The sequence below is a fragment of the Stenella coeruleoalba genome (genome assembly GCF_951394435.1).
Source record: "Stenella coeruleoalba genome assembly, contig: scaffold_159, whole genome shotgun sequence".
NCBI classification, from domain to species: Eukaryota; Metazoa; Chordata; class Mammalia; order Artiodactyla; family Delphinidae; genus Stenella; species Stenella coeruleoalba.
Genome location: NW_027646447.1, coordinates 475,841 through 547,929, shown reverse-complemented (window position 1 = coordinate 547,929; position 72,089 = coordinate 475,841).

Genomic DNA, 72,089 nt, shown 5'->3' with positions numbered 1-72,089 from the left:
TTACCAGGTTGTAAATTAGAATGCAATGTGCCAGGAAAAAACCCCATAAGTTTATGTCACGTTACTTCTTGTTCGTTGTTTGAATTATTTAAATCAGGGTAATGATTAGAATATTGTTTGTCCTAGGTGACACAGTCTGGTTCATTTGTACATTATATATATATGTATATGTGTATATATATATAGATATATAGATATAGATATATAGATATAGATGTGCAGATCCTACTCCCATGTAAATTATTGAAGAGTGTCCCGTAGACCTCCGTTTCTATATGGCCGGTCTTTCTGACATACGTATTTAATACGCATTTGTACACGTATGGTAAACCTGGTCTTAATTTATCCATTCCCTCCACCTTTCCTTTTAGATAAGCATAATTTGTTTTCTAAGTCTATGAGTGTCTTTCTCTGTCGAAATATGTTCATTTGGGTCAGTTGTCAGATAACGCCTATAAGTGATATCATAGGATATGTATTTTGCTTTCCGACTTACCTCACGTTCTGTGATGATCTCTAGGCTCATCTATGGTGTCTCAAAGAGCAGTGTTTCATTGTTTTCCAAGGTTAATATTCCATTGTGTACATGGACCACTTCTTCTTGATCAATTCATCTGTTGATGGACATTTTGGTTGCTTCCGTATCTTGGCTACTGTGAAAGCGGCTGCAGTGCAGCTGTTGCAGCCTCTGTCTTCTCGATTCTGGTCTTCTCAGGTGAGAGGCCCAACATTGGGCCTGCTGGATGGAATGGTGGCTCGGTTTTACATTTCTTTTTTTGGTGTGTGTGGTACGATGGCCTCTCACTGTTGCGGCCTTTCCCGTTGTGGAGCACAGGCTCCGGACGTGCATGCTCAGCGGCTATGCCTCACGGGCCTAGCCACTCTGCGGTATGTGGGATCTTCCCGGACTGGGGCACGAACCCGTGTCCCCTGCATCGGAAGGTGGACTCTCAACCACTGCACCACCAGGGAAGCCCCAGTTTTTACTTTTAAATGAGGTCCTTTCTGTTCTCATTATTGGCTGTAACCACTTTACATCTCACCAGCAGCTAGAGAGTACACAGTTCTCTAAAACCCTTTCAGCATGTATTGTTTGTAGATGTTTTGCTGATGGTAGTTGACGTGTGTGAGTTGAAACCTTTTGGTAGATTAGATTTGCATGAGTCTAATAATTCCTGATGTTGAGCTTTTATACATTTTCCTTTCTTTAGAAGAAGAGTGTGCAAACTTATCTCTCCATACTATCTCCTTTAAACATTTGCATGTCTTGAATAATTTTGGTCATTCCCTAGCTCAGGACATTTTTTGAGGGCAGGTGTCCTTTACAGCCCTGAGTCTGTGAATGTTAAGTGACCATTAGCAGTGGGTTTAAAGCCGCTCTTGCCGCAAACGGCCACAAGGTGGCAGCATTTCTACATTTCCAACTCTGGGTTTTTGGGCAACAGAGGCTTCCTGGAAATCCTGTTAGTAGGCTGCAAATTGGGGCGGAATGTGCCAGGGCAAACCCCCAAGAGCTTGTATCTCCTTACTCCTTGTTTGTTTTTTAAATTTAATTTTTATTTAGTATCAGAGTAAATTTGATAAAAATGTTGTGTGTGTTCTAGGTGTACAGAATCTGGTTCATTTTATGTAAGTATCGATCCATTCATCTTTGGATCGTTTCCCGTGTAGGTTATTACAGAATGTTGAGTAGACCTCTCTTGGTATTCCGTAGGTATTTGGTGATTATATATTTCATGTGTATTAGTACATGTCTGTTAATCCCCATATCCTAATTCATACCTTCCTTACACCTTTCCATTTGGTTAAACATAATTTGGTTTTCTGAATCTATGAGTGTCCTTCTCTTGGGAAGTATTTCATGGGTATCAATTTTTAGGTAACACCTATAATTGATGTCATAGGATATCTGTCTTTTGGTTTCTTTCTTACTTCAAGTTGGGTGCTTATCTCTAGATCCTTCTATGGTGGTGCCAATGGCACTGTTCCATGCTTTTCCATGGCTAGTATTCCATTGTGTACACGAACAACTTCTTCTTGATGAATTTTTCTGTTGATGGACATTTTGGTTTCTTCCAAGTCTTGGCTATGGTACATGTTGCTGCAGTGCAGGATTGCCAGCATGTGTCTCTTTGATTCTGGTCTACCCAGGTGATAGGCCCATCAGTGATCCTACCAGATCACATGGTAGCTCAATTTTTACCTTTAAACACACCTCCATTCTGTTTTCAGTACTGTCTGTTACCAGGTGACATCCCACCAGCAGCTAGAGGGTACAGAGTTCTCTAAAGCCCCTTCACCATTTATAAGTTGTAGACTTTTTTGCTGGTGATCATTCTGACGGCTGTGAGGTGAACGTTTTTGTAGACTGGATTTGCATGGCTTTATTAATTCCTGATGTTGAGCATGTTTCCTTGTCCTATTTTTTAACAAAAAAAAGAGAGAAAAAGAAAGAATACAAAATGTGCGTAAAATAGGCCTCTTTAAATTGTCGTTTTGAAATATGCACGTCTTTTGAGATTTTTGCTCGATTTAGTGACCACGGATTTGTTTAGAGGGCAGGTGTCATTAACAAGCCTGGAATTATTTTGAATATCAAGTAACCATTATCGCTGGGTTTAGAGCTGCTGCTGTGTGAAAGGGCCACAAAGAGGCACAGTTCTCCTTTAACCAATCTGGTTATTAGGGCAACAGAGCCTTAATGAAAGTCGTGTTCTAGGTTGTAAATTAGAATGGAATGTGCCAGGAAAAAGCCCCTTAACTTTATATCCCACTACTTCTTCGCTTTTTAAATTTAATTTTCATTTTTTATCACAGCAAGTGTGATTACAATGTTTTGCTTTTTCTAGGTGTGCAAGATGTGGTGGTTTTACACATATATCTATTGTTCTTTGGATCCTTTTCCCATGTAGGTTACGACACAATGTTGAGTAGTCTTCTCTTGGTATTCCGTAGGTCTTTGGTGATTATATACTTCACCTGTGTTTGTATATCTCTGTTAACCCCGATATCTTAATGTATCCAATCCTCACACCTTTCCATTGGTGAATCATAAGTTTGTTTAATAAATCTGTGATTGCCTTTCTCTGTGGAAATATCTTCACTGGTGTCAAGTTTTAGGTGACACCTATAAGTGATATCATAGTATATGTGTCTTTCACTTTCTGACTTACGACAAGTTGTGTGATTACTTCTAGACTCATCTACGGTGTTGCAAATGGCATTGTGTCATTTTTTTCCTTGGCTAATATTCGGTCTGTGCATGTACCAGTTCTTCTTTGTCCACTCATCTGTTGATGGAATTTTTGGTTGCTTCCACGTCTTGACTATTGTAATACTGCTGCAGTGCACATTTGCCTGCCTGTGTCTTTCCAATTCTGTCATCTTCGGTTTTAGACCAAGTAGTGGGCCCGCTGGATCATATGGTAGCCAATTGTTTACCTTGTAAAGGCACCTCCATTCTGTTTCATTAATGGCTCTTACCAGGTTACGTCCCATTTAAAGTTGAGGGTATGCACTTCTCCATAACCCCTTCAGCATTTATTGCTTGTAGTTTTTCTACTAATTTTTATTCTGACTGCTGTGAGCTGATACCTCTTTGTGGTTGGATTTGCATGTGTCTCATAATGCCTTGAAATTTAGCATTCAGGCATGTCCTTTTTTTTCTTCAAACTGTGAGTACAGCTTACCTCCTCAAATGATTTTCTTGAAATATGTGCCACATTTTGAAATATTTTGGCCATTACCTCAATGAAGACATTTTGAGGGCAGCTTTCATTTACAGCCCTCCAGTACTTGTGCATATGAAGTGACTATTAGTACAGGTTTTAAAGCTGCTGTTGCAGGTAACGGCCAGAGGGCGGCAGCATTTCTGCTTTCCCCACTCTGGTAACTAGGGAAACAGACCTTCCTGCCAGTGGTGTTCCTTGGTTATAAATTAAAGTGGAGTGTCCCCGCATAAACCCACAAAAGCTGATGTCTCCTTACTTATGTTTGTTTTTTAAATTGAATTTACATTTTTTATTGGCGTAATATTCCATTCTGTACATGGACCACTTCTTCTTTGTGCATTCCTCTGTTGATGGACATTTTCATTGCTTCAAAGTGTTGGCAGTGTTAAATGTGGCTGGAGTGCAGGATTGCCAGCCTGTGTCTTTTTGATTCTCATCCTCTCAGGCGATAGGCCCAGCACGGGTATGCTTGATTGAATGGTAGCTCAATGTTTACCTTTCGAGGCAGCTACATTGTGTTTTCATTAGTGGCTCTTACCACGTCCCAGTTAGAACCGAGGGGACGCATTTCTCCACAACCCCTTCAGCATTTATTGTTTGCAGAACTTTTGCTGATGACTATTTTGACTGGTGTGAGCTGATAGGTTTTTGTAATTTGGATTTGCATGTCTTTAATAATACCTAATGGTCAGCTTTCTTCCACACCTTTTTTTTATTCTGTTAAACAAAAACAGGAAAAAATGTGAGTACAATAAACCTCTTGAAATTGTCTTCTTGGAAGGTTGCCCTCTTGATTTTTGCGGTCGATTTTCGATACCAGGATGTTTTTTGAGGGTAGGTGTCATTTACAGGGCTGCAATGAGTGTGAATATTTAGTGACCCTTAGCACTGGTTTTAAAGCTGCTGTTGTGGGAAACGGCCACAAGTCTGCAGCATTTCTCCATCCCCAAATCCGGTTACTAGGGCAGCAGATCCTTTCTGGAAGTCATGTTACCAGGTTGTAAATTAGAATGCATTGTGCCAGGAAAAAACCCCATAAGTTTATGTCACGTTACTTCTTGTTCGTTGTTTGAATTATTTAAATCAGGGTAATGATTAGAATATTGTTTGTCCTAGGTGACACAGTCTGGTTCATTTGTACATTATATATATATATATATATATGTATATGTGTATATATATATAGATATATAGATATAGATGTGCAGATCCTCCTCCCATGTAAATTATTGAAGAGTGTCCCGTAGACCTCCGTTTCTATATGGCCGGTCTTTTTGACATACGTATTTAATACGCATTTGTACACGTATGGTAAACCTGGTCTTAATTTATCCATTCCCTCCACCTTTCCTTTTAGATAAGCATAATTTGTTTTCTAAGTCTATGAGTGTCTTTCTCTGTCGAAATATGTTCATTTGGGTCAGTTGTCAGATAACGCCTATAAGTGAATCATAGGATATGTATTTTGCTTTCCGACTTACCTCACGTTCTGTGATGATCTCTAGGCTCATCTATGGTGTCTCAAAGAGCAGTGTTTCATTGTTTTCCAAGGTTAATATTCCATTGTGTACATGGACCAGTTCTTGATCAATTCATCTGTTGATGGACATTTTGGTTGCTTCCGTATCTTGGCTATTGTGAAAGCGGCTGCAGTGCAGCTGTTGCAGCCTCTGTCTTCTCGATTCTGGTCTTCTCAGGTGAGAGGCCCAACATTGGGCCTGCTGGATGGAATGGTGGCTCGGTTTTACATTTCTTTTTTTGGTGTGTGTGGTACGATGGCCTCTCACTGTTGCGGCCTTTCCCGTTGTGGAGCACAGGCTCCGGACGTGCATGCTCAGCGGCTATGCCTCACGGGCCTAGCCACTCTGCGGTATGTGGGATCTTCCCGGACTGGGGCACGAACCCGTGTCCCCTGCATCGGAAGGTGGACTCTCAACCACTGCACCACCAGGGAAGCCCCAGTTTTTACTTTTAAATGAGGTCCTTTCTGTTCTCATTATTGGCTGTAACCACTTTACATCTCACCAGCAGCTAGAGAGTACACAGTTCTCTAAAACCCTTTCAGCATGTATTGTTTGTAGATGTTTTGCTGATGGTAGTTGACGTGTGTGAGTTGAAACCTTTTGGTAGATTAGATTTGCATGAGTCTAATAATTCCTGATGTTGAGCTTTTATACATTTTCCTTTCTTTAGAAGAAGAGTGTGCAAACTTATCTCTCCATACTATCTCCTTTAAACATTTGCATGTCTTGAATAATTTTGGTCATTCCCTAGCTCAGGACATTTTTTGAGGGCAGGTGTCCTTTACAGCCCTGAGTCTGTGAATGTTAAGTGACCATTAGCAGTGGGTTTAAAGCCGCTCTTGCCGCAAACGGCCACAAGGTGGCAGCATTTCTACATTTCCAACTCTGGGTTTTTGGGCAACAGAGGCTTCCTGGAAATCCTGTTAGTAGGCTGCAAATTGGGGCGGAATGTGCCAGGGCAAACCCCCAAGAGCTTGTATCTCCTTACTCCTTGTTTGTTTTTTAAATTTAATTTTTATTTAGTATCAGAGTAAATTTGATAAAAATGTTGTGTGTGTTCTAGGTGTACAGAATCTGGTTCATTTTATGTAAGTATCGATCCATTCATCTTTGGATCCTTTCCCGTGTAGGTTATTACAGAATGTTGAGTAGACCTCTCTTGGTATTCCGTAGGTATTTGGTGATTATATATTTCATGTGTATTAGTACATGTCTGTTAATCCCCATATCCTAATTCATACCTTCCTTACACCTTTCCATTTGGTTAAACATAATTTGGTTTTCTGAATCTATGAGTGTCCTTCTCTTGGGAAGTATTTCATGGGTATCAATTTTTAGGTAACACCTATAATTGATGTCATAGGATATCTGTCTTTTGGTTTCTTTCTTACTTCAAGTTGGGTGCTTATCTCTAGATCCTTCTATGATGGTGCCAATGGCACTGTTCCATGCTTTTCCATGGCTAGTATTCCATTGTGTACACGAACAACTTCTTCTTGATGAATTTTTCTGTTGATGGACATTTTGGTTTCTTCCAAGTCTTGGCTATGGTACATGTTGCTGCAGTGCAGGATTGCCAGCCTGTGTCTCTTTGATTCTGGTCTACCCAGGTGATAGGCCCATCAGTGATCCTACCAGATCCCATGGTAGCTCAATTTTTACCTTTAAACACACCTCCATTCTGTTTTCAGTACTGTCTGTTACCAGGTGACATCCCACCAGCAGCTAGAGGGTACAGAGTTCTCTAAAGCCCCTTCACCATTTATAAGTTGTAGACTTTTTTGCTGGTGATCATTCTGACGGCTGTGAGGTGAACGTTTTTGTAGACTGGATTTGCATGGCTTTATTAATTCCTGATGTTGAGCATGTTTCCTTGCCCTTTTTTTTAACAAAAAAAAGAGAGAAAAAGAAAGAATACAAAATGTGCGTAAAATAGGCCTCTTTAAATTGTCGTTTTGAAATATGCACGTCTTTTGAGATTTTTGCTCGATTTAGTGACCACGGATTTGTTTAGAGGGCAGGTGTCATTAACAAGCCTGGAATTATTTTGAATATCAAGTAACCATTATCGCTGGGTTTAGAGCTGCTGCTGTGTGAAAGGGCCACAAAGAGGCACAGTTCTCCTTTAACCAATCTGGTTATTAGGGCAACAGAGCCTTAATGAAAGTCGTGTTCTAGGTTGTAAATTAGAATGGAATGTGCCAGGAAAAAGCCCCTTAACTTTATATCCCACTACTTCTTCGCTTTTTAAATTTAATTTTCATTTTTTATCACAGCAAGTGTGATTACAATGTTTTGCTTTTTCTAGGTGTGCAAGATGTGGTGGTTTTACACATATATCTATTGTTCTTTGGATCCTTTTCCCATGTAGGTTACGACACAATGTTGAGTAGTCTTCTCTTGGTATTCTGTAGGTCTTTGGTGATTATATACTTCACCTGTGTTTGTATATCTCTGTTAACCCCGATATCTTAATGTATCCAATCCTCACAGCTTTCCATTGGTGAATCATAAGTTTGTTTAATAAATCTGTGATTGCCTTTCTCTGTGGAAATATCTTCACTGGTGTCAATTTTTAGGTGACACCTATAAGTGATATCATAGTATATGTGTCTTTCACTTTCTGACTTACGACAAGTTGTGTGATTACTTCTAGACTCATCTACGGTGTTGCAAATGGCATTGTGTCATTTTTTTCCTTGGCTAATATTCGGTCTGTGCATGTACCAGTTCTTCTTTGTCCACTCATCTGTTGATGGAATTTTTGGTTGCTTCCACGTCTTGACTATTGTAATACTGCTGCAGTGCACATTTGCCTGCCTGTGTCTCTCCAATTCTGTCATCTTCGGTCTTAGACCAAGTAGTGGGCCCGCTGGATCATATGGTAGCCAATTGTTTACCTTGTGAAGGCACCTCCATTCTGTTCCATTAATGGCTCTTACCAGGTTACGTCCCATTTAAAGTTGAGGGTATGCACTTCTCCATAACCCCTTCAGCATTTATTGCTTGTAGTTTTTCTACTAATTTTTATTCTGACTGCTGTGAGCTGATACCTCTTTGTGGTTGGATTTGCATGTGTCTCATAATGCCTTGAAATTTAGCATTCAGGCATGTCCTTTTTTTTCTTCAAACTGTGAGTACAGCTTACCTCCTCAAATGATTTTCTTGAAATATGTGCCACATTTTGAAATATTTTGGCCATTACCTCAATGAAGACATTTTGAGGGCAGCTTTCATTTACAGCCCTCCAGTACTTGTGCATATGAAGTGACTCTTAGTACAGGTTTTAAAGCTGCTGTTGCAGGTAACGGCCAGAGGGCGGCAGCATTTCTGCTTTCCCCACTCTGGTAACTAGGGAAACAGACCTTCCTGCCAGTGGTGTTCCTTGGTTATAAATTAAAGTGGAGTGTCCCCGCATAAACCCACAAAAGCTGATGTCTCCTTACTTATGTTTGTTTTTTAAATTGAATTTACATTTTTTATTGGCGTAATATTCCATTCTGTACATGGACCACTTCTTCTTTGTGCATTCCTCTGTTGATGGACATTTTCATTGCTTCAAAGTGTTGGCAGTGTTAAATGTGGCTGGAGTGCAGGATTGCCAGCCTGTGTCTTTTTGATTCTCATCCTCTCAGGCGATAGGCCCAGCACGGGTATGCTTGATTGAATGGTAGCTCAATGTTTACCTTTCGAGGCAGCTACATTGTGTTTTCATTAGTGGCTCTTACCACGTCCCAGTTAGAACCGAGGGGACGCATTTCTCCACAACCCCTTCAGCATTTATTGTTTGCAGAACTTTTGCTGATGACTATTTTGACTGGTGTGAGCTGATAGGTTTTTGTAATTTGGATTTGCATGTCTTTAATAATACCTAATGGTCAGCTTTCTTCCACACCTTTTTTTTATTCTGTTAAACAAAAACAGGAAAAAATGTGAGTACAATAAACCTCTTGAAATTGTCTTCTTGGAAGGTTGCCCTCTTGATTTTTGCGGTCGATTTTCGATACCAGGATGTTTTTTGAGGGTAGGTGTCATTTACAGGGCTGCAATGAGTGTGAATATTTAGTGACCCTTAGCACTGGTTTTAAAGCTGCTGTTGTGGGAAACGGCCACAAGTCTGCAGCATTTCTCCATCCCCAAATCCGGTTACTAGGGCAGCAGATCCTTTCTGGAAGTCATGTTACCAGGTTGTAAATTAGAATGCAATGTGCCAGGAAAAAACCCCATAAGTTTATGTCACGTTACTTCTTGTTCGTTGTTTGAATTATTTAAATCAGGGTAATGATTAGAATATTGTTTGTCCTAGGTGACACAGTCTGGTTCATTTGTACATTATATATATATATATATATGTATATGTGTATATATATATAGATATATAGATATAGATGTGCAGATCCTCCTCCCATGTAAATTATTGAAGAGTGTCCCGTAGACCTCCGTTTCTATATGGCCGGTCTTTCTGACATACGTATTTAATACGCATTTGTACACGTATGGTAAACCTGGTCTTAATTTATCCATTCCCTCCACCTTTCCTTTTAGATAAGCATAATTTGTTTTCTAAGTCTATGAGTGTCTTTCTCTGTCGAAATATGTTCATTTGGGTCAGTTGTCAGATAACGCCTATAAGTGATATCATAGGATATGTATTTTGCTTTCCGACTTACCTCACGTTCTGTGATGATCTCTAGGCTCATCTATGGTGTCTCAAAGAGCAGTGTTTCATTGTTTTCCAAGGTTAATATTCCATTGTGTACATGGACCACTTCTTCTTGATCAATTCATCTGTTGATGGACATTTTGGTTGCTTCCGTATCTTGGCTACTGTGAAAGCGGCTGCAGTGCAGCTGTTGCAGCCTCTGTCTTCTCGATTCTGGTCTTCTCAGGTGAGAGGCCCAACATTGGGCCTGCTGGATGGAATGGTGGCTCGGTTTTACATTTCTTTTTTTGGTGTGTGTGGTACGATGGCCTCTCACTGTTGCGGCCTTTCCCGTTGTGGAGCACAGGCTCCGGACGTGCATGCTCAGCGGCTATGCCTCACGGGCCTAGCCACTCTGCGGTATGTGGGATCTTCCCGGACTGGGGCACGAACCCGTGTCCCCTGCATCGGAAGGTGGACTCTCAACCACTGCACCACCAGGGAAGCCCCAGTTTTTACTTTTAAATGAGGTCCTTTCTGTTCTCATTATTGGCTGTAACCACTTTACATCTCACCAGCAGCTAGAGAGTACACAGTTCTCTAAAACCCTTTCAGCATGTATTGTTTGTAGATGTTTTGCTGATGGTAGTTGACGTGTGTGAGTTGAAACCTTTTGGTAGATTAGATTTGCATGAGTCTAATAATTCCTGATGTTGAGCTTTTATACATTTTCCTTTCTTTAGAAGAAGAGTGTGCAAACTTATCTCTCCATACTATCTCCTTTAAACATTTGCATGTCTTGAATAATTTTGGTCATTCCCTAGCTCAGGACATTTTTTGAGGGCAGGTGTCCTTTACAGCCCTGAGTCTGTGAATGTTAAGTGACCATTAGCAGTGGGTTTAAAGCCGCTCTTGCCGCAAACGGCCACAAGGTGGTAGCATTTCTACATTTCCAACTCTGGGTTTTTGGGCAACAGAGGCTTCCTGGAAATCCTGTTAGTAGGCTGCAAATTGGGGCGGAATGTGCCAGGGCAAACCCCCAAGAGCTTGTATCTCCTTACTCCTTGTTTGTTTTTTAAATTTAATTTTTATTTAGTATCAGAGTAAATTTGATAAAAATGTTGTGTGTGTTCTAGGTGTACAGAATCTGGTTCATTTTATGTAAGTATCGATCCATTCATCTTTGGATTGTTTCCCGTGTAGGTTATTACAGAATGTTGAGTAGACCTCTCTTGGTATTCCGTAGGTATTTGGTGATTATATATTTCATGTGTATTAGTACATGTCTGTTAATCCCCATATCCTAATTCATACCTTCCTTACACCTTTCCATTTGGTTAAACATAATTTGGTTTTCTGAATCTATGAGTGTCCTTCTCTTGGGAAGTATTTCATGGGTATCAATTTTTAGGTAACACCTATAATTGATGTCATAGGATATCTGTCTTTTGGTTTCTTTCTTACTTCAAGTTGGGTGCTTATCTCTAGATCCTTCTATGGTGGTGCCAATGGCACTGTTCCATGCTTTTCCATGGCTAGTATTCCATTGTGTACACGAACAACTTCTTCTTGATGAATTTTTCTGTTGATGGACATTTTGGTTTCTTCCAAGTCTTGGCTATGGTACATGTTGCTGCAGTGCAGGATTGCCAGCCAGTGTCTCTTTGATTCTGGTCTACCCAGGTGATAGGCCCATCAGTGATCCTACCAGATCCCATGGTAGCTCAATTTTTACCTTTAAACACACCTCCATTCTGTTTTCAGTACTGTCTGTTACCAGGTGACATCCCACCAGCAGCTAGAGGGTACAGAGTTCTCTAAAGCCCCTTCACCATTTATAAGTTGTAGACTTTTTTGCTGGTGATCATTCTGACGGCTGTGAGGTGAACGTTTTTGTAGACTGGATTTGCATGGCTTTATTAATTCCTGATGTTGAGCATGTTTCCTTGCCCTTTTTTTTAACAAAAAAAAGAGAGAAAAAGAAAGAATACAAAATGTGCGTAAAATAGGCCTCTTTAAATTGTCGTTTTGAAATATGCACGTCTTTTGAGATTTTTGCTCGATTTAGTGACCACGGATTTGTTTAGAGGGCAGGTGTCATTAACAAGCCTGGAATTATTTTGAATATCAAGTAACCATTATCGCTGGGTTTAGAGCTGCTGCTGTGTGAAAGGGCCACAAAGAGGCACAGTTCTCCTTTAACCAATCTGGTTATTAGGGCAACAGAGCCTTAATGAAAGTCATGTTCTAGGTTGTAAATTAGAATGGAATGTGCCAGGAAAAAGCCCCTTAACTTTATATCCCACTACTTCTTCGCTTTTTTAATTTAATTTTCATTTTTTATCACAGCAAGTGTGATTACAATGTTTTGCTTTTTCTAGGTGTGCAAGATGTGGTGGTTTTACACATATATCTATTGTTCTTTGGATCCTTTTCCCATGTAGGTTACGACACAATGTTGAGTAGTCTTCTCTTGGTATTCTGTAGGTCTTTGGTGATTATATACTTCACCTGTGTTTGTATATCTCTGTTAACCCCGATATCTTAATGTATCCAATCCTCACAGCTTTCCATTGGTGAATCATAAGTTTGTTTAATAAATCTGTGATTGCCTTTCTCTGTGGAAATATCTTCACTGGTGTCAAGTTTTAGGTGACACCTATAAGTGATATCATAGTATATGTGTCTTTCACTTTCTGACTTACGACAAGTTGTGTGATTACTTCTAGACTCATCTACGGTGTTGCAAATGGCATTGTGTCATTTTTTTCCTTGGCTAATATTCGGTCTGTGCATGTACCAGTTCTTCTTTGTCCACTCATCTGTTGATGGAATTTTTGGTTGCTTCCACGTCTTGACTATTGTAATACTGCTGCAGTGCACATTTGCCTGCCTGTGTCTCTCCAATTCTGTCATCTTCGGTCTTAGACCAAGTAGTGGGCCCGCTGGATCATATGGTAGCCAATTGTTTACCTTGTGAAGGCACCTCCATTCTGTTCCATTAATGGCTCTTACCAGGTTACGTCCCATTTAAAGTTGAGGGTATGCACTTCTCCATAACCCCTTCAGCATTTATTGCTTGTAGTTTTTCTACTAATTTTTATTCTGACTGCTGTGAGCTGATACCTCTTTGTGGTTGGATTTGCATGTGTCTCATAATGCCTTGAAATTTAGCATTCAGGCATGTCCTTTTTTTTCTTCAAACTGTGAGTACAGCTTACCTCCTCAAATGATTTTCTTGAAATATGTGCCACATTTTGAAATATTTTGGCCATTACCTCAATGAAGACATTTTGAGGGCAGCTTTCATTTACAGCCCTCCAGTACTTGTGCATATGAAGTGACTCTTAGTACAGGTTTTAAAGCTGCTGTTGCAGGTAACGGCCAGAGGGCGGCAGCATTTCTGCTTTCCCCACTCTGGTAACTAGGGAAACAGACCTTCCTGCCAGTGGTGTTCCTTGGTTATAAATTAAAGTGGAGTGTCCCCGCATAAACCCACAAAAGCTGATGTCTCCTTACTTATGTTTGTTTTTTAAATTGAATTTACATTTTTTATTGGCGTAATATTCCATTCTGTACATGGACCACTTCTTCTTTGTGCATTCCTCTGTTGATGGACATTTTCATTGCTTCAAAGTGTTGGCAGTGTTAAATGTGGCTGGAGTGCAGGATTGCCAGCCTGTGTCTTTTTGATTCTCATCCTCTCAGGCGATAGGCCCAGCACGGGTATGCTTGATTGAATGGTAGCTCAATGTTTACCTTTCGAGGCAGCTACATTGTGTTTTCATTAGTGGCTCTTACCACGTCCCAGTTAGAACCGAGGGGACGCATTTCTCCACAACCCGTTCAGCATTTATTGTTTGCAGAACTTTTGCTGATGACTATTTTGACTGGTGTGAGCTGATAGGTTTTTGTAATTTGGATTTGCATGTCTTTAATAATACCTAATGGTCAGCTTTCTTCCACACCTTTTTTTTATTCTGTTAAACAAAAACAGGAAAAAATGTGAGTACAATAAACCTCTTGAAATTGTCTTCTTGGAAGGTTGCCCTCTTGATTTTTGCGGTCGATTTTCGATACCAGGATGTTTTTTGAGGGTAGGTGTCATTTACAGGGCTGCAATGAGTGTGAATATTTAGTGACCCTTAGCACTGGTTTTAAAGCTGCTGTTGTGGGAAACGGCCACAAGTCTGCAGCATTTCTCCATCCCCAAATCCGGTTACTAGGGCAGCAGATCCTTTCTGGAAGTCATGTTACCAGGTTGTAAATTAGAATGCAATGTGCCAGGAAAAAACCCCATAAGTTTATGTCACGTTACTTCTTGTTCGTTGTTTGAATTATTTAAATCAGGGTAATGATTAGAATATTGTTTGTCCTAGGTGACACAGTCTGGTTCATTTGTACATTTTATATATATATATATGTATATGTGTATATATATATAGATATATAGATATAGATGTGCAGATCCTCCTCCCATGTAAATTATTGAAGAGTGTCCCGTAGACCTCCGTTTCTATATGGCCGGTCTTTCTGACATACGTATTTAATACGCATTTGTACACGTATGGTAAACCTGGTCTTAATTTATCCATTCCCTCCACCTTTCCTTTTAGATAAGCATAATTTGTTTTCTAAGTCTATGAGTGTCTTTCTCTGTCGAAATATGTTCATTTGGGTCAGTTGTCAGATAACGCCTATAAGTGATATCATAGGATATGTATTTTGCTTTCCGACTTACCTCACGTTCTGTGATGATCTCTAGGCTCATCTATGGTGTCTCAAAGAGCAGTGTTTCATTGTTTTCCAAGGTTAATATTCCATTGTGTACATGGACCACTTCTTCTTGATCAATTCATCTGTTGATGGACATTTTGGTTGCTTCCGTATCTTGGCTACTGTGAAAGCGGCTGCAGTGCAGCTGTTGCAGCCTCTGTCTTCTCGATTCTGGTCTTCTCAGGTGAGAGGCCCAACATTGGGCCTGCTGGATGGAATGGTGGCTCGGTTTTACATTTCTTTTTTTGGTGTGTGTGGTACGATGGCCTCTCACTGTTGCGGCCTTTCCCGTTGTGGAGCACAGGCTCCGGACGTGCATGCTCAGCGGCTATGCCTCACGGGCCTAGCCACTCTGCGGTATGTGGGATCTTCCCGGACTGGGGCACGAACCCGTGTCCCCTGCATCGGAAGGTGGACTCTCAACCACTGCACCACCAGGGAAGCCCCAGTTTTTACTTTTAAATGAGGTCCTTTCTGTTCTCATTATTGGCTGTAACCACTTTACATCTCACCAGCAGCTAGAGAGTACACAGTTCTCTAAAACCCTTTCAGCATGTATTGTTTGTAGATGTTTTGCTGATGGTAGTTGACGTGTGTGAGTTGAAACCTTTTGGTAGATTAGATTTGCATGAGTCTAATAATTCCTGATGTTGAGCTTTTATACATTTTCCTTTCTTTAGAAGAAGAGTGTGCAAACTTATCTCTCCATACTATCTCCTTTAAACATTTGCATGTCTTGAATAATTTTGGTCATTCCCTAGCTCAGGACATTTTTTGAGGGCAGGTGTCCTTTACAGCCCTGAGTCTGTGAATGTTAAGTGACCATTAGCAGTGGGTTTAAAGCCGCTCTTGCCGCAAACGGCCACAAGGTGGCAGCATTTCTACATTTCCAACTCTGGGTTTTTGGGCAACAGAGGCTTCCTGGAAATCCTGTTAGTAGGCTGCAAATTGGGGCGGAATGTGCCAGGGCAAACCCCCAAGAGCTTGTATCTCCTTACTCCTTGTTTGTTTTTTAAATTTAATTTTTATTTAGTATCAGAGTAAATTTGATAAAAATGTTGTGTGTGTTCTAGGTGTACAGAATCTGGTTCATTTTATGTAAGTATCGATCCATTCATCTTTGGATCGTTTCCCGTGTAGGTTATTACAGAATGTTGAGTAGACCTCTCTTGGTATTCCGTAGGTATTTGGTGATTATATATTTCATGTGTATTAGTACATGTCTGTTAATCCCCATAACCTAATTCATACCTTCCTTACACCTTTCCATTTGGTTAAACATAATTTGGTTTTCTGAATCTATGAGTGTCCTTCTCTTGGGAAGTATTTCATGGGTATCAATTTTTAGGTAACACCTATAATTGAGGTCATAGGATATCTGTCTTTTGGTTTCTTTCTTACTTCAAGTTGGGTGATTATCTCTAGATCCTTCTATGGTGGTGCCAATGGCACTGTTCCATGCTTTTCCATGGCTAGTATTCCATTGTGTACACGAACAACTTCTTCTTGATGAATTTTTCTGTTGATGGACATTTTGGTTTCTTCCAAGTCTTGGCTATGGTACATGTTGCTGCAGTGCAGGATTGCCAGCCTGTGTCTCTTTGATTCTGGTCTACCCAGGTGATAGGCCCATCAGTGATCCTACCAGATCCCATGGTAGCTCAATTTTTACCTTTAAACACACCTCCATTCTGTTTTCAGTACTGTCTGTTACCAGGTGACATCCCACCAGCAGCTAGAGGGTACAGAGTTCTCTAAAGCCCCTTCACCATTTATAAGTTGTAGACTTTTTTGCTGGTGATCATTCTGACGGCTGTGAGGTGAACGTTTTTGTAGACTGGATTTGCATGGCTTTATTAATTCCTGATGTTGAGCATGTTTCCTTGCCCTTTTTTTAACAAAAAAAAGAGAGAAAAAGAAAGAATACAAAATGTGCGTAAAATAGGCCTCTTTAAATTGTCGTTTTGAAATATGCACGTCTTTTGAGATTTTTGCTCGATTTAGTGACCACGGATTTGTTTAGAGGGCAGGTGTCATTAACAAGCCTGGAATTATTTTGAATATCAAGTAACCATTATCACTGGGTTTAGAGCTGCTGCTGTGTGAAAGGGCCACAAAGAGGCACAGTTCTCCTTTAACCAATCTGGTTATTAGGGCAACAGAGCCTTAATGAAAGTCGTGTTCTAGGTTGTAAATTAGAATGGAATGTGCCAGGAAAAAGCCCCTTAACTTTATATCCCACTACTTCTTCGCTTTTTAAATTTAATTTTCATTTTTTATCACAGCAAGTGTGATTACAATGTTTTGCTTTTTCTAGGTGTGCAAGATGTGGTGGTTTTACACATATATCTATTGTTCTTTGGATCCTTTTCCCATGTAGGTTACGACACAATGTTGAGTAGTCTTCTCTTGGTATTCTGTAGGTCTTTGGTGATTATATACTTCACCTGTGTTTGTATATCTCTGTTAACCCCGATATCTTAATGTATCCAATCCTCACACCTTTCCATTGGTGAATCATAAGTTTGTTTAATAAATCTGTGATTGCCTTTCTCTGTGGAAATATCTTCACTGGTGTCAATTTTTAGGGGACACCTATAAGTGATATCATAGTATATGTGTCTTTCACTTTCTGACTTACGACAAGTTGTGTGATTACTTCTAGACTCATCTACGGTGTTGCAAATGGCATTGTGTCATTTTTTTCCTTGGCTAATATTCGGTCTGTGCATGTACCAGTTCTTCTTTGTCCACTCATCTGTTGATGGAATTTTTGGTTGCTTCCACGTCTTGACTATTGTAATACTGCTGCAGTGCACATTTGCCTGCCTGTGTCTCTCCAATTCTGTCATCTTCGGTCTTAGACCAAGTAGTGGGCCCGCTGGATCATATGGTAGCCAATTGTTTACCTTGTGAAGGCACCTTCATTCTGTTCCATTAATGGCTCTTACCAGGTTACGTCCCATTTAAAGTTGAGGGTATGCACTTCTCCATAACCCCTTCAGCATTTATTGCTTGTAGTTTTTCTACTAATTTTTATTCTGACTGCTGTGAGCTGATACCTCTTTGTGGTTGGATTTGCATGTGTCTCATAATGCCTTGAAATTTAGCATTCAGGCATGTCCTTTTTTTTCTTCAAACTGTGAGTACAGCTTACCTCCTCAAATGGTTTTCTTGAAATATGTGCCACATTTTGAAATATTTTGGCCATTACCTCCCTGAAGACATTTTGAGGGCAGCTTTCATTTACAGCCCTCCAGTACTTGTGCATATGAAGTGACTCTTAATACAGGTTTTAAAGCTGCTGTTGCAGGTAACGGCCAGAGGGCGGCAGCATTTCTGCTTTCCCCACTCTGGTAACTAGGGAAACAGACCTTCCTGCCAGTGGTGTTCCTTGGTTATAAATTAAAGTGGAGTGTCCCCGTATAAACCCACAAAAGCTGATGTCTCCTTACTTATGTTTGTTTCTTAAATTGAATTTACATTTTTTATTGGTGTAATATTCCATTCTGTACATGGACCACTTCTTCTTTGTGCATTCCTCTGTTGATGGACATTTTCATTGCTTCAAAGTGTTGGCAGTGTTAAATGTGGCTGGAGTGCAGGATTGCCAGCCTGTGTCTTTTTGATTCTCATCCTCTCAGGCGATAGGCCCAGCACGGGTATGCTTGATTGAATGGTAGCTCAATGTTTACCTTTCGAGGCAGCTACATTGTGTTTTCATTAGTGGCTCTTACCACGTTCCACTTAGAACCGAGGGTACGCATTTCTCCGCAACCCCTTCAGCATTTATTGTTTGCAGAACTTTTGCTGATGACTATTTTGACTGGTGTGAGCTGATAGGTTTTTGTAATTTGGATTTGCATGTCTTTAATAATACCTAATGGTCAGCTTTCTTCCACACCTTTTTTTTATTCTGTTAAAGAAAAACAGGAAAAAATGTGAGTACAATAAACCTCTTGAAATTGTCTTCTTGGAAGGTTGCCCTCTTGATTTTTGTGGTCGATTTTCGATACCAGGATGTTTTTTGAGGGTAGGTGTCATTTACAGGGCTGCAATGAGTGTGAATATTTAGTGACCCTTAGCACTGGTTTTAAAGCAGCTGTTGTGGGAAACGGCCACAAGTCTGCAGCCTTTCTCCATCCCCAAATCCGGTTACTAGGGCAGCAGATCCTTTCTGGAAGTCATGTTACCAGGTTGTAAATTAGAATTCAATGTGCCAGGAAAAAACCCCATAAGTTTATGTCACGTTACTTCTTGTTCGTTGTTTGAATTATTTAAATCAGGGTAATGATTAGAATATTGTTTGTCCTAGGAGACACAGTCTGGTTCATTTGTACATTATATTTATATATATGTATATGTGTATAGATATATATAGATATATAGATATAGATATATAGATATAGATGTGCAGATCCTCCTCCCATGTAACTTATTGAAGAGTGTCCCGTAGACCTCCGTTTCTATATGGCCGGTCTTTCTGACATACGTATTTAATACGCATTTGTACACGTATGGTAAACCTGGTCTTAATTTATCCATTCCCTCCACCTTTCCTTTTAGATAAGCATAATTTGTTTTCTAAGTCTGTGAGTGTCTTTCTCTGTGGAAATACGTTCATTTGGGTCAGTTGTCAGGTAACGCCTATAAGTGATATCATAGAATATGTATTTTGCTTTCCGACTTACCTCACGTTCTGTGATGATCTCTAGGCTCATCTATGGTGTCTCAAAGAACAGTGTTTCATTGTTTTCCAAGGTTAATATTCCATTGTGTACATGGACCACTTCTTCTTGATCAATTCATCTGTTGATGGACATTTTGGTTGCTTCCGTATCTTGGCTACTGTGAAAGCGGCTGCAGTGCAGCTGTTGCAGCCTCTGTCTTCTCGATTCTGGTCTTCTCAGGTGAGAGGCCCAACATTGGGCCTGCTGGATGGAATGGTGGCTCAGTTTTACATTTCTTATTTTGGTGTGTGTGGTACGATGGCCTCTCACTGTTGCGGCCTTTCCCGTTGTGGAGCACAGGCTCCGGACGTGCATGCTCAGCGGCTATGCCTCACGGGCCTAGCCACTCTGCGGCATGTGGGATCTTCCCGGACTGGGGCACGAACCCGTGTCCCCTGCATCGGAAGGTGGACTCTCAACCACTGCACCACCAGGGAAGCCCCAGTTTTTACTTTTAAATGAGGTCCTTTCTGTTCTCATTATTGGCTGTAACCACTTTACATCTCACCAGCAGCTAGAGAGTACACAGTTCTCTAAAACCCTTTCAGCATGTATTGTTTGTAGATGTTTTGCTGATGGTAGTTGACGTGTGTGAGTTGAAACCTTTTGGTAGATTAGATTTGCATGAGTCTAATAATTCCTGATGTTGAGCTTTTATACATTTTCCTTTCTTTAGAAGAAGAGTGTGCAAACTTATCTCTCCATACTATCTCCTTTAAACATTTGCATGTCTTGAATAATTTTGGTCATTCCCTAGCTCAGGACATTTTTTGAGGGCAGGTGTCCTTTACAGCCCTGAGTCTGTGAATGTTAAGTGACCATTAGCAGTGGGTTTAAAGCCGCTCTTGCCGCAAACGGCCACAAGGTGGCAGCATTTCTACATTTCCAACTCTGGGTTTTTGGGCAACAGAGGCTTCCTGGAAATCCTGTTAGTAGGCTGCAAATTGGGGCGGAATGTGCCAGGGCAAACCCCCAAGAGCTTGTATCTCCTTACTCCTTGTTTTTTTTTTAAATTTAATTTTTATTTAGTATCAGAGTAAATTTGATAAAATTGTTGTGTGTGTTCTAGGTGTACAGAATCTGGTTCATTTTATGTATGTATCGATCCATTCATCTTTGGATCCTTTCCCGTGTAAGTTATTACAGAATGTTGAGTAGACCTCTCTTGGTATTCCGTAGGTATTTGGTGATTATATATTTCATGTGTATTAGTACATGTCTGTTAATCCCCATATCCTAATTCATACCTTCCTTATACCTTTCCATTTGGTTAAACATAATTTGGTTTTCTGAATCTATGAGTGTCCTTCTCTTGGGAAGTATTTCATGGGTATCAATTTTTAGGTAACACCTATAATTGATGTCATAGGATATCTGTCTTTTGGTTTCTTTCTTACTTCAAGTTGGGTGATTATCTCTAGATCCTTCTATGGTGGTGCCAATGGCACTGTTCCATGCTTTTCTATGGCTAGTATTCCACTGTGTACACGAACAACTTCTTCTTGATGAATTTTTCTGTTGATGGACATTTTGGTTTCTTCCAAGTCTTGGCTATGGTACATGTTGCTGCAGTGCAGGATTGCCAGCCTGTGTCTCTTTGATTCTGGTCTACCCAGGTGATAGGCCCATCAGTGATCCTACCAGATCCCATGGTAGCTCAATTTTTACCTTTAAACACACCTCCATTCTGTTTTCAGTACTGTCTGTTACCAGGTGACATCCCACCAGCAGCTAGAGGGTACAGAGTTCTCTAAAGCCCCTTCACCATTTATAAGTTGTAGACTTTTTTGCTGGTGATCATTCTGACGGCTGTGAGGTGAACGTTTTTGTAGACTGGATTTGCATGGCTTTATTAATTCCTGATGTTGAGCATGTTTCCTTGCCTTTTTTTTTAACAAAAAAAAGAGAGAAAAAGAAAGAATACAAAATGTGCGTAAAATAAGCCTCTGTAAATTGTCGTTTTGAAATATGCACGTCTTTTGAGATTTTTGCTCGATTTAGTGACCACGGATTTGTTTAGAGGGCAGGTGTCATTAACAAGCCTGGAATTATTTTGAATATCAAGTAACCATTATCACTGGGTTTAGAGCTGCTGCTGTGTGAAAGGGCCACAAAGAGGCACAGTTCTCCTTTAACTAATCTGGTTATTAGGGCAACAGAGCCTTAATGAAAGTCGTGTTCTAGGTTGTAAATTAGAATGGAATGTGCCAGGAAAAAGCCCCTTAACTTTATATCCCACTACTTCTTCGCTTTTTAAATTTAATTTTCATTTTTTATCACAGCAAGTGTGATTACAATGTTTTGCTTTTTCTAGGTGTGCAAGATGTGGTGGTTTTACACATATATCTATTGTTCTTTGGATCCTTTTCCCATGTAGGTTACGACACAATGTTGAGTAGTCTTCTCTTGGTATTCCGTAGGTCTTTGGTGATTATATACTTCACCTGTGTTTGTATATCTCTGTTAACCCCGATATCTTAATGTATCCAATCCTCACACCTTTCCATTGGTGAATCATAAGTTTGTTTAATAAATCTGTGATTGCCTTTCTCTGTGGAAATATCTTCACTGGTGTCAAGTTTTAGGTGACACCTATAAGTGATATCATAGTATATGTGTCTTTCACTTTCTGACTTACGACAAGTTGTGTGATTACTTCTAGACTCATCTACGGTGTTGCAAATGGCATTGTGTCATTTTTTTCCTTGGCTAATATTCGGTCTGTGCATGTACCAGTTCTTCTTTGTCCACTCATCTGTTGATGGAATTTTTGGTTGCTTCCACGTCTTGACTATTGTAATACTGCTGCAGTGCACATTTGCCTGCCTGTGTCTCTCCAATTCTGTCATCTTCGGTCTTAGACCAAGTAGTGGGCCTGCTGGATCATATGGTAGCCAATTGTTTACCTTGTAAAGGCACCTCCATTCTGTTCCATTAATGGCTCTTACCAGGTTACGTCCCATTTAAAGTTGAGGGTATGCACTTCTCCATAACCCCTTCAGCATTTATTGTTTGTAGTTTTTCTACTAATTTTTATTCTGACTGCTGTGAGTTGATACCTCTTTGTGGTTGGATTTGCATGTGTCTCATAATGCCTTGAAATTTAGCATTCAGGCATGTCCTTTTTTTTTCTTCAAACTGTGAGTACAGCTTACCTCCTCAAATGGTTTTCTTGAAATATGTGCCACATTTTGAAATATTTTGGCCATTACCTCCCTGAAGACATTTTGAGGGCAGCTTTCATTTACAGCCCTCCAGTACTTGTGCATATGAAGTGACTATTAGTACAGGTTTTAAAGCTGCTGTTGCAGGTAACGGCCAGAGGGCGGCAGCATTTCTGCTTTCCCCACTCTGGTAACTAGGGAAACAGACCTTCCTGCCAGTGGTGTTACTTGGTTATAAATTAAAGTGGAGTGTCCCCGCATAAACCCACAAAAGCTGATGTCTCCTTACTTATGTTTGTTTTTTAAATTGAATTTACATTTTTTATTGGCGTAACATTCCATTCTGTACATGGACCACTTCTTCTTTGTGTATTCCTCTGTTGATGGACATTTTCATTGCTTCAAAGTGTTGGCAGTGTTAAATATGGCTGGAGTGCAGGATTGCCAGCCTGTGTCTTTTTGATTCTCATCCTCTCAGGCGATAGGCCCAGCACGGGTATGCTTGATTGAATGGTAGCTCAATGTTTACCTTTCGAGGCAGCTACATTGTGTTTTCATTAGTGGCTCTTACCACGTCCCACTTAGAACCGAGGGTACGCATTTCTCCGCAACCCCTTCAGCATTTATTGTTTGCAGAACTTTTGCTGATGACTATTTTGACTGGTGTGAGCTGATAGGTTTTTGTAATTTGGATTTGCATGTCTTTAATAATACCTAATGGTCAGCTTTCTTCCACACCTTTTTTTTATTCTGTTAAACAAAAACAGGAAAACATGTGAGTACAATAAACCTCTTGAAATTGTCTTCTTGGAAGGTTGCCCTCTTGATTTTTGCGGTCGATTTTCGATACCAGCATGTTTTTTGAGAGTAGGTGTCATTTACAGGGCTGCAATGAGTGTGAATATTTAGTGACCCTTAGCACTGGTTTTAAAGCTGCTGTTGTGGGAAACGGCCACAAGTCTGCAGCATTTCTCCATCCCCAAATCCGGTTACTAGGGCAGCAGATCCTTTCTGGAAGTCATGTTACCAGGTTGTAAATTAGAATGCAATGTGCCAGGAAGAAACCCCATAAGTTTATGTCACGTTACTTCTTGTTCGTTGTTTGAATTACTTAAATCAGGGTAATGATTAGAATATTGTTTGTCCTAGGTGACACAGTCTGGTTCATTTGTACATTATATATATATATATATGTATATGTGTATATATATATAGATATATAGATATAGATATATAGATATAGATGTGCAGATCCTCCTCCCATGTAAATTATTGAAGAGTGTCCCGTAGACCTCTGTTTCTATATGGCCGTCTTTTTGACATACGTATTTAATATGCATTTGTACACGTATGGTAAACCTGGTCTTAATTTATCCATTCCCTCCACCTTTCCTTTTAGATAAGCATAATTTGTTTTCTAAGTCTGTGAGTGTCTTTCTCTGTGGAAATATGTTCATTTGGGTCAGTTGTCAGATAACGCCTATAAGTGATATCATAGGATATGTATTTTGCTTTCCGACTTACCTCACGTTCTGTGATGATCTCTAGGCTCATCTATGGTGTCTCAAAGAGCAGTGTTTCATTGTTTTCCAAGGTTAATATTCCATTGTGTACATGGACCACTTCTTCTTGATCAATTCATCTGTTGATGGACATTTTGGTTGCTTCCGTATCTTGGCTATTGTGAAAGCGGCTGCAGTGCAGCTGTTGCAGCCTCTGTCTTCTCGATTCTGGTCTTCTCAGGTGAGAGGCCCAACATTGGGCCTGCTGGATGGAATGGTGGCTCGGTTTTACATTTCTTTTTTTGGTGTGTGTGGTACGATGGCCTCTCACTGTTGCGGCCTTTCCCGTTGTGGAGCACAGGCTCCGGACGTGCATGCTCAGCGGCTATGCCTCACGGGCCTAGCCACTCTGCGGCATGTGGGATCTTCCCGGACTGGGGCACGAACCCGTGTCCCCTGCATCGGAAGGTGGACTCTCAACCACTGCACCACCAGGGAAGCCCCAGTTTTTACTTTTAAATGAGGTCCTTTCTGTTCTCCTTATTGGCTGTAACCACTTTACATCTCACCAGCAGCTAGAGAGTACACAGTTCTCTAAAACCCTTTCAGCATGTATTGTTTGTAGATGTTTTGCTGATGGTAGTTGACGTGTGTGAGTTGAAACCTTTTGGTAGATTAGATTTGCATGAGTCTAATAATTCCTGATGTTGAGCTTTTATACATTTTCCTTTCTTTAGAAGAAGAGTGTGCAAACTTATCTCTCCATACTATCTCCTTTAAACATTTGCATGTCTTGAATAATTTTGGTCATTCCCTAGCTCAGGACATTTTTTGAGGGCAGGTGTCCTTTACAGCCCTGAGTCTGTGAATGTTAAGTGACCATTAGCAGTGGGTTTAAAGCCGCTCTTGCCGCAAACGGCCACAAGGTGGCAGCATTTCTACATTTCCAACTCTGGGTTTTTGGGCAACAGAGGCTTCCTGGAAATCCTGTTAGTAGGCTGCAAATTGGGGCGGAATGTGCCAGGGCAAACCCCCGAGAGCTTGTATCTCCTTACTCCTTGTTTGTTTTTTAAATTTAATTTTTATTTAGTATCAGAGTAAATTTGATAAAAATGTTGTGTGTGTTCTAGGTGTACAGAATCTGGTTCATTTTATGTAAGTATCGATCCATTCATCTTTGGATCGTTTCCCGTGTAGGTTATTACAGAATGTTGAGTAGACCTCTCTTGGTATTCCGTAGGTATTTGGTGATTATATATTTCATGTGTATTAGTACATGTCTGTTAATCCCCATATCCTAATTCATACCTTCCTTACACCTTTCCATTTGGTTAAACATAATTTGGTTTTCTGAATCTATAAGTGTCCTTCTCTTGGGAAGTATTTCATGGGTATCAATTTTTAGGTAACACCTATAATTGATGTCATAGGATATCTGTCTTTTGGTTTCTTTCTTACTTCAAGTTGGGTGATTATCTCTAGATCCTTCTATGGTGGTGCCAATGGCACTGTTCCATGCTTTTCTATGGCTAGTATTCCATTGTGTACATGAACAACTTCTTCTTGATGAATTTTTCTGTTGATGGACATTTTGGTTTCTTCCAAGTCTTGGCTATGGTACATGTTGCTGCAGTGCAGGATTGCCAGCCTGTGTCTCTTTGATTCTGGTCTACCCAGGTGATAGGCCCATCAGTGATCCTACCAGATCACATGGTAGCTCAATTTTTACCTTTAAACACACCTCCATTCTGTTTTCAGTACTGTCTGTTACCAGGTGACATCCCACCAGCAGCTAGAGGGTACAGAGTTCTCTAAAGCCCCTTCACCATTTATAAGTTGTAGACTTTTTTGCTGGTGATCATTCTGACGGCTGTGAGGTGAACGTTTTTGTAGACTGGATTTGCATGGCTTTATTAATTCCTGATGTTGAGCATGTTTCCTTGCCTTTTTTTTTAACAAAAAAAAGAGAGAAAAAGAAAGAATACAAAATGTGCGTAAAATAAGCCTCTGTAAATTGTCGTTTTGAAATATGCACGTCTTTTGAGATTTTTGCTCGATTTAGTGACCACGGATTTGTTTAGAGGGCAGGTGTCATTAACAAGCCTGGAATTATTTTGAATATCAAGTAACCGTTATCACTGGGTTTAGAGCTGCTGCTGTGTGAAAGGGCCACAAAGAGGCACAGTTCTCCTTTAACCAATCTGGTTATTAGGGCAACAGAGCCTTAATGAAAGTCGTGTTCTAGGTTGTAAATTAGAATGGAATGTGCCAGGAAAAAGCCCCTTAACTTTATATCCCACTACTTCTTCGCTTTTTTAATTTAATTTTCATTTTTTATCACAGCAAGTGTGATTACAATGTTTTGCTTTTTCTAGGTGTGCAAGATGTGGTGGTTTTACACATATATCTATTGTTCTTTGGATCCTTTTCCCATGTAGGTTACGACACAATGTTGAGTAGTCTTCTCTTGGTATTCCGTAGGTCTTTGGTGATTATATACTTCACCTGTGTTTGTATATCTCTGTTAACCCCGATATCTTAATGTATCCAACCTCACACCTTTCCATTGGTGAATCATAAGTTTGTTTAATAAATCTGTGATTGCCTTTCTCTGTGGAAATATCTTCACTGGTGTCAAGTTTTAGGTGACACCCATAAGTGATATCATAGTATATGTGTCTTTCACTTTCTGACTTACGACAAGTTGTGTGATTACTTCTAGACTCATCTACGGTGTTGCAAATGGCATTGTGTCATTTTTTTCCTTGGCTAATATTCGGTCTGTGCATGTACCAGTTCTTCTTTGTCCACTCATCTGTTGATGGAATTTTTGGTTGCTTCCACGTCTTGACTATTGTAATACTGCTGCAGTGCACATTTGCCTGCCTGTGTCTCTCCAATTCTGTCATCTTTGGTCTTAGACCAAGTAGTGGGCCCGCTGGATCATATGGTAGCCAATTGTTTACCTTGTAAAGGCACCTCCATTCTGTTCCATTAATGGCTCTTACCAGGTTACGTCCCATTTAATGTTGAGGGTATGCACTTCTCCATAACCCCTTCAGCATTTATTATTTGTAGTTTTTCTACTAATATTTATTCTGACTGCTGTGAGTTGATACCTCTTTTTGGTTGGATTTGCATGTGTCTCATAATGCCTTGAAATTTAGCATTCAGGCATGTCCTTTTTTTTCTTCAAACTGTGAGTACAGCTTACCTCCTCAAATGGTTTTTTTGAAATATGTGCCACATTTTGAAATATTTTGGCCATTACCTCCCTGAAGACATTTTGAGGGCAGCTTTCATTTACAGCCCTCCAGTACTTGTGCATATGAAGTGACTCTTAGTACAGGTTTTAAAGCTGCTGTTGCAGGTAACGGCCAGAGGGCGGCAGCATTTCTGCTTTCCCCACTCTGGTAACTAGGGAAACAGACCTTCCTGCCAGTGGTGTTCCTTGGTTATAAATTAAAGTGGAGTGTCCCCGCATAAACCCACAAAAGCTGATGTCTCCTTACTTACGTTTGTTTTTTAAATTGAATTTACATTTTTTATTGGCGTAATATTCCATTCTGTACATGCACCACTTCTTCTTTGTGCATTCCTCTGTTGATGGACATTTTCATTGCTTCAAAGTGTTGGCAGTGTTAAATATGGCTGGAGTGCAGGATTGCCAGCCTGTGTCTTTTTGATTCTCATCCTCTCAGGCGATAGGCCCAGCACGGGTATGCTTGATTGAATGGTAGCTCAATGTTTACCTTTCGAGGCAGCTACATTGTGTTTTCATTAGTGGCTCTTACCACGTCCCACTTAGAACCGAGGGTACGCATTTCTCCGCAACCCCTTCAGCATTTATTGTTTGCAGAACTTTTGCTGATGACTATTTTGACTGGTGTGAGCTGATAGGTTTTTGTAATTTGGATTTGCATGTCTTTAATAATACCTAATGGTCAGCTTTCTTCCACACCTTTTTTTTATTCTGTTAAACAAAAACAGGAAAAAATGTGAGTACAATAAACCTCTTGAAATTGTCTTCTTGGAAGGTTGCCCTCTTGATTTTTGCGGTCGATTTTCGATACCAGGATGTTTTTTGAGGGTAGGTGTCATTTACAGGGCTGCAATGAGTGTGAATATTTAGTGACCCTTAGCACTGGTTTTAAAGCTGCTGTTGTGGGAAACGGCCACAAGTCTGCAGCATTTCTCCATCCCCAAATCCGGTTACTAGGGCAGCAGATCCTTTCTGGAAGTCATGTTACCAGGTTGTAAATGAGAATGCAATGTGCCAGGAAGAAACCCCATAAGTTTATGTCACGTTACTTCTTTTTCGTTGTTTGAATTACTTAAATCAGGGTAATGATTAGAATAGTGTTTGTCCTAGGTGACACAGTCTGGTTCATTTGTACATTATATTTATATATATGAATATGTGTATAGATATATAGATATAGATATATAGATATAGATGTGCAGATCCTCCTCCCATGTAAATTATTGAAGAGTGTCCCGTAGACCTCCGTTTCTATATGGCCGGTCTTTTTGACATACGTATTTAATACGCATTTGTACACGTATGGTATACCTGGTCTTAATTTATCCATTCCCTTCACCTTTCCTTTTAGATAAGCATAATTTGTTTTCTAAGTCTGTGAGTGTCTTTCTCTGTGGAAATATGTTCATTTGGGTCAGTTGTCAGATAACGCCTATAAGTGATATCATAGGATATGTATTTTGCTTTCCGACTTACCTCACATTCTGTGATGATCTCTAGGCTCATCTATGGTGTCTCAAAGAGCAGTGTTTCATTGTTTTCCAAGGTTAGTATTCCATTGTGTACATGGACCACTTCTTCTTGATCAATTCATCTGTTGATGGACATTTTGGTTGCTTCCGTATCTTGGCTACTGTGAAAGCGGCTGCAGTGCAGCTGTTGCAGCCTCTGTCTTCTCGATTCTGGTCTTCTCAGGTGAGAGGCCCAACATTGGGCCTGCTGGATGGAATGGTGGCTCGGTTTTACATTTCTTTTTTTGGTGTGTGTGGTACGATGGCCTCTCACTGTTGCGGCCTTTCCCGTTGTGGAGCACAGGCTCCGGACGTGCATGCTCAGCGGCTATGCCTCACGGGCCTAGCCACTCTGCGGCATGTGGGATCTTCCCGGACTGGGGCACGAACCCGTGTCCCCTGCATCGGAAGGTGGACTCTCAACCACTGCACCACCAGGGAAGCCCCAGTTTTTACTTTTAAATGAGGTCCTTTCTGTTCTCATTATTGGCTGTAACCACTTTACATCTCACCAGCAGCTAGAGAGTACACAGTTCTCTAAAACCCTTTCAGCATGTATTGTTTGTAGATGTTTTGCTGATGGTAGTTGACGTGTGTGAGTTGAAACCTTTTGGTAGATTAGATTTGCATGAGTCTAATAATTCCTGATGTTGAGCTTTTATACATTTTCCTTTCTTTAGAAGAAGAGTGTGCAAACTTATCTCTCCATACTATCTCCTTTAAACATTTGCATGTCTTGAATAATTTTGGTCATTCCCTAGCTCAGGACATTTTTTGAGGGCAGGTGTCCTTTACAGCCCTGAGTCTGTGAATGTTAAGTGACCATTAGCAGTGGGTTTAAAGCCGCTCTTGCCGCAAACGGCCACAAGGTGGCAGCATTTCTACATTTCCGACTCTGGGTTTTTGGGCAACAGAGGCTTCCTGGAAATCCTGTTAGTAGGCTGCAAATTGGGGCGGAATGTGCCAGGGCAAACCCCCAAGAGCTTGTATCTCCTTACTCCTTGTTTGTTTTTTAAATTTAATTTTTATTTAGTATCAGAGTAAATTTGATAAAAATGTTGTGTGTGTTCTAGGTGTACAGAATCTGGTTCATTTTATGTAAGTATCGATCCATTCATCTTTGGATCCTTTCCCGTGTAGGTTATTACAGAATGTTGAGTAGACCTCTCTTGGTATTCCGTAGGTATTTGGTGATTATATATTTCATGTGTATTAGTACATGTCTGTTAATCCCCATATCCTAATTCATACCTTCCTTACACCTTTCCATTTGGTTAAACATAATTTGGTTTTCTGAATCTATGAGTGTCCATCTCTTGGGAAGTATTTCATGGGTATCAATTTTTAGGTAACACCTATAATTGAGGTCATAGGATATCTGTCTTTTGGTTTCTTTCTTACTTCAAGTTGGGTGATTATCTCTAGATCCTTCTATGGTGGTGCCAATGGCACTGTTCCATGCTTTTCCATGGCTAGTATTCCATTGTGTACACGAACAACTTCTTCTTGATGAATTTTTCTGTTGATGGACATTTTGGTTTCTTCCAAGTCTTGGCTATGGTACATGTTGCTGCAGTGCAGGATTGCCAGCCTGTGTCTCTTTGATTCTGGTCTACCCAGGTGATAGGCCCATCAGTGATCCTACCAGATCCCATGGTAGCTCAATTTTTACCTTTAAACACACCTCCATTCTGTTTTCAGTACTGTCTGTTACCAGGTGACATCCCACCAGCAGCTAGAGGGTACAGAGTTCTCTAAAGCCCCTTCACCATTTATAAGTTGTAGACTTTTTTGCTGGTGATCATTCTGACGGCTGTGAGGTGAACGTTTTTGTAGACTGGATTTGCATGGCTTTATTAATTCCTGATGTTGAGCATGTTTCCTTGCCCTTTTTTTTAACAAAAAAAAAGAGAGAAAAAGAAAGAATACAAAATGTGCGTAAAATAGGCCTCTTTAAATTGTCGTTTTGAAATATGCACGTCTTTTGAGATTTTTGCTCGATTTAGTGACCACGGATTTGTTTAGAGGGCAGGTGTCATTAACAAGCCTGGAATTATTTTGAATATCAAGTAACCATTATCGCTGGGTTTAGAGCTGCTGCTGTGTGAAAGGGCCACAAAGAGGCACAGTTCTCCTTTAACCAATCTGGTTATTAGGGCAACAGAGCCTTAATGAAAGTCGTGTTCTAGGTTGTAAATTAGAACGGAATGTGCCAGGAAAAAGCCCCTTAACTTTATATCCCACTACTTCTTCGCTTTTTAAATTTAATTTTCATTTTTTATCACAGCAAGTGTGATTACAATGTTTTGCTTTTTCTAGGTGTGCAAGATGTGGTGGTTTTACACATATATCTATTGTTCTTTGGATCCTTTTCCCATGTAGGTTACGACACAATGTTGAGTAGTCTTCTCTTGGTATTCCGTAGGTCTTTGGTGATTATATACTTCACCTGTGTTTGTATATCTCTGTTAACCCCGATATCTTAATGTATCCAATCCTCACACCTTTCCATTGGTGAATCATAAGTTTGTTTAATAAATCTGTGATTGCCTTTCTCTGTGGAAATATCTTCACTGGTGTCAAGTTTTAGGTGACACCTATAAGTGATATCATAGTATATGTGTCTTTCACTTTCTGACTTACGACAAGTTGTGTGATTACTTCTAGACTCATCTACGGTGTTGCAAATGGCATTGTGTCATTTTTTTCCTTGGCTAATATTCGGTCTGTGCATGTACCAGTTCTTCTTTGTCCACTCATCTGTTGATGGAATTTTTGGTTGCTTCCACGTCTTGACTATTGTAATACTGCTTCAGTGCACATTTACCTGCCTGTGTCTCTCCAATTCTGTCATCTTCGGTCTTAGACCAAGTAGTGGGCCCGCTGGATCATATGGTAGCCAATTGTTTACCTTGTGAAGGCACCTCCATTCTGTTCCATTAATGGCTCTTACCAGGTTACGTCCCATTTAAAGTTCAGGGTATGCACTTCTCCATAACCCCTTCAGCATTTATTGCTTGTAGTTTTTCTACTAATTTTTATTCTGACTGCTGTGAGCTGATACCTCTTTGTGGTTGGATTTGCATGTGTCTCATAATGCCTTGAAATTTAGCATTCAGGCATGTCCTTTTTTTTCTTCAAACTGTGAGTACAGCTTACCTCCTCAAATGGTTTTCTTGAAATATGTGCCACATTTTGAAATATTTTGGCCATTACCTCCCTGAAGACATTTTGAGGGCAGCTTTCATTTACAGCCCTCCAGTACTTGTGCATATGAAGTGACTCTTAGTACAGGTTTTAAAGCTGCTGTTGCAGGTAACGGCCAGAGGGCGGCAGCATTTCTGCTTTCCCCACTCTGGTAACTAGGGAGACAGAGCTTCCTGCCAGTGGTGTTCCTTGGTTATAAATTAAAGTGGAGTGTCCCCGCATAAACCCACAAAAGCTGATGTCTCCTTACTTATGTTTGTTTTTTAAATTGAATTTACATTTTTTATTGGCGTAATATTCCATTCTGTACATGGACCACTTCTTCTTTGTGCATTCCTCTGTTGATGGACATTTTCATTGCTTCAAAGTGTTGGCAGTGTTAAATATGGCTGGAGTGCAGGATTGCCAGCCTGTGTCTTTTTGATTCTCATCCTCTCAGGCGATAGGCCCAGCACGGGTATGCTTGATTGAATGGTAGCTCAATGTTTACCTTTCGAGGCAGCTACATTGTGTTTTCATTAGTGGCTCTTACCACGTCCCACTTAGAACCGAGGGTACGCATTTCTCCGCAACCCCTTCAGCATTTATTGTTTGCAGAACTTTTGCTGATGACTATTTTGACTGGTGTGAGCTGATAGGTTTTTGTAATTTGGATTTGCATGTCTTTAATAATACCTAATGGTCAGCTTTCTTCCACACCTTTTTTTTATTCTGTTAAACAAAAACAGGAAAAAATGTGAGTACAATAAACCTCTTGAAATTGTCTTCTTGGAAGGTTGCCCTCTTGATTTTTGCGGTCGATTTTCGATACCAGGATGTTTTTTGAGGGTAGGTGTCATTTACAGGGCTGCAATGAGTGTGAATATTTAGTGACCCTTAGCACTGGTTTTAAAGCTGCTGTTGTGGGAAACGGCCACAAGTCTGCAGCATTTCTCCATCCCCAAATCCGGTTACTAGGGCAGCAGATCCTTTCTGGAAGTCATGTTACCAGGTTGTAAATTAGAATGCAATGTGCCAGGAAGAAACCCCATAAGTTTATGTCACGTTACTTCTTGTTCGTTGTTTGAATTACTTAAATCAGGGTAATGATTAGAATATTGTTTGTCCTAGGTGACACAGTCTGGTTCATTTGTACATTATATTTATATATATGTATATGTGTATAGATATATATATATATATATATATATAGATGTGCAGATCCTCCTCCCATGTAAATTATTGAAGAGTGTCCCATAGACCTCCGTTTCTATATGGCCGGTCTTTTCGACATACGTATTTAATACGCATTTGTACACGTATGGTAAACCTGGTCTTAATTTATCCATTCCCTCCACCTTTCCTTTTAGATAAGCATAATTTGTTTTCTAAGTCTGTGAGTGTCTTTCTCTGTGGAAATATGTTCATTTGGGTCAGTTGTCAGATAACGCCTATAAGTGATATCGTAGGATATGTATTTTGCTTTCCGACTTACCTCACGTTCTGTGATGATCTCTAGGCTCATCTATGGTGTCTCAAACAGCAGTGTTTCATTGTTTTCCAAGGTTAATATTCCATTGTGTACATGGACCACTTCTTCTTTATCAATTCATCTGTTGATGGACATTTTGGTTGCTTCCGTATCTTGGCTACTGTGAAAGCGGCTGCAGTGCAGCTGTTGCAGCCTCTGTCTTCTCGATTCTGGTCTTCTCAGGTGAGAGGCCCAACATTGGGCCTGCTGGATGGAATGGTGGCTCGGTTTTACATTTCTTTTTTTGGTGTGTGTGGTACGATGGCCTCTCACTGTTGCGGCCTTTCCCGTTGTGGAGCACAGGCTCCGGACGTGCATGCTCAGCGGCTATGCCTCACGGGCCTAGCCACTCTGCGGCATGTGGGATCTTCCCGGACTGGGGCACGAACCCGTGTCCCCTGCATCGGAAGGTGGACTCTCAACCACTGCACCACCAGGGAAGCCCCAGTTTTTACTTTTAAATGAGGTCCTTTCTGTTCTCATTATTGGCTGTAACCACTTTACATCTCACCAGCAGCTAGAGAGTACACAGTTCTCTAAAACCCTTTCAGCATGTATTGTTTGTAGATGTTTTGCTGATGGTAGTTGACGTGTGTGAGTTGAAACCTTTTGGTAGATTAGATTTGCATGAGTCTAATAATTCCTGATGTTGAGCTTTTATACATTTTCCTTTCTTTAGAAGAAGAGTGTGCAAACTTATCTCTCCATACTATCTCCTTTAAACATTTGCATGTCTTGAATAATTTTGGTCATTCCCTAGCTCAGGACATTTTTTGAGGGCAGGTGTCCTTTACAGCCCTGAGTCTGTGAATGTTAAGTGACCATTAGCAGTGGGTTTAAAGCCGCTCTTGCCGCAAACGGCCACAAGGTGGCAGCATTTCTACATTTCCAACTCTGGGTTTTTGGGCAACAGAGGCTTCCTGGAAATCCTGTTAGTAGGCTGCAAATTGGGGCGGAATGTGCCAGGGCAAACCCCCAAGAGCTTGTATCTCCTTACTCCTTGTTTGTTTTTTAAATTTAATTTTTATTTAGTATCAGAGTAAATTTGATAAAAATGTTGTGTGTGTTCTAGGTGTACAGAATCTGGTTCATTTTATGTAAGTATCGATCCATTCATCTTTGGATCGTTTCCCGTGTAGGTTATTACAGAATGTTGAGTAGACCTCTCTTGGTATTCCGTAGGTATTTGGTGATTATATATTTCATGTGTATTAGTACATGTCTGTTAATCCCCATATCCTAATTCATACCTTCCTTACACCTTTCCATTTGGTTAAACATAATTTGGTTTTCTGAATCTATGAGTGTCCATCTCTTGGGAAGTATTTCATGGGTATCAATTTTTAGGTAACACCTATAATTGAGGTCATAGGATATCTGTCTTTTGGTTTCTTTCTTACTTCAAGTTGGGTGATTATCTCTAGATCCTTCTATGGTGGTGCCAATGGCACTGTTCCATGTTTTCCATGGCTAGTATTCCATTGTGTACACGAACAACTTCTTCTTGATGAATTTTTCTGTTGATGGACATTTTGGTTTCTTCCAAGTCTTGGCTATGGTACATGTTGCTGCAGTGCAGGATTGCCAGCCTTTGTCTCTTTGATTCTGGTCTACCCAGGTGATAGGCCCATCAGTGATCCTACCAGATCCCATGGTAGCTCAATTTTTACCTTTAAACACACCTCCATTCTGTTTTCAGTACTGTCTGTTACCAGGTGACATCCCACCAGCAGCTAGAGGGTACAGAGTTCTCTAAAGCCCCTTCACCATTTATAAGTTGTAGACTTTTTTGCTGGTGATCATTCTGACGGCTGTGAGGTGAACGTTTTTGTAGACTGGATTTGCATGGCTTTATTAATTCCTGATGTTGAGCATGTTTCCTTGCCCTTTTTTTTAACAAAAAAAGAGAGAAAAAGAAAGAATACAAAATGTGCGTAAAATAAGCCTCTTTAAATTGTCGTTTTGAAATATGCACGTCTTTTGAGATTTTTGCTCGATTTAGTGACCACGGATTTGTTTAGAGGGCAGGTGTCATTAACAAGCCTGGAATTATTTTGAATATCAAGTAACCATTATCGCTGGGTTTAGAGCTGCTGCTGTGTGAAAGGGCCACAAAGAGGCACAGTTCTCCTTTAACCAATCTGGTTATTAGGGCAACAGAGCCTTAATGAAAGTCGTGTTCTAGGTTGTAAATTAGAATGGAATGTGCCAGGAAAAAGCCCCTTAACTTTATATCCCACTACTTCTTCGCTTTTTAAATTTAATTTTCATTTTTTATCACAGCAAGTGTGATTACAATGTTTTGCTTTTTCTAGGTGTGCAAGATGTGGTGGTTTTACACATATATCTATTGTTCTTTGGATCCTTTTCCCATGTAGGTTACGACACAATGTTGAGTAGTCTTCTCTTGGTATTCCGTAGGTCTTTGGTGATTATATACTTCACCTGTGTTTGTATATCTCTGTTCACCCCGATATCTTAATGTATCCAATCCTCACACCTTTCCATTGGTGAATCATAAGTTTGTTTAATAAATCTGTGATTGCCTTTCTCTGTGGAAATATCTTCACTGGTGTCAAGTTTTAGGTGACACCCATAAGTGATATCATAGTATATGTGTCTTTCACTTTCTGACTTACGACAAGTTGTGTGATTACTTCTAGACTCATCTACGGTGTTGCAAATGGCATTGTGTCATTTTTTTCCTTGGCTAATATTCGGTCTGTGCATGTACCAGTTCTTCTTTGTCCACTCATCTGTTGATGGAATTTTTGGTTGCTTCCACGTCTTGACTATTGTAATACTGCTGCAGTGCACATTTGCCTGCCTGTGTCTCTCCAATTCTGTCATCTTCGGTCTTAGACCAAGTAGTGGGCCCGCTGGATCATATGGTAGCCAATTGTTTACCTTGTGAAGGCACCTCCATTCTGTTCCATTAATGGCTCTTACCAGGTTACGTCCCATTTAAAGTTCAGGGTATGCACTTCTCCATAACCCCTTCAGCATTTATTGTTTGTAGTTTTTCTAATTTTTATTCTGACTGCTGTGAGCTGATACCTCTTTGTGGTTGGATTTGCATGTGTCTCATAATGCCTTGAAATTTAGCATTCAGGCATGTCCTTTTTTTTCTTCAAACTGTGAGTACAGCTTACCTCCTCAAATGGTTTTCTTGAAATATGTGCCACATTTTGAAATATTTTGGCCATTACCTCCCTGAAGACATTTTGAGGGCAGCTTTCATTTACAGCCCTCCAGTACTTGTGCATATGAAGTGACTCTTAGTACAGGTTTTAAAGCTGCTGTTGCAGGTAACGGCCAGAGGGCGGCAGCATTTCTGCTTTCCCCACTCTGGTAACTAGGGAAACAGACCTTCCTGCCAGTGGTGTTCCTTGGTTATAAATTAAAGTGGAGTGTCCCCGCATAAACCCACAAAAGCTGATGTCTCCTTACTTATGTTTGCTTTTTAAATTGAATTTACATTTTTTATTGGCGTAATATTCCATTCTGTACATGGACCACTTCTTCTTTGTGCATTCCTCTGTTGATGGACATTTTCATTGCTTCAAAGTGTTGGCAGTGTTAAATATGGCTGGAGTGCAGGATTGCCAGCCTGTGTCTTTTTGATTCTCATCCTCTCAGGCGATAGGCCCAGCACGGGTATGCTTGATTGAATGGTAGCTCAATGTTTACCTTTCGAGGCAGCTACATTGTGTTTTCATTAGTGGCTCTTACCACGTCCCACTTAGAACCGAGGGTACGCATTTCTCCGCAACCCCTTCAGCATTTATTGTTTGCAGAACTTTTGCTGATGACTATTTTGACTGGTGTGAGCTGATAGGTTTTTGTAATTTGGATTTGCATGTCTTTAATAATACCTAATGGTCAGCTTTCTTCCACACCTTTTTTTTATTCTGTTAAACAAAAACAGGAAAAAATGTGAGTACAATAAACCTCTTGAAATTGTCTTCTTGGAAGGTTGCCCTCTTGATTTTTGCGGTCGATTTTCGATACCAGGATGTTTTTTGAGGGTAGGTGTCATTTACAGGGCTGCAATGAGTGTGAATATTTAGTGACCCTTAGCACTGGTTTTAAAGCTGCTGTTGTGGGAAACGGCCACAAGTCTGCAGCATTTCTCCATCCCCAAATCCGGTTACTAGGGCAGCAGATCCTTTCTGGAAGTCATGTTACCAGGTTGTAAATTAGAATGCAATGTGCCAGGAAGAAACCCCATAAGTTTATGTCACGTTACTTCTTGTTCGTTGTTTGAATTATTTAAATCAGGGTAATGATTAGAATATTGTTTGTCCTAGGTGACACAGTCTGGTTCATTTGTACATTATATATATATATATGTATATGTGTATATATATAGAGATATATAGATATAGATATATAGATATAGATGTGCAGATCCTCCTCCCATGTAAATTATTGAAGAGTGTCCCGTAGACCTCCGTTTCTATATGGCCGGTCTTTTTGACATACGTATTTAATACGCATTTGTACACGTATGGTAAACCTGGTCTTAATTTATCCATTCCCTCCACCTTTCCTTTTAGATAAGCATAATTTGTTTTCTAAGTCTGTGAGTGTCTTTCTCTGTGGAAATATGTTCATTTGGGTCAGTTGTCAGATAACGCCTATAAGTGATATCATAGGATATGTATTTTGCTTTCCGACTTACCTCACGTTCTGTGATGATCTCTAGGCTCATCTATGGTGTCTCAAAGAGCAGTGTTTCATTGTTTTCCAAGGTTAATATTCCATTGTGTACATGGACCACTTCTTCTTTATCAATTCATCTGTTGATGGACATTTTGGTTGCTTCCGTATCTTGGCTACTGTGAAAGCGGCTGCAGTGCAGCTGTTGCAGCCTCTGTCTTCTCGATTCTGGTCTTCTCAGGTGAGAGGCCCAACATTGGGCCTGCTGGATGGAATGGTGGCTCGGTTTTACATTTCTTTTTTTGGTGTGTGTGGTACGATGGCCTCTCACTGTTGCGGCCTTTCCCGTTGTGGAGCACAGGCTCCGGACGTGCATGCTCAGCGGCTATGCCTCACGGGCCTAGCCACTCTGCGGCATGTGGGATCTTCCCGGACTGGGGCACGAACCCGTGTCCCCTGCATCGGAAAGTGGACTCTCAACCACTGCACCACCAGGGAAGCCCCAGTTTTTACTTTTAAATGAGGTCCTTTCTGTTCTCATTATTGGCTGTAACCACTTTACATCTCACCAGCAGCTAGAGAGTACACAGTTCTCTAAAACCCTTTCAGCATGTATTGTTTGTAGATGTTTTGCTGATGGTAGTTGACGTGTGTGAGTTGAAACCTTTTGGTAGATTAGATTTGCATGAGTCTAATAATTCCTGATGTTGAGCTTTTATACATTTTCCTTTCTTTAGAAGAAGAGTGTGCAAACTTATCTCTCCATACTATCTCCTTTAAACATTTGCATGTCTTGAATAATTTTGGTCATTCCCTAGCTCAGGACATTTTTTGAGGGCAGGTGTCCTTTACAGCCCTGAGTCTGTGAATGTTAAGTGACCATTAGCAGTGCATTTAAAGCCGCTCTTGCCGCAAACGGCCACAAGGTGGCAGCATTTCTACATTTCCAACTCTGGGTTTTTGGGCAACAGAGGCTTCCTGGAAATCCTGTTAGTAGGCTGCAAATTGGGGCGGAATGTGCCAGGGCAAACCCCCAAGAGCTTGTATCTCCTTACTCCTTGTTTGTTTTTTAAATTTAATTTTTATTTAGTATCAGAGTAAATTTGATAAAAATGTTGTGTGTGTTCTAGGTGTACAGAATCTGGTTCATTTTATGTAAGTATCGATCCATTCATCTTTGGATCCTTTCCCGTGTAGGTTATTACAGAATGTTGAGTAGACCTCTCTTGGTATTCCGTAGGTATTTGGTGATTATATATTTCATGTGTATTAGTACATGTCTGTTAATCCCCATATCCTAATTCATACCTTCCTTACACCTTTCCATTTGGTTAAACATAATTTGGTTTTCTGAATCTATGAGTGTCCATCTCTTGGGAAGTATTTCATGGGTATCAATTTTTAGGTAACACCTATAATTGAGGTCATAGGATATCTGTCTTTTGGTTTCTTTCTTACTTCAAGTTGGGTGATTATCTCTAGATCCTTCTATGGTGGTGCCAATGGCACTGTTCCATGCTTTTCCATGGCTAGTATTCCATTGTGTACACGAACAACTTCTTCTTGATGAATTTTTCTGTTGATGGACATTTTGGTTTCTTCCAAGTCTTGGCTATGGTACATGTTGCTGCAGTGCAGGATTGCCAGCCTGTGTCTCTTTGATTCTGGTCTACTCAGGTGATAGGCCCATCAGTGATCCTACCAGATCCCATGGTAGCTCAATTTTTACCTTTAAACACACCTCCATTCTGTTTTCAGTACTGTCTGTTACCAGGTGACATCGCACCAGCAGCTAGAGGGTACAGAGTTCTCTAAAGCCCCTTCACCATTTATAAGTTGTAGACTTTTTTGCTGGTGATCATTCTGACGGCTGTGAGGTGAACGTTTTTGTAGACTGGATTTGCATGGCTTTATTAATTCCTGATGTTGAGCATGTTTCCTTGCCCTTTTTTTTAACAAAAAAAAGAGAGAAAAAGAAAGAATACAAAATGTGCGTAAAATAAGCCTCTTTAAATTGTCGTTTTGAAATATGCACGTCTTTTGAGATTTTTGCTCGATTTAGTGACCACGGATTTGTTTAGAGGGCAGGTGTCATTAACAAGCCTGGAATTATTTTGAATATCAAGTAACCATTATCGCTGGGTTTAGAGCTGCTGCTGTGTGAAAGGGCCACAAAGAGGCACAGTTCTCCTTTAACCAATCTGGTTATTAGGGCAACAGAGCCTTAATGAAAGTCGTGTTCTAGGTTGTAAATTAGAATGGAATGTGCCAGGAAAAAGCCCCTTAACTTTATATCCCACTACTTCTTCGCTTTTTAAATTTAATTTTCATTTTTTATCACAGCAAGTGTGATTACAATGTTTTGCTTTTTCTAGGTGTGCAAGATGTGGTGGTTTTACACATATATCTATTGTTCTTTGGATCCTTTTCCCATGTAGGTTACGACACAATGTTGAGTAGTCTTCTCTTGGTATTCCGTAGGTCTTTGGTGATTATATACTTCACCTGTGTTTGTATATCTCTGTTAACCCCGATATCTTAATGTATCCAATCCTCACACCTTTCCATTGGTGAATCATAAGTTTGTTTAATAAATCTGTGATTGCCTTTCTCTGTGGAAATATCTTCACTGGTGTCAAGTTTTAGGTGACACCTATAAGTGATATCATAGTATATGTGTCTTTCACTTTCTGACTTACGACAAGTTGTGTGATTACTTCTAGACTCATCTACGGTGTTGCAAATGGCATTGTGTCATTTTTTTCCTTGGCTAATATTCGGTCTGTGCATGTACCAGTTCTTCTTTGTCCACTCATCTGTTGATGGAATTTTTGGTTGCTTCCACGTCTTGACTATTGTAATACTGCTGCAGTGCACATTTGCCTGCCTGTGTCTCTCCAATTCTGTCATCTTCGGTCTTAGACCAAGTAGTGGGCCCGCTGGATCATATGGTAGCCAATTGTTTACCTTGTGAAGGCACCTCCATTCTGTTCCATTAATGGCTCTTACCAGGTTACGTCCCATTTAAAGTTCAGGGTATGCACTTCTCCATAACACCTTCAGCATTTATTGCTTGTAGTTTTTCTACTAATTTTTATTCTGACTGCTGTGAGCTGATACCTCTTTGTGGTTGGATTTGCATGTGTCTCATAATGCCTTGAAATTTAGCATTCAGGCATGTCCTTTTTTTTCTTCAAACTGTGAGTACAGCTTACCTCCTCAAATGGTTTTCTTGAAATATGTGCCACATTTTGAAATATTTTGGCCATTACCTCCCTGAAGACATTTTGAGGGCAGCTTTCATTTACAGCCCTCCAGTACTTGTGCATATGAAGTGACTCTTAGTACAGGTTTTAAAGCTGCTGTTGCAGGTAACGGCCAGAGGGCGGCAGCATTTCTGCTTTCCCCACTCTGGTAACTAGGGAAACAGACCTTCCTGCCAGTGGTGTTCCTTGGTTATAAATTAAAGTGGAGTGTCCCCGCATAAACCCACAAAAGCTGATGTCTCCTTACTTATGTTTGCTTTTTAAATTGAATTTACATTTTTTATTGGCGTAATATTCCATTCTGTACATGGACCACTTCTTCTTTGTGCATTCCTCTGTTGATGGACATTTTCATTGCTTCAAAGTGTTGGCAGTGTTAAATATGGCTGGAGTGCAGGATTGCCAGCCTGTGTCTTTTTGATTCTCATCCTCTCAGGCGATAGGCCCAGCACGGGTATGCTTGATTGAATGGTAGCTCAATGTTTACCTTTCGAGGCAGCTACATTGTGTTTTCATTAGTGGCTCTTACCACGTCCCACTTAGAACCGAGGGTACGCATTTCTCCGCAACCCCTTCAGCATTTATTGTTTGCAGAACTTTTGCTGATGACTATTTTGACTGGTGTGAGCTGATAGGTTTCTGTAATTTGGATTTGCATGTCTTTAATAATACCTAATGGTCAGCTTTCTTCCACACCTTTTTTTTATTCTGTTAAACAAAAACAGGAAAAAATGTGAGTACAATAAACCTCTTGAAATTGTCTTCTTGGAAGGTTGCCCTCTTGATTTTTGCGGTCGATTTTCGATACCAGGATGTTTTTTGAGGGTAGGTGTCATTTACAGGGCTGCAATGAGTGTGAATATTTAGTGACCCTTAGCACTGGTTTTAAAGCTGCTGTTGTGGGAAACGGCCACAAGTCTGCAGCATTTCTCCATCCCCAAATCCGGTTACTAGGGCAGCAGATCCTTTCTGGAAGTCATGTTACCAGGTTGTAAATTAGAATGCAATGTGCCAGGAAGAAACCCCATAAGTTTATGTCACGATACTTCTTGTTCGTTGTTTGAATTATTTAAATCAGGGTAATGATTAGAATATTGTTTGTCCTAGGTGACACAGTCTGGTTCATTTGTACATTATATATATGTATATGTGTATATATATAGAGATATATAGATATAGATATATAGATATAGATGTGCAGATCCTCCTCCCATGTAAATTATTGAAGAGTGTCCCGTAGACCTCCGTTTCTATATGGCCGGTCTTTTTGACATACGTATTTAATACGCATTTGTACACGTATGGTAAACCTGGTCTTAATTTATCCATTCCCTCCACCTTTCCTTTTAGATAAGCATAATTTGTTTTCTAAGTCTGTGAGTGTCTTTCTCTGTGGAAATATGTTCATTTGGGTCAGTTGTCAGATAACGCCTATAAGTGATATCATAGGATATGTATTTTGCTTTCCGACTTACCTCACGTTCTGTGATGATCTCTAGGCTCATCTATGGTGTCTCAAAGAGCAGTGTTTCATTGTTTTCCAAGGTTAATATTCCATTGTGTACATGGACCACTTCTTCTTTATCAATTCATCTGTTGATGGACATTTTGGTTGCTTCCGTATCTTGGCTACTGTGAAAGCGGCTGCAGTGCAGCTGTTGCAGCCTCTGTCTTCTCGATTCTGGTCTTCTCAGGTGAGAGGCCCAACATTGGGCCTGCTGGATGGAATGGTGGCTCGGTTTTACATTTCTTTTTTTGGTGTGTGTGGTACGATGGCCTCTCACTGTTGCGGCCTTTCCCGTTGTGGAGCACAGGCTCCGGACGTGCATGCTCAGCGGCTATGCCTCACGGGCCTAGCCACTCTGCGGCATGTGGGATCTTCCCGGACTGGGGCACGAACCCGTGTCCCCTGCATCGGAAGGTGGACTCTCAACCACTGCACCACCAGGGAAGCCCCAGTTTTTACTTTTAAATGAGGTCCTTTCTGTTCTCATTATTGGCTGTAACCACTTTACATCTCACCAGCAGCTAGAGAGTACACAGTTCTCTAAAACCCTTTCAGCATGTATTGTTTGTAGATGTTTTGCTGATGGTAGTTGACGTGTGTGAGTTGAAACCTTTTGGTAGATTAGATTTGCATGAGTCTAATAATTCCTGATGTTGAGCTTTTATACATTTTCCTTTCTTTAGAAGAAGAGTGTGCAAACTTATCTCTCCATACTATCTCCTTTAAACATTTGCATGTCTTGAATAATTTTGGTCATTCCCTAGCTCAGGACATTTTTTGAGGGCAGGTGTCCTTTACAGCCCTGAGTCTGTGAATGTTAAGTGACCATTAGCAGTGGGTTTAAAGCCGCTCTTGCCGCAAACGGCCACAAGGTGGCAGCATTTCTACATTTCCAACTCTGGGTTTTTGGGCAACAGAGGCTTCCTGGAAATCCTGTTAGTAGGCTGCAAATTGGGGCGGAATGTGCCAGGGCAAACCCCCAAGAGCTTGTATCTCCTTACTCCTTGTTTGTTTTTTAAATTTAATTTTTATTTAGTATCAGAGTAAATTTGATAAAAATGTTGTGTGTGTTCTAGGTGTACAGAATCTGGTTCATTTTATGTAAGTATCGATCCATTCATCTTTGGATCCTTTCCAGTGTAGGTTATTACAGAATGTTGAGTAGACCTCTCTTGGTATTCCGTAGGTATTTGGTGATTATATATTTCATGTGTATTAGTACATGTCTGTTAATCCCCATATCCTAATTCATACCTTCCTTACACCTTTCCATTTGGTTAAACATAATTTGGTTTTCTGAATCTATGAGTGTCCATCTCTTGGGAAGTATTTCATGGGTATCAATTTTTAGGTAACACCTATAATTGAGGTCATAGGATATCTGTCTTTTGGTTTCTTTCTTACTTCAAGTTGGGTGATTATCTCTAGATCCTTCTATGGTGGTGCCAATGGCACTGTTCCATGCTTTTCCATGGCTAGTATTCCATTGTGTACACGAACAACTTCTTCTTGATGAATTTTTCTGTTGATGGACATTTTGGTTTCTTCCAAGTCTTGGCTATGGTACATGTTGCTGCAGTGCAGGATTGCCAGCCTGTGTCTCTTTGATTCTGGTCTACCCAGGTGATAGGCCCATCAGTGATCCTACCAGATCCCATGGTAGCTCAATTTTTACCTTTAAACACACCTCCATTCTGTTTTCAGTACTGTCTGTTACCAGGTGACATCCCACCAGCAGCTAGAGGGTACAGAGTTCTCTAAAGCCCCTTCACCATTTATAAGTTGTAGACTTTTTTGCTGGTGATCATTCTGACGGCTGTGAGGTGAACGTTTTTGTAGACTGGATTTGCATGGCTTTATTAATTCCTGATGTTGAGCATGTTTCCTTGCCCTTTTTTTTAACAAAAAAAAGAGAGAAAAAGAAAGAATACAAAATGTGCGTAAAATAAGCCTCTTTAAATTGTCGTTTTGAAATATGCACGTCTTTTGAGATTTTTGCTCGATTTAGTGACCACGGATTTGTTTAGAGGGCAGGTGTCATTAACAAGCCTGGAATTATTTTGAATATCAAGTAACCATTATCGCTGGGTTTAGAGCTGCTGCTGTGTGAAAGGGCCACAAAGAGGCACAGTTCTCCTTTAACCAATCTGGTTATTAGGGCAACAGAGCCTTAATGAAAGTCGTGTTCTAGGTTGTAAATTAGAATGGAATGTGCCAGGAAAAAGCCCCTTAACTTTATATCCCACTACTTCTTCGCTTTTTAAATTTAATTTTCATTTTTTATCACAGCAAGTGTGATTACAATGTTTTGCTTTTTCTAGGTGTGCAAGATGTGGTGGTTTTACACATATATCTATTGTTCTTTGGATCCTTTTCCCATGTAGGTTACGACACAATGTTGAGTAGTCTTCTCTTGGTATTCCGTAGGTCTTTGGTGATTATATACTTCACCTGTGTTTGTATATCTCTGTTAACCCCGATATCTTAATGTATCCAATCCTCACACCTTTCCATTGGTGAATCATAAGTTTGTTTAATAAATCTGTGATTGCCTTTCTCTGTGGAAATATCTTCACTGGTGTCAAGTTTTAGGTGACACCTATAAGTGATATCATAGTATATGTGTCTTTCACTTTCTGACTTACGACAAGTTGTGTGATTACTTCTAGACTCATCTACGGTGTTGCAAATGGCATTGTGTCATTTTTTTCCTTGGCTAATATTCGGTCTGTGCATGTACCAGTTCTTCTTTGTCCACTCATCTGTTGATGGAATTTTTGGTTGCTTCCACGTCTTGACTATTGTAATACTGCTGCAGTGCACATTTGCCTGCCTGTGTCTCTCCAATTCTGTCATCTTCGGTCTTAGACCAAGTAGTGGGCCCGCTGGATCATATGGTAGCCAATTGTTTACCTTGTGAAGGCACCTCCATTCTGTTCCATTAATGGCTCTTACCAGGTTACGTCCCATTTAAAGTTCAGGGTATGCACTTCTCCATAACACCTTCAGCATTTATTGCTTGTAGTTTTTCTACTAATTTTTATTCTGACTGCTGTGAGCTGATACCTCTTTGTGGTTGGATTTGCATGTGTCTCATAATGCCTTGAAATTTAGCATTCAGGCATGTCCTTTTTTTTCTTCAAACTGTGAGTACAGCTTACCTCCTCAAATGGTTTTCTTGAAATATGTGCCACATTTTGAAATATTTTGGCCATTACCTCCCTGAAGACATTTTGAGGGCAGCTTTCATTTACAGCCCTCCAGTACTTGTGCATATGAAGTGACTCTTAGTACAGGTTTTAAAGCTGCTGTTGCAGGTAACGGCCAGAGGGCGGCAGCATTTCTGCTTTCCCCACTCTGGTAACTAGGGAAACAGACCTTCCTGCCAGTGGTGTTCCTTGGTTATAAATTAAAGTGGAGTGTCCCCGCATAAACCCACAAAAGCTGATGTCTCCTTACTTATGTTTGCTTTTTAAATTGAATTTACATTTTTTATTGGCGTAATATTCCATTCTGTACATGGACCACTTCTTCTTTGTGCATTCCTCTGTTGATGGACATTTTCATTGCTTCAAAGTGTTGGCAGTGTTAAATATGGCTGGAGTGCAGGATTGCCAGCCTGTGTCTTTTTGATTCTCATCCTCTCAGGCGATAGGCCCAGCACGGGTATGCTTGATTGAATGGTAGCTCAATGTTTACCTTTCGAGGCAGCTACATTGTGTTTTCATTAGTGGCTCTTACCACGTCCCACTTAGAACCGAGGGTACGCATTTCTCCGCAACCCCTTCAGCATTTATTGTTTGCAGAACTTTTGCTGATGACTATTTTGACTGGTGTGAGCTGATAGGTTTCTGTAATTTGGATTTGCATGTCTTTAATAATACCTAATGGTCAGCTTTCTTCCACACCTTTTTTTTATTCTGTTAAACAAAAACAGGAAAAAATGTGAGTACAATAAACCTCTTGAAATTGTCTTCTTGGAAGGTTGCCCTCTTGATTTTTGCGGTCGATTTTCGATACCAGGATGTTTTTTGAGGGTAGGTGTCATTTACAGGGCTGCAATGAGTGTGAATATTTAGTGACCCTTAGCACTGGTTTTAAAGCTGCTGTTGTGGGAAACGGCCACAAGTCTGCAGCATTTCTCCATCCCCAAATCCGGTTACTAGGGCAGCAGATCCTTTCTGGAAGTCATGTTACCAGGTTGTAAATTAGAATGCAATGTGCCAGGAAGAAACCCCATAAGTTTATGTCACGATACTTCTTGTTCGTTGTTTGAATTATTTAAATCAGGGTAATGATTAGAATATTGTTTGTCCTAGGTGACACAGTCTGGTTCATTTGTACATTATATATATGTATATGTGTATATATATAGAGATATATAGATATAGATATATAGATATAGATGTGCAGATCCTCCTCCCATGTAAATTATTGAAGAGTGTCCCGTAGACCTCCGTTTCTATATGGCCGGTCTTTTTGACATACGTATTTAATACGCATTTGTACACGTATGGTAAACCTGGTCTTAATTTATCCATTCCCTCCACCTTTCCTTTTAGATAAGCATAATTTGTTTTCTAAGTCTGTGAGTGTCTTTCTCTGTGGAAATATGTTCATTTGGGTCAGTTGTCAGATAACGCCTATAAGTGATATCATAGGATATGTATTTTGCTTTCCGACTTACCTCACGTTCTGTGATGATCTCTAGGCTCATCTATGGTGTCTCAAAGAGCAGTGTTTCATTGTTTTCCAAGGTTAATATTCCATTGTGTACATGGACCACTTCTTCTTTATCAATTCATCTGTTGATGGACATTTTGGTTGCTTCCGTATCTTGGCTACTGTGAAAGCGGCTGCAGTGCAGCTGTTGCAGCCTCTGTCTTCTCGATTCTGGTCTTCTCAGGTGAGAGGCCCAACATTGGGCCTGCTGGATGGAATGGTGGCTCGGTTTTACATTTCTTTTTTTGGTGTGTGTGGTACGATGGCCTCTCACTGTTGCGGCCTTTCCCGTTGTGGAGCACAGGCTCCGGACGTGCATGCTCAGCGGCTATGCCTCACGGGCCTAGCCACTCTGCGGCATGTGGGATCTTCCCGGACTGGGGCACGAACCCGTGTCCCCTGCATCGGAAGGTGGACTCTCAACCACTGCACCACCAGGGAAGCCCCAGTTTTTACTTTTAAATGAGGTCCTTTCTGTTCTCATTATTGGCTGTAACCACTTTACATCTCACCAGCAGCTAGAGAGTACACAGTTCTCTAAAACCCTTTCAGCATGTATTGTTTGTAGATGTTTTGCTGATGGTAGTTGACGTGTGTGAGTTGAAACCTTTTGGTAGATTAGATTTGCATGAGTCTAATAATTCCTGATGTTGAGCTTTTATACATTTTCCTTTCTTTAGAAGAAGAGTGTGCAAACTTATCTCTCCATACTATCTCCTTTAAACATTTGCATGTCTTGAATAATTTTGGTCATTCCCTAGCTCAGGACATTTTTTGAGGGCAGGTGTCCTTTACAGCCCTGAGTCTGTGAATGTTAAGTGACCATTAGCAGTGGGTTTAAAGCCGCTCTTGCCGCAAACGGCCACAAGGTGGCAGCATTTCTACATTTCCAACTCTGGGTTTTTGGGCAACAGAGGCTTCCTGGAAATCCTGTTAGTAGGCTGCAAATTGGGGCGGAATGTGCCAGGGCAAACCCCCAAGAGCTTGTATCTCCTTACTCCTTGTTTGTTTTTTAAATTTAATTTTTATTTAGTATCAGAGTAAATTTGATAAAAATGTTGTGTGTGTTCTAGGTGTACAGAATCTGGTTCATTTTATGTAAGTATCGATCCATTCATCTTTGGATCCTTTCCAGTGTAGGTTATTACAGAATGTTGAGTAGACCTCTCTTGGTATTCCGTAGGTATTTGGTGATTATATATTTCATGTGTATTAGTACATGTCTGTTAATCCCCATATCCTAATTCATACCTTCCTTACACCTTTCCATTTGGTTAAACATAATTTGGTTTTCTGAATCTATGAGTGTCCATCTCTTGGGAAGTATTTCATGGGTATCAATTTTTAGGTAACACCTATAATTGAGGTCATAGGATATCTGTCTTTTGGTTTCTTTCTTACTTCAAGTTGGGTGATTATCTCTAGATCCTTCTATGGTGGTGCCAATGGCACTGTTCCATGCTTTTCCATGGCTAGTATTCCATTGTGTACACGAACAACTTCTTCTTGATGAATTTTTCTGTTGATGGACATTTTGGTTTCTTCCAAGTCTTGGCTATGGTACATGTTGCTGCAGTGCAGGATTGCCAGCCTGTGTCTCTTTGATTCTGGTCTACCCAGGTGATAGGCCCATCAGTGATCCTACCAGATCCCATGGTAGCTCAATTTTTACCTTTAAACACACCTCCATTCTGTTTTCAGTACTGTCTGTTACCAGGTGACATCCCACCAGCAGCTAGAGGGTACAGAGTTCTCTAAAGCCCCTTCACCATTTATAAGTTGTAGACTTTTTTGCTGGTGATCATTCTGACGGCTGTGAGGTGAACGTTTTTGTAGACTGGATTTGCATGGCTTTATTAATTCCTGATGTTGAGCATGTTTCCTTGCCCTTTTTTTTAACAAAAAAAAGAGAGAAAAAGAAAGAATACAAAATGTGCGTAAAATAAGCCTCTTTAAATTGTCGTTTTGAAATATGCACGTCTTTTGAGATTTTTGCTCGATTTAGTGACCACGGATTTGTTTAGAGGGCAGGTGTCATTAACAAGCCTGGAATTATTTTGAATATCAAGTAACCATTATCGCTGGGTTTAGAGCTGCTGCTGTGTGAAAGGGCCACAAAGAGGCACAGTTCTCCTTTAACCAATCTGGTTATTAGGGCAACAGAGCCTTAATGAAATTCGTGTTCTAGGTTGTAAATTAGAATGGAATGTGCCAGGAAAAAGCCCCTTAACTTTATATCCCACTACTTCTTCGCTTTTTAAATTTAATTTTCATTTTTTATCACAGCAAGTGTGATTACAATGTTTTGCTTTTTCTAGGTGTGCAAGATGTGGTGGTTTTACACATATATCTATTGTTCTTTGGATCCTTTTCCCATGTAGGTTACGACACAATGTTGAGTAGTCTTCTCTTGGTATTCCGTAGGTCTTTGGTGATTATATACTTCACCTGTGTTTGTATATCTCTGTTAACCCCGATATCTTAATGTATCCAATCCTCACACCTTTCCATTGGTGAATCATAAGTTTGTTTAATAAATCTGTGATTGCCTTTCTCTGTGGAAATATCTTCACTGGTGTCAAGTTTTAGGTGACACCTATAAGTGATATCATAGTATATGTGTCTTTCACTTTCTGACTTACGACAAGTTGTGTGATTACTTCTAGACTCATCTACGGTGTTGCAAATGGCATTGTGTCATTTTTTTCCTTGGCTAATATTCGGTCTGTGCATGTACCAGTTCTTCTTTGTCCACTCATCTGTTGATGGAATTTTTGGTTGCTTCCACGTCTTGACTATTGTAATACTGCTGCAGTGCACATTTGCCTGCCTGTGTCTCTCCAATTCTGTCATCTTCGGTCTTAGACCAAGTAGTGGGCCCGCTGGATCATATGGTAGCCAATTGTTTACCTTGTGAAGGCACCTCCATTCTGTTCCATTAATGGCTCTTACCAGGTTACGTCCCATTTAAAGTTCAGGGTATGCACTTCTCCATAACACCTTCAGCATTTATTGCTTGTAGTTTTTCTACTAATTTTTATTCTGACTGCTGTGAGCTGATACCTCTTTGTGGTTGGATTTGCATGTGTCTCATAATGCCTTGAAATTTAGCATTCAGGCATGTCCTTTTTTTTCTTCAAACTGTGAGTACAGCTTACCTCCTCAAATGGTTTTCTTGAAATATGTGCCACATTTTGAAATATTTTGGCCATTACCTCCCTGAAGACATTTTGAGGGCAGCTTTCATTTACAGCCCTCCAGTACTTGTGCATATGAAGTGACTCTTAGTACAGGTTTTAAAGCTGCTGTTGCAGGTAACGGCCAGAGGGCGGCAGCATTTCTGCTTTCCCCACTCTGGTAACTAGGGAAACAGACCTTCCTGCCAGTGGTGTTCCTTGGTTATAAATTAAAGTGGAGTGTCCCCGCATAAACCCACAAAAGCTGATGTCTCCTTACTTATGTTTGCTTTTTAAATTGAATTTACATTTTTTATTGGCGTAATATTCCATTCTGTACATGGACCACTTCTTCTTTGTGCATTCCTCTGTTGATGGACATTTTCATTGCTTCAAAGTGTTGGCAGTGTTAAATATGGCTGGAGTGCAGGATTGCCAGCCTGTGTCTTTTTGATTCTCATCCTCTCAGGCGATAGGCCCAGCACGGGTATGCTTGATTGAATGGTAGCTCAATGTTTACCTTTCGAGGCAGCTACATTGTGTTTTCATTAGTGGCTCTTACCACGTCCCACTTAGAACCGAGGGTACGCATTTCTCCGCAACCCCTTCAGCATTTATTGTTTGCAGAACTTTTGCTGATGACTATTTTGACTGGTGTGAGCTGATAGGTTTCTGTAATTTGGATTTGCATGTCTTTAGTAATACCTAATGGTCAGCTTTCTTCCACACCTTTTTTTTATTCTGTTAAACAAAAACAGGAAAAAATGTGAGTACAATAAACCTCTTGAAATTGTCTTCTTGGAAGGTTGCCCTCTTGATTTTTGCGGTCGATTTTCGATACCAGGATGTTTTTTGAGGGTAGGTGTCATTTACAGGGCTGCAATGAGTGTGAATATTTAGTGACCCTTAGCACTGGTTTTAAAGCTGCTGTTGTGGGAAACGGCCACAAGTCTGCAGCATTTCTCCATCCCCAAATCCGGTTACTAGGGCAGCAGATCCTTTCTGGAAGTCATGTTACCAGGTTGTAAATTAGAATGCAATGTGCCAGGAAGAAACCCCATAAGTTTATGTCACGATACTTCTTGTTCGTTGTTTGAATTATTTAAATCAGGGTAATGATTAGAATATTGTTTGTCCTAGGTGACACAGTCTGGTTCATTTGTACATTATATATATGTATATGTGTATATATATAGAGATATATAGATATAGATATATAGATATAGATGTGCAGATCCTCCTCCCATGTAAATTATTGAAGAGTGTCCCGTAGACCTCCGTTTCTATATGGCCGGTCTTTTTGACATACGTATTTAATACGCATTTGTACACGTATGGTAAACCTGGTCTTAATTTATCCATTCCCTCCACCTTTCCTTTTAGATAAGCATAATTTGTTTTCTAAGTCTGTGAGTGTCTTTCTCTGTGGAAATATGTTCATTTGGGTCAGTTGTCAGATAACGCCTATAAGTGATATCATAGGATATGTATTTTGCTTTCCGACTTACCTCACGTTCTGTGATGATCTCTAGGCTCATCTATGGTGTCTCAAAGAGCAGTGTTTCATTGTTTTCCAAGGTTAATATTCCATTGTGTACATGGACCACTTCTTCTTTATCAATTCATCTGTTGATGGACATTTTGGTTGCTTCCGTATCTTGGCTACTGTGAAAGCGGCTGCAGTGCAGCTGTTGCAGCCTCTGTCTTCTCGATTCTGGTCTTCTCAGGTGAGAGGCCCAACATTGGGCCTGCTGGATGGAATGGTGGCTCGGTTTTACATTTCTTTTTTTGGTGTGTGTGGTACGATGGCCTCTCACTGTTGCGGCCTTTCCCGTTGTGGAGCACAGGCTCCGGACGTGCATGCTCAGCGGCTATGCCTCACGGGCCTAGCCACTCTGCGGCATGTGGGATCTTCCCGGACTGGGGCACGAACCCGTGTCCCCTGCATCGGAAGGTGGACTCTCAACCACTGCACCACCAGGGAAGCCCCAGTTTTTACTTTTAAATGAGGTCCTTTCTGTTCTCATTATTGGCTGTAACCACTTTACATCTCACCAGCAGCTAGAGAGTACACAGTTCTCTAAAACCCTTTCAGCATGTATTGTTTGTAGATGTTTTGCTGATGGTAGTTGACGTGTGTGAGTTGAAACCTTTTGGTAGATTAGATTTGCATGAGTCTAATAATTCCTGATGTTGAGCTTTTATACATTTTCCTTTCTTTAGAAGAAGAGTGTGCAAACTTATCTCTCCATACTATCTCCTTTAAACATTTGCATGTCTTGAATAATTTTGGTCATTCCCTAGCTCAGGACATTTTTTGAGGGCAGGTGTCCTTTACAGCCCTGAGTCTGTGAATGTTAAGTGACCATTAGCAGTGCATTTAAAGCCGCTCTTGCCGCAAACGGCCACAAGGTGGCAGCATTTCTACATTTCCAACTCTGGGTTTTTGGGCAACAGAGGCTTCCTGGAAATCCTGTTAGTAGGCTGCAAATTGGGGCGGAATGTGCCAGGGCAAACCCCCAAGAGCTTGTATCTCCTTACTCCTTGTTTGTTTTTTAAATTTAATTTTTATTTAGTATCAGAGTAAATTTGATAAAAATGTTGTGTGTGTTCTAGGTGTACAGAATCTGGTTCATTTTATGTAAGTATCGATCCATTCATCTTTGGATCCTTTCCCGTGTAGGTTATTACAGAATGTTGAGTAGACCTCTCTTGGTATTCCGTAGGTATTTGGTGATTATATATTTCATGTGTATTAGTACATGTCTGTTAATCCCCATATCCTAATTCATACCTTCCTTACACCTTTCCATTTGGTTAAACATAATTTGGTTTTCTGAATCTATGAGTGTCCATCTCTTGGGAAGTATTTCATGGGTATCAATTTTTAGGTAACACCTATAATTGAGGTCATAGGATATCTGTCTTTTGGTTTCTTTCTTACTTCAAGTTGGGTGATTATCTCTAGATCCTTCTATGGTGGTGCCAATGGCACTGTTCCATGCTTTTCCATGGCTAGTATTCCATTGTGTACACGAACAACTTCTTCTTGATGAATTTTTCTGTTGATGGACATTTTGGTTTCTTCCAAGTCTTGGCTATGGTACATGTTGCTGCAGTGCAGGATTGCCAGCCTGTGTCTCTTTGATTCTGGTCTACCCAGGTGATAGGCCCATCAGTGATCCTACCAGATCCCATGGTAGCTCAATTTTTACCTTTAAACACACCTCCATTCTGTTTTCAGTACTGTCTGTTACCAGGTGACATCGCACCAGCAGCTAGAGGGTACAGAGTTCTCTAAAGCCCCTTCACCATTTATAAGTTGTAGACTTTTTTGCTGGTGATCATTCTGACGGCTGTGAGGTGAACGTTTTTGTAGACTGGATTTGCATGGCTTTATTAATTCCTGATGTTGAGCATGTTTCCTTGCCCTTTTTTTTAACAAAAAAAAGAGAGAAAAAGAAAGAATACAAAATGTGCGTAAAATAAGCCTCTTTAAATTGTCGTTTTGAAATATGCACGTCTTTTGAGATTTTTGCTCGATTTAGTGACCACGGATTTGTTTAGAGGGCAGGTGTCATTAACAAGCCTGGAATTATTTTGAATATCAAGTAACCATTATCGCTGGGTTTAGAGCTGCTGCTGTGTGAAAGGGCCACAAAGAGGCACAGTTCTCCTTTAACCAATCTGGTTATTAGGGCAACAGAGCCTTAATGAAAGTCGTGTTCTAGGTTGTAAATTAGAATGGAATGTGCCAGGAAAAAGCCCCTTAACTTTATATCCCACTACTTCTTCGCTTTTTAAATTTAATTTTCATTTTTTATCACAGCAAGTGTGATTACAATGTTTTGCTTTTTCTAGGTGTGCAAGATGTGGTGGTTTTACACATATATCTATTGTTCTTTGGATCCTTTTCCCATGTAGGTTACGACACAATGTTGAGTAGTCTTCTCTTGGTATTCCGTAGGTCTTTGGTGATTATATACTTCACCTGTGTTTGTATATCTCTGTTAACCCCGATATCTTAATGTATCCAATCCTCACACCTTTCCATTGGTGAATCATAAGTTTGTTTAATAAATCTGTGATTGCCTTTCTCTGTGGAAATATCTTCACTGGTGTCAAGTTTTAGGTGACACCTATAAGTGATATCATAGTATATGTGTCTTTCACTTTCTGACTTACGACAAGTTGTGTGATTACTTCTAGACTCATCTACGGTGTTGCAAATGGCATTGTGTCATTTTTTTCCTTGGCTAATATTCGGTCTGTGCATGTACCAGTTCTTCTTTGTCCACTCATCTGTTGATGGAATTTTTGGTTGCTTCCACGTCTTGACTATTGTAATACTGCTGCAGTGCACATTTGCCTGCCTGTGTCTCTCCAATTCTGTCATCTTCGGTCTTAGACCAAGTAGTGGGCCCGCTGGATCATATGGTAGCCAATTGTTTACCTTGTGAAGGCACCTCCATTCTGTTCCATTAATGGCTCTTACCAGGTTACGTCCCATTTAAAGTTCAGGGTATGCACTTCTCCATAACACCTTCAGCATTTATTGCTTGTAGTTTTTCTACTAATTTTTATTCTGACTGCTGTGAGCTGATACCTCTTTGTGGTTGGATTTGCATGTGTCTCATAATGCCTTGAAATTTAGCATTCAGGCATGTCCTTTTTTTTCTTCAAACTGTGAGTACAGCTTACCTCCTCAAATGGTTTTCTTGAAATATGTGCCACATTTTGAAATATTTTGGCCATTACCTCCCTGAAGACATTTTGAGGGCAGCTTTCATTTACAGCCCTCCAGTACTTGTGCATATGAAGTGACTCTTAGTACAGGTTTTAAAGCTGCTGTTGCAGGTAACGGCCAGAGGGCGGCAGCATTTCTGCTTTCCCCACTCTGGTAACTAGGGAAACAGACCTTCCTGCCAGTGGTGTTCCTTGGTTATAAATTAAAGTGGAGTGTCCCCGCATAAACCCACAAAAGCTGATGTCTCCTTACTTATGTTTGCTTTTTAAATTGAATTTACATTTTTTATTGGCGTAATATTCCATTCTGTACATGGACCACTTCTTCTTTGTGCATTCCTCTGTTGATGGACATTTTCATTGCTTCAAAGTGTTGGCAGTGTTAAATATGGCTGGAGTGCAGGATTGCCAGCCTGTGTCTTTTTGATTCTCATCCTCTCAGGCGATAGGCCCAGCACGGGTATGCTTGATTGAATGGTAGCTCAATGTTTACCTTTCGAGGCAGCTACATTGTGTTTTCATTAGTGGCTCTTACCACGTCCCACTTAGAACCGAGGGTACGCATTTCTCCGCAACCCCTTCAGCATTTATTGTTTGCAGAACTTTTGCTGATGACTATTTTGACTGGTGTGAGCTGATAGGTTTCTGTAATTTGGATTTGCATGTCTTTAGTAATACCTAATGGTCAGCTTTCTTCCACACCTTTTTTTTATTCTGTTAAACAAAAACAGGAAAAAATGTGAGTACAATAAACCTCTTGAAATTGTCTTCTTGGAAGGTTGCCCTCTTGATTTTTGCGGTCGATTTTCGATACCAGGATGTTTTTTGAGGGTAGGTGTCATTTACAGGGCTGCAATGAGTGTGAATATTTAGTGACCCTTAGCACTGGTTTTAAAGCTGCTGTTGTGGGAAACGGCCACAAGTCTGCAGCATTTCTCCATCCCCAAATCCGGTTACTAGGGCAGCAGATCCTTTCTGGAAGTCATGTTACCAGGTTGTAAATTAGAATGCAATGTGCCAGGAAGAAACCCCATAAGTTTATGTCACGATACTTCTTGTTCGTTGTTTGAATTATTTAAATCAGGGTAATGATTAGAATATTGTTTGTCCTAGGTGACACAGTCTGGTTCATTTGTACATTATATATATGTATATGTGTATATATATAGAGATATATAGATATAGATATATAGATATAGATGTGCAGATCCTCCTCCCATGTAAATTATTGAAGAGTGTCCCGTAGACCTCCGTTTCTATATGGCCGGTCTTTTTGACATACGTATTTAATACGCATTTGTACACGTATGGTAAACCTGGTCTTAATTTATCCATTCCCTCCACCTTTCCTTTTAGATAAGCATAATTTGTTTTCTAAGTCTGTGAGTGTCTTTCTCTGTGGAAATATGTTCATTTGGGTCAGTTGTCAGATAACGCCTATAAGTGATATCATAGGATATGTATTTTGCTTTCCGACTTACCTCACGTTCTGTGATGATCTCTAGGCTCATCTATGGTGTCTCAAAGAGCAGTGTTTCATTGTTTTCCAAGGTTAATATTCCATTGTGTACATGGACCACTTCTTCTTTATCAATTCATCTGTTGATGGACATTTTGGTTGCTTCCGTATCTTGGCTACTGTGAAAGCGGCTGCAGTGCAGCTGTTGCAGCCTCTGTCTTCTCGATTCTGGTCTTCTCAGGTGAGAGGCCCAACATTGGGCCTGCTGGATGGAATGGTGGCTCGGTTTTACATTTCTTTTTTTGGTGTGTGTGGTACGATGGCCTCTCACTGTTGCGGCCTTTCCCGTTGTGGAGCACAGGCTCCGGACGTGCATGCTCAGCGGCTATGCCTCACGGGCCTAGCCACTCTGCGGCATGTGGGATCTTCCCGGACTGGGGCACGAACCCGTGTCCCCTGCATCGGAAGGTGGACTCTCAACCACTGCACCACCAGGGAAGCCCCAGTTTTTACTTTTAAATGAGGTCCTTTCTGTTCTCATTATTGGCTGTAACCACTTTACATCTCACCAGCAGCTAGAGAGTACACAGTTCTCTAAAACCCTTTCAGCATGTATTGTTTGTAGATGTTTTGCTGATGGTAGTTGACGTGTGTGAGTTGAAACCTTTTGGTAGATTAGATTTGCATGAGTCTAATAATTCCTGATGTTGAGCTTTTATACATTTTCCTTTCTTTAGAAGAAGAGTGTGCAAACTTATCTCTCCATACTATCTCCTTTAAACATTTGCATGTCTTGAATAATTTTGGTCATTCCCTAGCTCAGGACATTTTTTGAGGGCAGGTGTCCTTTACAGCCCTGAGTCTGTGAATGTTAAGTGACCATTAGCAGTGCATTTAAAGCCGCTCTTGCCGCAAACGGCCACAAGGTGGCAGCATTTCTACATTTCCAACTCTGGGTTTTTGGGCAACAGAGGCTTCCTGGAAATCCTGTTAGTAGGCTGCAAATTGGGGCGGAATGTGCCAGGGCAAACCCCCAAGAGCTTGTATCTCCTTACTCCTTGTTTGTTTTTTAAATTTAATTTTTATTTAGTATCAGAGTAAATTTGATAAAAATGTTGTGTGTGTTCTAGGTGTACAGAATCTGGTTCATTTTATGTAAGTATCGATCCATTCATCTTTGGATCCTTTCCCGTGTAGGTTATTACAGAATGTTGAGTAGACCTCTCTTGGTATTCCGTAGGTATTTGGTGATTATATATTTCATGTGTATTAGTACATGTCTGTTAATCCCCATATCCTAATTCATACCTTCCTTACACCTTTCCATTTGGTTAAACATAATTTGGTTTTCTGAATCTATGAGTGTCCATCTCTTGGGAAGTATTTCATGGGTATCAATTTTTAGGTAACACCTATAATTGAGGTCATAGGATATCTGTCTTTTGGTTTCTTTCTTACTTCAAGTTGGGTGATTATCTCTAGATCCTTCTATGGTGGTGCCAATGGCACTGTTCCATGCTTTTCCATGGCTAGTATTCCATTGTGTACACGAACAACTTCTTCTTGATGAATTTTTCTGTTGATGGACATTTTGGTTTCTTCCAAGTCTTGGCTATGGTACATGTTGCTGCAGTGCAGGATTGCCAGCCTGTGTCTCTTTGATTCTGGTCTACCCAGGTGATAGGCCCATCAGTGATCCTACCAGATCCCATGGTAGCTCAATTTTTACCTTTAAACACACCTCCATTCTGTTTTCAGTACTGTCTGTTACCAGGTGACATCGCACCAGCAGCTAGAGGGTACAGAGTTCTCTAAAGCCCCTTCACCATTTATAAGTTGTAGACTTTTTTGCTGGTGATCATTCTGACGGCTGTGAGGTGAACGTTTTTGTAGACTGGATTTGCATGGCTTTATTAATTCCTGATGTTGAGCATGTTTCCTTGCCCTTTTTTTTAACAAAAAAAAAGAGAGAAAAAGAAAGAATACAAAATGTGCGTAAAATAAGCCTCTTTAAATTGTCGTTTTGAAATATGCACGTCTTTTGAGATTTTTGCTCGATTTAGTGACCACGGATTTGTTTAGAGGGCAGGTGTCATTAACAAGCCTGGAATTATTTTGAATATCAAGTAACCATTATCGCTGGGTTTAGAGCTGCTGCTGTGTGAAAGGGCCACAAAGAGGCACAGTTCTCCTTTAACCAATCTGGTTATTAGGGCAACAGAGCCTTAATGAAAGTCGTGTTCTAGGTTGTAAATTAGAATGGAATGTGCCAGGAAAAAGCCCCTTAACTTTATATCCCACTACTTCTTCGCTTTTTAAATTTAATTTTCATTTTTTATCACAGCAAGTGTGATTACAATGTTTTGCTTTTTCTAGGTGTGCAAGATGTGGTGGTTTTACACATATATCTATTGTTCTTTGGATCCTTTTCCCATGTAGGTTACGACACAATGTTGAGTAGTCTTCTCTTGGTATTCCGTAGGTCTTTGGTGATTATATACTTCACCTGTGTTTGTATATCTCTGTTAACCCCGATATCTTAATGTATCCAATCCTCACACCTTTCCATTGGTGAATCATAAGTTTGTTTAATAAATCTGTGATTGCCTTTCTCTGTGGAAATATCTTCACTGGTGTCAAGTTTTAGGTGACACCTATAAGTGATATCATAGTATATGTGTCTTTCACTTTCTGACTTACGACAAGTTGTGTGATTACTTCTAGACTCATCTACGGTGTTGCAAATGGCATTGTGTCATTTTTTTCCTTGGCTAATATTCGGTCTGTGCATGTACCAGTTCTTCTTTGTCCACTCATCTGTTGATGGAATTTTTGGTTGCTTCCACGTCTTGACTATTGTAATACTGCTGCAGTGCACATTTGCCTGCCTGTGTCTCTCCAATTCTGTCATCTTCGGTCTTAGACCAAGTAGTGGGCCCGCTGGATCATATGGTAGCCAATTGTTTACCTTGTGAAGGCACCTCCATTCTGTTCCATTAATGGCTCTTACCAGGTTACGTCCCATTTAAAGTTCAGGGTATGCACTTCTCCATAACACCTTCAGCATTTATTGCTTGTAGTTTTTCTACTAATTTTTATTCTGACTGCTGTGAGCTGATACCTCTTTGTGGTTGGATTTGCATGTGTCTCATAATGCCTTGAAATTTAGCATTCAGGCATGTCCTTTTTTTTCTTCAAACTGTGAGTACAGCTTACCTCCTCAAATGGTTTTCTTGAAATATGTGCCACATTTTGAAATATTTTGGCCATTACCTCCCTGAAGACATTTTGAGGGCAGCTTTCATTTACAGCCCTCCAGTACTTGTGCATATGAAGTGACTCTTAGTACAGGTTTTAAAGCTGCTGTTGCAGGTAACGGCCAGAGGGCGGCAGCATTTCTGCTTTCCCCACTCTGGTAACTAGGGAAACAGACCTTCCTGCCAGTGGTGTTCCTTGGTTATAAATTAAAGTGGAGTGTCCCCGCATAAACCCACAAAAGCTGATGTCTCCTTACTTATGTTTGCTTTTTAAATTGAATTTACATTTTTTATTGGCGTAATATTCCATTCTGTACATGGACCACTTCTTCTTTGTGCATTCCTCTGTTGATGGACATTTTCATTGCTTCAAAGTGTTGGCAGTGTTAAATATGGCTGGAGTGCAGGATTGCCAGCCTGTGTCTTTTTGATTCTCATCCTCTCAGGCGATAGGCCCAGCACGGGTATGCTTGATTGAATGGTAGCTCAATGTTTACCTTTCGAGGCAGCTACATTGTGTTTTCATTAGTGGCTCTTACCACGTCCCACTTAGAACCGAGGGTACGCATTTCTCCGCAACCCCTTCAGCATTTATTGTTTGCAGAACTTTTGCTGATGACTATTTTGACTGGTGTGAGCTGATAGGTTTCTGTAATTTGGATTTGCATGTCTTTAGTAATACCTAATGGTCAGCTTTCTTCCACACCTTTTTTTTATTCTGTTAAACAAAAACAGGAAAAAATGTGAGTACAATAAACCTCTTGAAATTGTCTTCTTGGAAGGTTGCCCTCTTGATTTTTGCGGTCGATTTTCGATACCAGGATGTTTTTTGAGGGTAGGTGTCATTTACAGGGCTGCAATGAGTGTGAATATTTAGTGACCCTTAGCACTGGTTTTAAAGCTGCTGTTGTGGGAAACGGCCACAAGTCTGCAGCATTTCTCCATCCCCAAATCCGGTTACTAGGGCAGGAGATCCTTTCTGGAAGTCATGTTACCAGGTTGTAAATTAGAATGCAATGTGCCAGGAAGAAACCCCATAAGTTTATGTCACGATACTTCTTGTTCGTTGTTTGAATTATTTAAATCAGGGTAATGATTAGAATATTGTTTGTCCTAGGTGACACAGTCTGGTTCATTTGTACATTATATATATGTATATGTGTATATATATAGAGATATATAGATATAGATATATAGATATAGATGTGCAGATCCTCCTCCCATGTAAATTATTGAAGAGTGTCCCGTAGACCTCCGTTTCTATATGGCCGGTCTTTTTGACATACGTATTTAATACGCATTTGTACACGTATGGTAAACCTGGTCTTAATTTATCCATTCCCTCCACCTTTCCTTTTAGATAAGCATAATTTGTTTTCTAAGTCTGTGAGTGTCTTTCTCTGTGGAAATATGTTCATTTGGGTCAGTTGTCAGATAACGCCTATAAGTGATATCATAGGATATGTATTTTGCTTTCCGACTTACCTCACGTTCTGTGATGATCTCTAGGCTCATCTATGGTGTCTCAAAGAGCAGTGTTTCATTGTTTTCCAAGGTTAATATTCCATTGTGTACATGGACCACTTCTTCTTTATCAATTCATCTGTTGATGGACATTTTGGTTGCTTCCGTATCTTGGCTACTGTGAAAGCGGCTGCAGTGCAGCTGTTGCAGCCTCTGTCTTCTCGATTCTGGTCTTCTCAGGTGAGAGGCCCAACATTGGGCCTGCTGGATGGAATGGTGGCTCGGTTTTACATTTCTTTTTTTGGTGTGTGTGGTACGATGGCCTCTCACTGTTGCGGCCTTTCCCGTTGTGGAGCACAGGCTCCGGACGTGCATGCTCAGCGGCTATGCCTCACGGGCCTAGCCACTCTGCGGCATGTGGGATCTTCCCGGACTGGGGCACGAACCCGTGTCCCCTGCATCGGAAGGTGGACTCTCAACCACTGCACCACCAGGGAAGCCCCAGTTTTTACTTTTAAATGAGGTCCTTTCTGTTCTCATTATTGGCTGTAACCACTTTACATCTCACCAGCAGCTAGAGAGTACACAGTTCTCTAAAACCCTTTCAGCATGTATTGTTTGTAGATGTTTTGCTGATGGTAGTTGACGTGTGTGAGTTGAAACCTTTTGGTAGATTAGATTTGCATGAGTCTAATAATTCCTGATGTTGAGCTTTTATACATTTTCCTTTCTTTAGAAGAAGAGTGTGCAAACTTATCTCTCCATACTATCTCCTTTAAACATTTGCATGTCTTGAATAATTTTGGTCATTCCCTAGCTCAGGACATTTTTTGAGGGCAGGTGTCCTTTACAGCCCTGAGTCTGTGAATGTTAAGTGACCATTAGCAGTGCATTTAAAGCCGCTCTTGCCGCAAACGGCCACAAGGTGGCAGCATTTCTACATTTCCAACTCTGGGTTTTTGGGCAACAGAGGCTTCCTGGAAATCCTGTTAGTAGGCTGCAAATTGGGGCGGAATGTGCCAGGGCAAACCCCCAAGAGCTTGTATCTCCTTACTCCTTGTTTGTTTTTTAAATTTAATTTTTATTTAGTATCAGAGTAAATTTGATAAAAATGTTGTGTGTGTTCTAGGTGTACAGAATCTGGTTCATTTTATGTAAGTATCGATCCATTCATCTTTGGATCCTTTCCCGTGTAGGTTATTACAGAATGTTGAGTAGACCTCTCTTGGTATTCCGTAGGTATTTGGTGATTATATATTTCATGTGTATTAGTACATGTCTGTTAATCCCCATATCCTAATTCATACCTTCCTTACACCTTTCCATTTGGTTAAACATAATTTGGTTTTCTGAATCTATGAGTGTCCATCTCTTGGGAAGTATTTCATGGGTATCAATTTTTAGGTAACACCTATAATTGAGGTCATAGGATATCTGTCTTTTGGTTTCTTTCTTACTTCAAGTTGGGTGATTATCTCTAGATCCTTCTATGGTGGTGCCAATGGCACTGTTCCATGCTTTTCCATGGCTAGTATTCCATTGTGTACACGAACAACTTCTTCTTGATGAATTTTTCTGTTGATGGACATTTTGGTTTCTTCCAAGTCTTGGCTATGGTACATGTTGCTGCAGTGCAGGATTGCCAGCCTGTGTCTCTTTGATTCTGGTCTACCCAGGTGATAGGCCCATCAGTGATCCTACCAGATCCCATGGTAGCTCAATTTTTACCTTTAAACACACCTCCATTCTGTTTTCAGTACTGTCTGTTACCAGGTGACATCGCACCAGCAGCTAGAGGGTACAGAGTTCTCTAAAGCCCCTTCACCATTTATAAGTTGTAGACTTTTTTGCTGGTGATCATTCTGACGGCTGTGAGGTGAACGTTTTTGTAGACTGGATTTGCATGGCTTTATTAATTCCTGATGTTGAGCATGTTTCCTTGCCCTTTTTTTTAACAAAAAAAAAGAGAGAAAAAGAAAGAATACAAAATGTGCGTAAAATAAGCCTCTTTAAATTGTCGTTTTGAAATATGCACGTCTTTTGAGATTTTTGCTCGATTTAGTGACCACGGATTTGTTTAGAGGGCAGGTGTCATTAACAAGCCTGGAATTATTTTGAATATCAAGTAACCATTATCGCTGGGTTTAGAGCTGCTGCTGTGTGAAAGGGCCACAAAGAGGCACAGTTCTCCTTTAACCAATCTGGTTATTAGGGCAACAGAGCCTTAATGAAAGTCGTGTTCTAGGTTGTAAATTAGAATGGAATGTGCCAGGAAAAAGCCCCTTAACTTTATATCCCACTACTTCTTCGCTTTTTAAATTTAATTTTCATTTTTTATCACAGCAAGTGTGATTACAATGTTTTGCTTTTTCTAGGTGTGCAAGATGTGGTGGTTTTACACATATATCTATTGTTCTTTGGATCCTTTTCCCATGTAGGTTACGACACAATGTTGAGTAGTCTTCTCTTGGTATTCCGTAGGTCTTTGGTGATTATATACTTCACCTGTGTTTGTATATCTCTGTTAACCCCGATATCTTAATGTATCCAATCCTCACACCTTTCCATTGGTGAATCATAAGTTTGTTTAATAAATCTGTGATTGCCTTTCTCTGTGGAAATATCTTCACTGGTGTCAAGTTTTAGGTGACACCTATAAGTGATATCATAGTATATGTGTCTTTCACTTTCTGACTTACGACAAGTTGTGTGATTACTTCTAGACTCATCTACGGTGTTGCAAATGGCATTGTGTCATTTTTTTCCTTGGCTAATATTCGGTCTGTGCATGTACCAGTTCTTCTTTGTCCACTCATCTGTTGATGGAATTTTTGGTTGCTTCCACGTCTTGACTATTGTAATACTGCTGCAGTGCACATTTGCCTGCCTGTGTCTCTCCAATTCTGTCATCTTCGGTCTTAGACCAAGTAGTGGGCCCGCTGGATCATATGGTAGCCAATTGTTTACCTTGTGAAGGCACCTCCATTCTGTTCCATTAATGGCTCTTACCAGGTTACGTCCCATTTAAAGTTCAGGGTATGCACTTCTCCATAACACCTTCAGCATTTATTGCTTGTAGTTTTTCTACTAATTTTTATTCTGACTGCTGTGAGCTGATACCTCTTTGTGGTTGGATTTGCATGTGTCTCATAATGCCTTGAAATTTAGCATTCAGGCATGTCCTTTTTTTTCTTCAAACTGTGAGTACAGCTTACCTCCTCAAATGGTTTTCTTGAAATATGTGCCACATTTTGAAATATTTTGGCCATTACCTCCCTGAAGACATTTTGAGGGCAGCTTTCATTTACAGCCCTCCAGTACTTGTGCATATGAAGTGACTCTTAGTACAGGTTTTAAAGCTGCTGTTGCAGGTAACGGCCAGAGGGCGGCAGCATTTCTGCTTTCCCCACTCTGGTAACTAGGGAAACAGACCTTCCTGCCAGTGGTGTTCCTTGGTTATAAATTAAAGTGGAGTGTCCCCGCATAAACCCACAAAAGCTGATGTCTCCTTACTTATGTTTGCTTTTTAAATTGAATTTACATTTTTTATTGGCGTAATATTCCATTCTGTACATGGACCACTTCTTCTTTGTGCATTCCTCTGTTGATGGACATTTTCATTGCTTCAAAGTGTTGGCAGTGTTAAATATGGCTGGAGTGCAGGATTGCCAGCCTGTGTCTTTTTGATTCTCATCCTCTCAGGCGATAGGCCCAGCACGGGTATGCTTGATTGAATGGTAGCTCAATGTTTACCTTTCGAGGCAGCTACATTGTGTTTTCATTAGTGGCTCTTACCACGTCCCACTTAGAACCGAGGGTACGCATTTCTCCGCAACCCCTTCAGCATTTATTGTTTGCAGAACTTTTGCTGATGACTATTTTGACTGGTGTGAGCTGATAGGTTTCTGTAATTTGGATTTGCATGTCTTTAGTAATACCTAATGGTCAGCTTTCTTCCACACCTTTTTTTTATTCTGTTAAACAAAAACAGGAAAAAATGTGAGTACAATAAACCTCTTGAAATTGTCTTCTTGGAAGGTTGCCCTCTTGATTTTTGCGGTCGATTTTCGATACCAGGATGTTTTTTGAGGGTAGGTGTCATTTACAGGGCTGCAATGAGTGTGAATATTTAGTGACCCTTAGCACTGGTTTTAAAGCTGCTGTTGTGGGAAACGGCCACAAGTCTGCAGCATTTCTCCATCCCCAAATCCGGTTACTAGGGCAGCAGATCCTTTCTGGAAGTCATGTTACCAGGTTGTAAATTAGAATGCAATGTGCCAGGAAGAAACCCCATAAGTTTATGTCACGATACTTCTTGTTCGTTGTTTGAATTATTTAAATCAGGGTAATGATTAGAATATTGTTTGTCCTAGGTGACACAGTCTGGTTCATTTGTACATTATATATATGTATATGTGTATATATATAGAGATATATAGATATAGATATATAGATATAGATGTGCAGATCCTCCTCCCATGTAAATTATTGAAGAGTGTCCCGTAGACCTCCGTTTCTATATGGCCGGTCTTTTTGACATACGTATTTAATACGCATTTGTACACGTATGGTAAACCTGGTCTTAATTTATCCATTCCCTCCACCTTTCCTTTTAGATAAGCATAATTTGTTTTCTAAGTCTGTGAGTGTCTTTCTCTGTGGAAATATGTTCATTTGGGTCAGTTGTCAGATAACGCCTATAAGTGATATCATAGGATATGTATTTTGCTTTCCGACTTACCTCACGTTCTGTGATGATCTCTAGGCTCATCTATGGTGTCTCAAAGAGCAGTGTTTCATTGTTTTCCAAGGTTAATATTCCATTGTGTACATGGACCACTTCTTCTTTATCAATTCATCTGTTGATGGACATTTTGGTTGCTTCCGTATCTTGGCTACTGTGAAAGCGGCTGCAGTGCAGCTGTTGCAGCCTCTGTCTTCTCGATTCTGGTCTTCTCAGGTGAGAGGCCCAACATTGGGCCTGCTGGATGGAATGGTGGCTCGGTTTTACATTTCTTTTTTTGGTGTGTGTGGTACGATGGCCTCTCACTGTTGCGGCCTTTCCCGTTGTGGAGCACAGGCTCCGGACGTGCATGCTCAGCGGCTATGCCTCACGGGCCTAGCCACTCTGCGGCATGTGGGATCTTCCCGGACTGGGGCACGAACCCGTGTCCCCTGCATCGGAAGGTGGACTCTCAACCACTGCACCACCAGGGAAGCCCCAGTTTTTACTTTTAAATGAGGTCCTTTCTGTTCTCATTATTGGCTGTAACCACTTTACATCTCACCAGCAGCTAGAGAGTACACAGTTCTCTAAAACCCTTTCAGCATGTATTGTTTGTAGATGTTTTGCTGATGGTAGTTGACGTGTGTGAGTTGAAACCTTTTGGTAGATTAGATTTGCATGAGTCTAATAATTCCTGATGTTGAGCTTTTATACATTTTCCTTTCTTTAGAAGAAGAGTGTGCAAACTTATCTCTCCATACTATCTCCTTTAAACATTTGCATGTCTTGAATAATTTTGGTCATTCCCTAGCTCAGGACATTTTTTGAGGGCAGGTGTCCTTTACAGCCCTGAGTCTGTGAATGTTAAGTGACCATTAGCAGTGCATTTAAAGCCGCTCTTGCCGCAAACGGCCACAAGGTGGCAGCATTTCTACATTTCCAACTCTGGGTTTTTGGGCAACAGAGGCTTCCTGGAAATCCTGTTAGTAGGCTGCAAATTGGGGCGGAATGTGCCAGGGCAAACCCCCAAGAGCTTGTATCTCCTTACTCCTTGTTTGTTTTTTAAATTTAATTTTTATTTAGTATCAGAGTAAATTTGATAAAAATGTTGTGTGTGTTCTAGGTGTACAGAATCTGGTTCATTTTATGTAAGTATCGATCCATTCATCTTTGGATCCTTTCCCGTGTAGGTTATTACAGAATGTTGAGTAGACCTCTCTTGGTATTCCGTAGGTATTTGGTGATTATATATTTCATGTGTATTAGTACATGTCTGTTAATCCCCATATCCTAATTCATACCTTCCTTACACCTTTCCATTTGGTTAAACATAATTTGGTTTTCTGAATCTATGAGTGTCCATCTCTTGGGAAGTATTTCATGGGTATCAATTTTTAGGTAACACCTATAATTGAGGTCATAGGATATCTGTCTTTTGGTTTCTTTCTTACTTCAAGTTGGGTGATTATCTCTAGATCCTTCTATGGTGGTGCCAATGGCACTGTTCCATGCTTTTCCATGGCTAGTATTCCATTGTGTACACGAACAACTTCTTCTTGATGAATTTTTCTGTTGATGGACATTTTGGTTTCTTCCAAGTCTTGGCTATGGTACATGTTGCTGCAGTGCAGGATTGCCAGCCTGTGTCTCTTTGATTCTGGTCTACCCAGGTGATAGGCCCATCAGTGATCCTACCAGATCCCATGGTAGCTCAATTTTTACCTTTAAACACACCTCCATTCTGTTTTCAGTACTGTCTGTTACCAGGTGACATCGCACCAGCAGCTAGAGGGTACAGAGTTCTCTAAAGCCCCTTCACCATTTATAAGTTGTAGACTTTTTTGCTGGTGATCATTCTGACGGCTGTGAGGTGAACGTTTTTGTAGACTGGATTTGCATGGCTTTATTAATTCCTGATGTTGAGCATGTTTCCTTGCCCTTTTTTTTAACAAAAAAAAGAGAGAAAAAGAAAGAATACAAAATGTGCGTAAAATAAGCCTCTTTAAATTGTCGTTTTGAAATATGCACGTCTTTTGAGATTTTTGCTCGATTTAGTGACCACGGATTTGTTTAGAGGGCAGGTGTCATTAACAAGCCTGGAATTATTTTGAATATCAAGTAACCATTATCGCTGGGTTTAGAGCTGCTGCTGTGTGAAAGGGCCACAAAGAGGCACAGTTCTCCTTTAACCAATCTGGTTATTAGGGCAACAGAGCCTTAATGAAAGTCGTGTTCTAGGTTGTAAATTAGAATGGAATGTGCCAGGAAAAAGCCCCTTAACTTTATATCCCACTACTTCTTCGCTTTTTAAATTTAATTTTCATTTTTTATCACAGCAAGTGTGATTACAATGTTTTGCTTTTTCTAGGTGTGCAAGATGTGGTGGTTTTACACATATATCTATTGTTCTTTGGATCCTTTTCCCATGTAGGTTACGACACAATGTTGAGTAGTCTTCTCTTGGTATTCCGTAGGTCTTTGGTGATTATATACTTCACCTGTGTTTGTATATCTCTGTTAACCCCGATATCTTAATGTATCCAATCCTCACACCTTTCCATTGGTGAATCATAAGTTTGTTTAATAAATCTGTGATTGCCTTTCTCTGTGGAAATATCTTCACTGGTGTCAAGTTTTAGGTGACACCTATAAGTGATATCATAATATATGTGTCTTTCACTTTCTGACTTACGACAAGTTGTGTGATTACTTCTAGACTCATCTACGGTGTTGCAAATGGCATTGTGTCATTTTTTTCCTTGGCTAATATTCGGTCTGTGCATGTACCAGTTCTTCTTTGTCCACTCATCTGTTGATGGAATTTTTGGTTGCTTCCACGTCTTGACTATTGTAATACTGCTGCAGTGCACATTTGCCTGCCTGTGTCTCTCCAATTCTGTCATCTTCGGTCTTAGACCAAGTAGTGGGCCCGCTGGATCATATGGTAGCCAATTGTTTACCTTGTGAAGGCACCTCCATTCTGTTCCATTAATGGCTCTTACCAGGTTACGTCCCATTTAAAGTTCAGGGTATGCACTTCTCCATAACACCTTCAGCATTTATTGCTTGTAGTTTTTCTACTAATTTTTATTCTGACTGCTGTGAGCTGATACCTCTTTGTGGTTGGATTTGCATGTGTCTCATAATGCCTTGAAATTTAGCATTCAGGCATGTCCTTTTTTTTCTTCAAACTGTGAGTACAGCTTACCTCCTCAAATGGTTTTCTTGAAATATGTGCCACATTTTGAAATATTTTGGCCATTACCTCCCTGAAGACATTTTGAGGGCAGCTTTCATTTACAGCCCTCCAGTACTTGTGCATATGAAGTGACTCTTAGTACAGGTTTTAAAGCTGCTGTTGCAGGTAACGGCCAGAGGGCGGCAGCATTTCTGCTTTCCCCACTCTGGTAACTAGGGAAACAGACCTTCCTGCCAGTGGTGTTCCTTGGTTATAAATTAAAGTGGAGTGTCCCCGCATAAACCCACAAAAGCTGATGTCTCCTTACTTATGTTTGCTTTTTAAATTGAATTTACATTTTTTATTGGCGTAATATTCCATTCTGTACATGGACCACTTCTTCTTTGTGCATTCCTCTGTTGATGGACATTTTCATTGCTTCAAAGTGTTGGCAGTGTTAAATATGGCTGGAGTGCAGGATTGCCAGCCTGTGTCTTTTTGATTCTCATCCTCTCAGGCGATAGGCCCAGCACGGGTATGCTTGATTGAATGGTAGCTCAATGTTTACCTTTCGAGGCAGCTACATTGTGTTTTCATTAGTGGCTCTTACCACGTCCCACTTAGAACCGAGGGTACGCATTTCTCCGCAACCCCTTCAGCATTTATTGTTTGCAGAACTTTTGCTGATGACTATTTTGACTGGTGTGAGCTGATAGGTTTCTGTAATTTGGATTTGCATGTCTTTAGTAATACCTAATGGTCAGCTTTCTTCCACACCTTTTTTTTATTCTGTTAAACAAAAACAGGAAAAAATGTGAGTACAATAAACCTCTTGAAATTGTCTTCTTGGAAGGTTGCCCTCTTGATTTTTGCGGTCGATTTTCGATACCAGGATGTTTTTTGAGGGTAGGTGTCATTTACAGGGCTGCAATGAGTGTGAATATTTAGTGACCCTTAGCACTGGTTTTAAAGCTGCTGTTGTGGGAAACGGCCACAAGTCTGCAGCATTTCTCCATCCCCAAATCCGGTTACTAGGGCAGCAGATCCTTTCTGGAAGTCATGTTACCAGGTTGTAAATTAGAATGCAATGTGCCAGGAAGAAACCCCATAAGTTTATGTCACGATACTTCTTGTTCGTTGTTTGAATTATTTAAATCAGGGTAATGATTAGAATATTGTTTGTCCTAGGTGACACAGTCTGGTTCATTTGTACATTATATATATGTATATGTGTATATATATAGAGATATATAGATATAGATATATAGATATAGATGTGCAGATCCTCCTCCCATGTAAATTATTGAAGAGTGTCCCGTAGACCTCCGTTTCTATATGGCCGGTCTTTTTGACATACGTATTTAATACGCATTTGTACACGTATGGTAAACCTGGTCTTAATTTATCCATTCCCTCCACCTTTCCTTTTAGATAAGCATAATTTGTTTTCTAAGTCTGTGAGTGTCTTTCTCTGTGGAAATATGTTCATTTGGGTCAGTTGTCAGATAACGCCTATAAGTGATATCATAGGATATGTATTTTGCTTTCCGACTTACCTCACGTTCTGTGATGATCTCTAGGCTCATCTATGGTGTCTCAAAGAGCAGTGTTTCATTGTTTTCCAAGGTTAATATTCCATTGTGTACATGGACCACTTCTTCTTTATCAATTCATCTGTTGATGGACATTTTGGTTGCTTCCGTATCTTGGCTACTGTGAAAGCGGCTGCAGTGCAGCTGTTGCAGCCTCTGTCTTCTCGATTCTGGTCTTCTCAGGTGAGAGGCCCAACATTGGGCCTGCTGGATGGAATGGTGGCTCGGTTTTACATTTCTTTTTTTGGTGTGTGTGGTACGATGGCCTCTCACTGTTGCGGCCTTTCCCGTTGTGGAGCACAGGCTCCGGACGTGCATGCTCAGCGGCTATGCCTCACGGGCCTAGCCACTCTGCGGCATGTGGGATCTTCCCGGACTGGGGCACGAACCCGTGTCCCCTGCATCGGAAGGTGGACTCTCAACCACTGCACCACCAGGGAAGCCCCAGTTTTTACTTTTAAATGAGGTCCTTTCTGTTCTCATTATTGGCTGTAACCACTTTACATCTCACCAGCAGCTAGAGAGTACACAGTTCTCTAAAACCCTTTCAGCATGTATTGTTTGTAGATGTTTTGCTGATGGTAGTTGACGTGTGTGAGTTGAAACCTTTTGGTAGATTAGATTTGCATGAGTCTAATAATTCCTGATGTTGAGCTTTTATACATTTTCCTTTCTTTAGAAGAAGAGTGTGCAAACTTATCTCTCCATACTATCTCCTTTAAACATTTGCATGTCTTGAATAATTTTGGTCATTCCCTAGCTCAGGACATTTTTTG